This window comes from Triticum dicoccoides, chromosome 7A, assembly GCF_002162155.2.
Source record: "Triticum dicoccoides isolate Atlit2015 ecotype Zavitan chromosome 7A, WEW_v2.0, whole genome shotgun sequence".
Taxonomy (NCBI): Eukaryota; Viridiplantae; Streptophyta; class Magnoliopsida; order Poales; family Poaceae; genus Triticum; species Triticum dicoccoides.
The window spans coordinates 63,152,747-63,210,370 of NC_041392.1; the positions used below are offsets into that span (position 1 = coordinate 63,152,747).

The following is a 57,624-nucleotide window of genomic DNA, read 5'->3' on the forward strand; positions in this document are numbered from 1 at the left end:
TTTAAATTTTAAATAGTTTAAATTTGAATTTTTAAAAATTTGTGTGAATCACTAGTTTATGAATAACTTTACTATAAAATTAGAAATTTTTTTCTTCTTTGCTATTTATTTTTTATTTATACTTACAATTAAATACTTATAGTTTGATTTTAGGTCACAAAAATTATATTCTTTTTGCTATTGAAGAATATTATAGTTTTATTTTAGTTGAGCATAACATAATATTTTAATTGATTGTTTTTATTTTCATAAAAGTTTTGTAGTTTATTCTGTTTGCTATTAATTCATTCTTTGAGCTAAATGACTCTAAAATTGGAAAGCATTTCAAAATGAACTCTGAAAAGGTTGAAAGTTGGCATGGTATCATCATTTCACCCACATAGCATGTTCCAAAAAGTAGAGAGGGTTACGACAAAAACTTGATGCACTTCGTGTACAAAATGGACAATCACTTTCGAAGTATCAAAGTTTCAAACCATAAGACATGAAAGCATTTCAAATGAACTCTAAAAAAGTTGGAAGTTGGGATGGTATCATAATTTCACCCACATAGCATGTGCATGTACAAAACGGACAATGGTAGCATGTTCGTCTGTTACAAATTTGGCATGGTATCATCATAATAGTTGCGGGAGAAAGTCTTCACTTTTTCTTCGCTTGTGTCATTTGCTTATTGCGCCGTAACCATGGATAATCTTCATTGTTTATCAGGATGCTTGGGTCAGCCTTGACATTGAAGGGAGAAATTTCATGAAACTTTTCATAATCTTCAGACATGTCTGTCTTGCCGTCCACTCCCAGGATGTCCCTTTTTCCTGAAAGAACTATGTGGCGCTTTGGCTCATCGTATGATGTATTCGCTTCCTTATCTTTTCTTTTTCTCGGTTTGGTAGACATGTCCTTCACATAGATAACCTGTGCCACATCATTGGCTAGGACGAACGGTTCGTCAGTGTACCCAAGATTTCTCAGATCCACTATTGTCATTCCGTACTGTGGGTCTACCTGTACCCCGCCGCCTAACAGATTGACCCATTTGCACTTAAACAAAGGGACCTTAAAATCAGGTCCGTAGTCAAGTTCCCATATGTCCACTATGTAACCATAATATGTGTCCTTTCCGCTCTCGGTTGCTGCATCAAAGCGGACACCGATGTTTTGGTTGGTGCTCTTTTGATCTTGGGCGATCATGTAAAATGTATTCCCATTTATCTCGTATCCTTTGTAAGTCAATACAGTCAAAGATGGTCCCCTGGACAACAAGTACAACTCATCACAAACAGTGTTGTCACCTCTGAGACGTGTTTCCAACCAACTGCTGAAAGTCCTAATGTGTTCACATGTAATCCAGTCGTCGCACTGCTCCGGGTGTTTGGAGCGCAGACTGTTCTTGTGTTCATCGACATACAGGGTCACCAAGGTAGAGTTCTGTAGAACTGTGTAGTGTGCTTGAGACCAAGAATATCCGTCCCTGCATATTATTGAGTCTCTTCCAAGAGTGCCTTTTCCAGTCAGTCTCCCCTCATACCGCGATTTAGGGAGACCTATCTTGTTAAGGCCAGGAATGAATCAACACAAAACCCGATAACATCCTCTGTTTGATGGCCCATGGAGATGCTTCCTTCTGGCCTAGCGCGGTTACAGACATATTTCTTTAGGACTCCCATGAACCTCTCAAAGGGGAACATATTGTGTAGAAATACGGGCCCCAGGATGACAATCTTATCGACTAGGTGAACTAGGACGTGCGTCATGATATTGAAGAAGGATGGTGGGAACACCAGCTCGAAACTGGCAAGACATTGCGCCACATCACTCCTTAGCCTTGGTATGATTTCTGGATCGATCACCTTCTGAGAGATTGCATTGAGGAATGCACATAGCTTCACAATGGCTAATCGGACGTTTTCCGGTAGAAGCCCCCTCAATGCAACCGAAAGCAGTTGCATCATAATCACGTGGCAGTCATGAGACTTTAGGTTCTGAAAAATTTTCTCTGGCATATTTATTATTCCCTTTATATTCGACGAGAAGCCAGTCGTGACCTTCATATTGAGCAGGCATTCAAAGAAGATTTCTTTCTCTTCTTTCGTAAGAGCGTAGCTGGCAGGACCTTTATACTGCTTCGGAGGCATGCCGTCTTTTTCGTGCAAACGTTGCAGGTCCTCTCGTGCCTCAGGTGTATCTTTTGTCTTCCCATACACGCCCAAGAAGCCTAGCAGGTTCACGCAAAGGTTCTTCGTCACGTGCATCACGTCGATTGAGGAGCGGACCTCTAGGTCTTTCCAGTAGGGTAGGTCCCAAAATATAGATTTCTTCTTCCACATGGGTGCGTGTCCCTTAGCGTCATTCAGAACAGCTAGTCCACCGGGACCCTTTCCAAAGATTATGTAGTGTAAATCATTGACCATAGCAAGCACGTGATCACCGGTGCGCATGGCGGGCTTCTTCCGGTGATCTGCCTCGCCTTCGAAATGCTTGCCTTTCTTTCGACATTGATGGTTGGTCGGAAGAAATCGACGATGGCCCAGGTACACATTCTTCCTGCATTTGTCCAGGTATGTACTTTCAGTGTCATCTAAACAGTGCGTGCATGCGTGGTATCCTTTGTTTGTCTGTCCTGAAAGGTTACTAAGAGCGGGCCAATCGTTGATGGTCACGAACAGCAACGCCTTAAGGTTAAATTCCTCCTGTCTGTGCTCATCCCACGTACGTACACCGTTTCCATTCCACAGCTGTAAAAGTTCTTCAACTAATGGCCTTAGGTACACATCAATTTCGTTGCCGGGTTGCTTAGGGCCTTGGATGAGAACTGGCATCATAATGAACTTCCGCTTCATGCACATCCAAGGAGGAAGGTTATACATACATAGAGTCACGGACCAGGTGCTGTGATTGCTGCTCTGCTCCTCGAAAGGATTAATGCCATCCGCGCTTAAAGCAAACCATACATTCCTTGGGTCCTTTGCAAACTCATCCCAGTACTTTCTCTCGATTTTTCTCCACTGCAACCCGTTAGCGGGTGCTCTCAACTTCCCATCTTTCTTTCGGTTCTCACTGTGCCATCGCATCAACTTGGCATGCTCTTCGTTTCTGAACAGACGTTTCAACCGTGGTATTATAGGAGCATACCACATCACCTTCGCAGGAACCCTCTTCCTGAGGGGCTCGCCGTCAACATCACCAGGGTCATCTCGTCTGATCTTATACCGCAACGCACCGCATACCGGGCATGCGTTCAGATCCTTGTATGCACCGCGGTAGAGGATGCAGTCATTAGGGCATGCATGTATCTTCTCCACCTCCAATCCTAGAGGGCATACGACCTTCTTTGCTGAGTATGTACTGTCGAGCAATTCGTTATCCTTTGGAAGCTTCTTCTTCAATATTTTCAGTAGCTTCTCAAATCCTTTGTCAGCCACAGCATTCTCTACCTTCCACTGCAGCAATACCAGTACGGTACCGAGCTTTGTGTTGCCATCTTCGCAATTGGGGTATAACTCTTTTTTGTGATCCTCTAACATGCGACCGAACTTCAGCTTCTCCTTTTGACTAATGCATTGCGTCCTTGCATCGACAATGACCCGGCGGAGATCATCATCATCGGGCACATCGTCTGGTTCCTCTTGATCTTCACCAGCTCCCCTCGTTGCAGCATCACCGTATTCAGGGGGCACATAGTTGTCATCGTACTCTTCTTCTTCGTCGTCTTCCACCATAACCCCTATTTCTCCGTGCCTCGTCCAAACATTATAGTGTGGCATGAAACCCTTGTAAAGCAGGTGGGAGTGAAGGATTTTCCGGTTAGAGTAAGACCTCATATTCCCACATTCAGTGCATGGACAACACATAAAACCATTCTGCTTGTTTGCCTCAGCCGCATCGAGAAACTCATGCACGCCCTTAATGTACTTGCGGGTGTGTCTGTCACCGCACATCCATTGCCGGTTCATCTGCGTGCATTATATATAATTAAGTGTCCAAATTAATAGAAGTTCATCATCACATCAAAACCAAAGTGCATACATAGTTCTCATCTAACAACATATATCTCTCCAGAGCATCTAATTAATTAAACCATACATTGAAACTATGTAAAACATTTCAATGTGATCATAATCGCAACCAAGGTAACAATTGATCCAACGGCATAATGATACCAAGCCTCGGTATGAATGACATATTTTCTAATCTTTCTAATCTTCAAGCGCATTGCATCCATCTTGATCTTGTGATCATCGATGACATCCGCAACATGCAACTCCAATATCATCTTCTCCTCCTCAATTTTTTTTATTTTTTCCTTCAACAAATTGTTTTCTTCTTCAACTAAATTTAACCTCTCGACAATAGGGTCGGTTGGCATTTCCGATTCACATACATCCTAGATAAATAAAGTCTATGTCACGTTGGTCGGCATAATTTTCATAAACAATAAATGAACCAATAGTTATAAAGATAATATACATACCAAATCCGAATCATAGACAGGACGAGGGCCGACGGGGGCGGATACCAAAACCATCACACTATATAATATGCAATAATAAATGTAAGAAAATGATACAAGTATCTATCTAAACATACAAGTAAGAATATTTTTCCTTTCAGAAAGAAGATAAGAACAAGAGGCTCACCACGGTGGTGTCGGTGATGAGATCGGCGCGGGTGATCGACGGCGGTGAAGACGGGGACGGGGCGTGACGGACCGCTAAATCTAGACAAATCTCGAGGAAAATGGAGCTTGGAGGTCGAGCTTCGAGAGGAGAAAGCTTAAGTAGTGTGGCTCGGGCATTCCATCGAACACCTCATGTGCATAGGATGTGAGCTAGAGCACCACAAAGCCCTCTCCCCCTCGGCCAGAAAAAACAGAGCACTGTGCTCTGCTCTTGCGCGAAGGGGTATATATAGGCACCTCATTGGTCCCGGTTGGTGGCATGAACCGGGACTAAAGGGGAGCCTTTGGTCCCGGTTCAAGCCACCAACCGGGACCAATGGTGGTGGGCCAGGAGCGAGGCCCATTGGTCCTGGTTCGTCCCACCAACCGGAACCAAAAGGTCCAGACAAACCGGGACCAATGGCCCACGTGGCCCGGCCGGCCCCCTGGGCTCACGAATCGGGACCAATGCCCACATTGGTCCCGGTTCTACACTGAACCGGGACTAATGGGCTAAGCCGGCCTGGACCATAGCCCTGTTTTCTACTAGTGCGTATGCATGGAGTGACATGGCATTTTAATTCCAAAAAATAAAAAAATGATCAGAAAAACATGAAACCTTGGTTGATGTAATGTCATGCCACCAATATGATGTGGTAAAGAAATTGGCATGTTTGACAAAAGTTTGGACACACACCCATCACAACCCGGAGCAACTCACTAGAAGGTTCGTGGTTCCGAGAGAGAACAATGAATGTTTGATGACGAACGGGAGATAGCTTCCTCTTACGGCCTTCAAATTTTTTTCTACGTCTAACGTGCACTAATACAACTGTCATGTGAAAATTTGGAAATTTTCAGGAGTCATTTGACCTTTTAAAGACATTTAAGTGATTTTCTAACCATTTAATGACCGTAATTCAAATTTGAACTACATCTACATGCAACGTCTAACCAAAACGGTTTGAAAAATCATATTTTTGTGTACTTGTGTGCGAGTTAATTCCATATGCAGTAAATTAGAAGGAATTTTCAAACATATTGGTCTCACGACATGGACACATGCATACGTATGCATGGAGTGCTACAGCAATTTAATTCCAAAAATTAAAAAAATGATCAGAAAAACATGAAACCTTGGTTGCTTTAATGTCATGCCACCAAGATGATGTGGTAAAGAAATTGGCATGTTTGACGAAAGTTTGGACACACACCCCTCACAAACCGGAGCAACTCACTAGAAGGTTCGTGGTTCTGAGAGGGAACAATGCATGTTTAATGATGAACAAGAGATAGCTTCCTCTTACGGCCTTCAATTTTTTTTCTACGTCTAACGTGCACTAATACAACTGTCATGTGCAATTTTGGAAAATTTCAAGGGTCATTTGACCTTTTAAAGACATTTAAGTGATTTTCTAACCATTTAATGACCGTAATTCAAATTTGAACTAGATCTACATGCAACGCCTAACCAAAACGATTTGAAAAAACATATTTTTGTGTACTTGTGTGCGAGTTAATTCCATGTGCAATAAATTAGAAGAAATTTTTAAACATATTGGTCTCACGACATGGACACATGCATACTTATGCATGGAGTGCCATGGCATTTTAATTCCAAAAATTAAAAAAATGATCAGAAAAACATGAAACCTTGGTTGCTTTAATGTCATGCCACCAAGATGATGTGAAAAAGAAATTGGCCTGTTTGACGAAAATTTGGACACAAACCCCTCACAAACCGGAGCAATTCACTAGAAGGTTCGTGGTTCCGAGAGGGAACGAGAGATAGCTTGCTCTTACGGCCTTTAAAAAAAATTCTATGTCTAACGTGCACTAATACAACTATCATGTGAAATTTTTGAAATTTTCAAGGGTCATTTGACCTTTTAAAGTCATTTAAGTGATTTTCTAGCCATTTAATGACCGTAATTCAAATTTGAACTACATCTATATGCAACGCCTAACCATAACGGTTTGAAAAATGATATTTTTGTGTACTTGTGTGTGAGTTAATTTCATGTGCAGTAAATTAGAAGGAATTTTCAAACATAATGGTCTCAAGGCATAGGCACATGCATGGAGTGCCATCGCATTTTAATTCAAAAAAAAATAAAAAATGATCAGAAAAACATGAAACCTTGCTTGATCTAATGTCATGCCACCAAGATGATGTGGTAAAAAAATTGGCCTGTTTGACGAAGGTTTGGACACACACCCCTCACAAACTGGAGCAACTCACTATAAGGTTCGTGGTTTCGAGAGGGAACAATTCATGTTTGATGACGAACTGAAGATAGATTCCTCTTACAGCCTTCAATTTTTTTTCTACGTTTAACGTGTACTAATACAACTGTCATGTGAAAATTTGGAAAATTTCATGGGTCATTTGACCTTTTAAAGAAATTTAAGTGATTTTCTAACCATTTAATGACCGTAATTCAAATTTGAACTACATCTACATGCAACGCCTAACCATAACGGTTTGAAAAATCATATTTTTGTGTACTTGTGTGCGAGTAAAAAAACCATTAGACGATGTAGATATCTGGTGTTCAAAAAAGAAAATGTAAAGATCTGGCAAGACAACCGGCCCCCACACGATTGGCACTCTATCTCGCGGCTCGAGGTATGGTAGGTGAGCAGTGGGGATCATTAATCAGACACGGTTCTGCATTGGAAACCATCACCTATTATGTTCACACACGGATTTTGCTGCGGGAATCGTGTGTAATTCAAACTATAGTACTCGTAAATTCTGGCGAGTGGCGTGTGTACTATCCCCGTCGATCTAGATTCTGGCCTCCAATAAATACTACCTTGCTCATGTCGTCCCGCCTATATTCTCATCTACATCCTCTCCTCGCTCGCCCTCTCTCTCTCTATCTCTCAAATCTCTGCCATTGCGCCGCCGGTCTGCCCATGCGCCGATGAGGAGTCGCCACCCCTCGAGGACGCTCACTCGATTAGCAGCGACGAGGACCCCTACGCACCGCCTGACGAGGTTGCGCCGGACCCCCCAACTTTGGATTGGTTTTGGGGCCAGTACAATCTTTGTTTGTGGAAGTCGGTACCGCCGGCTGAGAAAGCCAGGCAAGTGGCGTTCAAGAAGGCGATGGCAGAGGAGGAAGCCAGGTACCAGGCGGCCTGTGAAGCCCGTGATACCGCCTGGAAAAAGGAGGCGGCGGAGCTTTGGGTGCGGGCGCGTCGTCGTGTCGAGGAGGTGTACAAAGATGGGTACTTCGCGAGAAAGGTCATAGGCGTTGGGCGCCTCATCGCTGCGTGGAGGTGGGCTGATAAGCTCCAGCATGCCACCGACAAGGAGCTCCGGTGGGCGCCCAACAAAATGGCAAGATCGTCCGCGCGCGTCCACCAGCAAGAGGCAGATCAGTACATCAAGTGCTACGAGGTAGAGGAGGCGGAGTACTGCCTCCACACTGGGAAGGCGCCGTGCACCAGGGAGCTGCTGGTGAGGGGCTGCCGGAATACTGGCCCCAAGAGAGATTCTTAGTTTTAGTATTGTTCGTTTTCAATTTTATGCATTGTACCTAGTAGTTAAGTATATATATATAAACACTATTCTGATCACGGGATCAGAATAATATTCTGATCACAACATGAACTTCCCGAGTAACGCGCCTGACCTTCCCCATGTGCTAGGTTGAACTTCAGCTAAAAGGTGTCCAAATAGGGCTTGCTATATACCTTTGGAAAGCTACGGACACCAGTATCATGACCCAAGTTAAATTTTTGGCAAAATGTAAGTGGTTTAAGAGCAGTTTTAAAAACCGTTTTTTCTTCGTACAAAAAACGTGAATCGTATTTTCGATCGCATTTTTAAACTGTTTAACGGAATGAGGAAAATAATATGGCATTGGAAAGCTGCTGCAAAACCGCTCCTTCCACATGTTGAAAGTTTTCTCTAATTCCCTATGGTTAAAGAGTAATTCAGAAAATCGTAGAATTTCGCAAACAGAACACCCGAGTTCGTATTTTCGATGCCATTTCTAACCGACTAATCCAATTGAGGCAAATAATATGGCCTTGGAAAGCATATGAAAATGCACTACTTTTTCATGTTAAAAGTTTTTTTCTAATTTTGAACGGTTTAAAAGTAATTTAGAAAACGGTACAAGTTCCAACGAGTTCATATTTTCGAGCTAATTTTTTAACCGTATGTCCAAATGTAGCAAATGATATGGCGTTGGAAAGCTTGAATAAATGCAAAACTTTTTTGTATATATTGTTTCTCCTAATTCATTACGATTTTATGTTAGTTTTGAAAATGGCTAAAAACGTATTTTTGCCGTAATTTCTACAAACTTTATGGGAATGGGGCAAATAATATACCGCTGAAAAGCTACGGAAAATTCGAAACTTTTTAGTGTTGATGGTTTTCTCTGATTCCTAGATGTTTTTAAGTAATTTCAAGAACACACAGATCATGCTTCTGCCTTTAACGCGAAACAGATTCTTCGAAAATGCACCGCGTGAAGAACCTGAACTTCTCGGCGCGTGTACCTGAACTTCACTCTGTTTTTCACATGATTTCTTTGCTCGTAGGTCTCCATCCACTGCTCGTAACTCTCCATCCACTCACCAGAATTGAGCAAGTGATATACCAGTGGAAAGCTGCTGTAAGCACATAACTTTGCCGTGTTGATCGTTTTTTCATACTCGTGATGATTTTAAAAGTTTTTCATCTGAAATTCATTCAGCGTAGTAGTTGAACTTCATGCTGTTTTCACATTGAACTTCTGTGATGTATTTTCGTTTGTAATTTTCTCATCCATTCGTTAGTGTTACACAAATGCTACTCCTTTTGTACAAACCCCTCTCACAATAATTTTTTTTAACTTTCTCCGACCGAGGACTTAAAACTTACACAAATGATATTCCTGTAGTTTTGAGGTAAATTAGAAAATGGCGAGATCATGATTTCTACATTCATCGCGAATGGAAATGCACTGCGTGAAGTAGTTGAACTTCTGGGGCATGTCTGTTTGAACTTCACTCTGTTTTTGACGTGCTATTTTTTGACGTGTTGTTTTTCGCACTGCGTGAAGTAGGTGAACTTCTGGGGCATGTCTGTTTTGAACTTCACTCCGTTTCACTTTATTATATATTTCTTATATGAAGTACACACCATGTAGTACGTGAACTTCCGGTTGTTATCACTTTTGAACTTCTCTCCGCTTTAAAAGAATTATTTTAAAACACAAAAAACAACATATTTTTATGTATTTTGGATATCTAAATACACGGTCAACCTCTCTCACAAGAATTTTTTCAACTTTTCCTCGCTGAGCAATTGAACTTCTAGCAACCATTCTTTTCGTTTATGAGTTGTTTTTAACAGTGCAAAAAATGGTGTTGTGTTTTTGAATTTTTTTCAACAGGTAAATCCTAGGTTTTAATAAACTCCGAACTTCTCTGTTATTTCAATTTGAACTTCACCTTTTTATATTTTTCAGTAAAGAATTATATTCAATTTTTATACGGAAAAAATCTTAGTTTTGTAATAAACATTATACAAATTCTTTGTTATTTTCAACTGAACTTCTAGGTTTATTTGTTAGCAATGGGAAAAATTGAAGTTTTTGTGATAAATATTGAACTGCTCCATTTTTTGAAATTGAACTTCTTGGTTTATTATTTATTATGGAGGAAAATCGAATTTTTTTCATATACATTGAACTATTGTATTTTTTAAAATTGAACTTCTTGGTTTCTCAATTTGGACTTCTTGGTGTTATTCATTTGTAACGGGAAAAAATGCTAATTTTTTATAAACATCGTACAACTTCTTGGATATTTTCGAACTGAATTTCTTGGTTTTTTCATTAGTAACGGGAAAAATTATGAGAAAAATCTGCATTTCTTATAGACATCGAACTTCACCATTTTTTAAATTTGAACATCTTAGTTTTATTTGTTAGTAATGGGGGAAATCCTTTTTTGAACTTTCCTGTGCAGGTCACTTGAACTTCGAGCAAATAAATTTTTCATCAAGACAACCGTCACAAATCCGTTGCCGTTTGAGAGCAGTATTAAAAATGGCAAAAATAACATAGTTTTCCCTTGTTTTTAACATGTAATTGAAGGTTGGACGTCTCGCACTAGAGATCTCGAACTTCACCGGGAGGAGCACGTGAACTTCTTGCAACAAACCTTTGAAGGTTTTAGTTTTCTGTGCTTGTATTCTTATCTGAAACGCATTCCGAGTAGTAGTTGGACTTCCCGCTGTTTTTACCTTTAACTTTTGTCACATATTTTTGTTCAACCTCTCTCACAAGAATTTTTGAACTTTCTCGGGCTGAGCACTTGAACTTCTAGCAACGAAATTTTTAGCCTTTGATTGAACTTCCCGCTGTTTTCACCTTGAACTTCTATCACGTATTTTTGTTCAACATCTCTCATGAGAATTTTTGAACTTTCTAGGGCTGAGAAATTGAACTTCAAGCAACCAAACTTTTAACCTTTGCTTTTTCATTCTTTTTTTCACACAAATGCACACCATGCAATATGTGAACTTTCAGCGGTTATTAATTTGGACTTCTCTCTGTTTTGCTTTAGTAAGGGAAAAATCTGATTTTTATTGACATCAAACCGCTCTAATTTTTTTATTTGACCTTCTTTTGGGTATTTTTAGAAATGTGAAGATTGGAGTTTTGTTAGAAATATCGAACTTCTTCGTTATTTCAAATTGAACTTATTGGTTTTATTCTTTAGTAACTGGAAAAATAGGAATAATCCCTTTTTTATAAACATCGAAGTTTTCTAATTGTTTAATTTGCAATTCTTGATTTTATTTTGATTTTTTTTCATTTAATATTTTGTTCTGCGTATTTCCCATGGTTTCCCCAATGAACTCCCCATGTTTTTTAAAACAATTGTGTGAACTTTTCTATCTGTTGTCTGTCAAACTATGTACTATCAACTCGCTTTTGTCTTGATTTATCTTTTATGTGTTTTCTTTACTTTCATAATTTCTGCCCAAAAGTTGCCCCCTTTTAAAATCCATACTAATTTGGATTTTATTAAACATTATATGATGATGACATACTATTGGGAATCATGGTTGCCATATTTCTTCTCATACTAATATAAAATGTATCGTACTAACTAATTTATATTAGTGGGAGAGATCACTGTTCACAATGGACATTTTGTGTCACAAGAATCCTGTTAGTAAACACTCCACTATGTGAGAAAGAGAGTAGTACTAGTAGTAGCAGCGTTGCTTCACAACAAAACAGGAACGTTAGAACAAATATGTTCAGTCTCGCACGCATATGATCAAACAGGTAGAGACCACTGAATCACAACACCAAAACTGTACTACGTGCTTTTTCCAAGGTTTATCTGAACAAAACTTTGAATTCACATGAACATTTAGCTGTAAAACACAAATCAATTTCCGATTTCAGGAAATGAAGTAATATATGGTCATTTTGAGAAGTTCAGAGAGAGAACATAGGAGCTGCAGGGAGTGAGAAACAAAGCAGCAGCTTCTTTATCAGTCGGAGCACCGTCAGGTTCAAACAAACCAACATTTTTCAACTATGCTCAGACTAATTTCATCCATCACATATAAAAAAGGTCGCTCCAATTGCATTTTTCAGAAACCAAATATACATAAACAATATTTGCAAGAATTTTCTTTCAAAATCAAAGAAGTTCAAATCCTCCTTGAGAAGAGAGTTTGGTGAATAGAGGAAATATCTCAGCCTCGTCGGAGCATCTTGGCTGTGTGATCGGGCGCTGCGGGGGTGAACGTCCTGGGGCCGCGTCGTTGAACGGCCTGATGCGGTGGGGTTGAACGGCTTTGTGTGCTACCGCATGATACGTCTCCAATGTATCTATAATTTTTGATTGCTCCATTCTATATTATCAACTGTTTTGGATATTATTGGTCTTTATTATCCACTTTTATATTATTTTTGGGACTAACCTATTAACCGGAGGCCCAGCCCAGAATTGTTGTGTTTTGCCTGTTTTAGGGTTTCGAAGAAAAGGAATATCAAACGGAGTCCAAACGGAATGAAACCTTCGGGAACGTGATTTTCTCAACGAATAAGACCAGAGAGACTTGGACCCTACGTCAAGAAAGGAAACCGGAGGCCACGAGGTAGGGGGTGCGCCCACCCCCACCAGGCGCACCATCCACCCTCGTGGGCCCCCTGTTGCTCCACCGACGTACTCCTTCCTCCTATATATATCCACGTACCCCAAAACGATCAGATACGGAGCCAAAACCCTAATTCCACTGCCATAACTTTATGTATCCATGAGATCCCATCTTGGGGCCTGTTCCGGAGCTCCGCCGGAGGGGGCATCGATCACAGAGGGCTTCTACATCAACACCATAGCCCCTCCGATGAAGTGTGAGTAGTTCACCTCAGACCTACGGGTCCATAGTTAGTAGCTAGATCGCTTCTTCTCTCTTTTTGGATCTCAATACAATGTTCTTACCCTCTCTTGTGGAGATCTATTCGATAATCTTCTTTTTGCGGTGTGTTTGTTGAGACCGATGATTGTTGGTTTATGATCAAGTCTATCTATGAATAATATTTGAATCTTCTCTGAATTCTTTTATGTATGATTGGTTATCTTTGCAAGTCTCTTCGAATTATCAGTTTGGTTTGGCCTACTAGATTGATCTTTCTTGCAATGGGAGAAGTGCTTAGCTTTGGGTTCAATCTTGCTATGTCCTTTCCCGGTGACAGTAAGGGCAGCAAGGCACGTATTGTATTGTTGCCGTCGAGGATAACAAGATGTGGTTTTCTTCATATTGCATGAGCCTATCCCTCTACATCATGTCATCTTGCTTAAGGCGTTACTCTGTTTTAACTTAATACTCTAGATGCATGCTGGATAGCGGTCGATGAGTGGAGTAATAGTAGTAGATGCAGGCAGGAGTCGGTCTACTTGTCTCGGACGTGATGCCTATATATATGATCATACCTAGATATTCTCATAACTATGCTCAATTCTGTCAATTGCTCAACAGTAATTTGTTCACCTACCATAGAATACTTATGCTCTCGAGAGAAGCCACTAGTGAAACCTATGGCCCCCGGGTCTATCTTCATCATATTAATCTCCTACTACTTAGTTATTTCCTTTGCTATTTACTTTGCCTTTATTTTACTTTGCATCTTTTATCATAAAAATACCAAAAATATTATCTTATCTTATCTATCAGATCTCACTCTCGTAAGTGGCCCTATAGGGATTGACAACCCCTATTTGCGTTGGTTGCAAGGATTTATTTGTTTTGTGAAGGTGCGAGGGACTCGCGCGTAGCCTCCTACTGGATGGATACCTTGGTTCTCAAAAACTGAGGGAAATACTTACGCTACTTTGCTGCATCATCCCTTCCTCTTCGGGGAAAACCAACGCAGTGCTCAAGAGGTAGCAAGAAGGATTTCTAGCGCCGTTGTCGGGGAGGTCTATGCGAAAGTCAACATACCAAGTACCCATCACATACCCTTATCTCCCGCATTACATTATTTTCCATTTGCCTCTCGTTTTCCTCTCCCCCACTTCACCCTTGCTGTTTTATTCTCCCTCTCTCTCTATCCTCCCTCTCTATTTTCCTCTTTTTGTTCGCTTGCTTTTTGTTTGCTTGTGTGTTAGTTTGCTTGCTTGTCACGATGGCTCAAGATAATACTAAATTCTGTGACTTCACCAATACCAACAACAATGATTTTATTAGCACTCCAATTGCTCCTCTTACCGATGATGAATCTTGTGAAATTAATACTGCCTTGCTGAATCTTGTCATGAAAGATCCGTTCTCCGGCCTTCCTAGTGAAGATGCCGCTACCCATCTAAATAGCTTCATTGAGTTGTGTGACATGCAAAAGAAGAAAGATGTGGATAATGATATTGTTAAATTGAAGCTATTTCCTTTTTCTCTTAGAGATCGTGCTAAAGCTTGGTTTTCATCTTTGCCTAAAAATAGTATTGATTCATGGAACAAGTGCAAAGATGCTTTTATCTCTAATTATTTTCCTCCCGCTAAGATCATCTCTCTTAGAAACGATATTATGAATTTTAAGCAACTTGATCATGAACATGTTGCACAAGCTTGGGAGACAATGAAATTAATGATACGTAATTTCCCTACTCATGGTTTAAATTTGTGGATGATTGTTCAGAATTTTTATGCCGGGTTGAATTTTGCTTCTAGAAATATTTTAGATTCGGCCGCGGGAGGCACTTTTATGGAAATCACTTTAGGAGAAGCTACTAAACTCCTAGATAATATTATGGTTAATTATTCTCAATGGCATACTGAAAGATCTACTAATAAAAAGATGCATACGATAGAAGAAATTAATATTTTGAGTGGAAAGATGGATGAACTTATGAAATTATTTGCTAATAAGAGTGTTTCTTCTGATCCTAATGGTATGCCCTTGTCTACTTTTATTGAGAATAATAATGAATCTATGGATGTTAATTTTGTTGGTAGGAACAATTTTGGTAACAACGCGTATAGAGGAAATTTCAACCCTAGGCCTTATCCTAGTAATTCCTCTAATAATTATGGTAATTCCTACAACAATTCTTATGGAAATTATAATAATATGCCCTCTGATTTTTTAATATAATATTAAAGAATTTATTACTTCGCAAAAGAATTTTAATGCTATGATTGAAGAAAAATTGCTTAAGATTGATGATTTGGCTAGGAACGTTGATAGAATTTCTCTTGATGTTGATTCTTTGAAAATTAGATCTATTCTACCTAAGCATGATATCAATGAGTCTCTCAAAGCCATGAGAATTTCCATTGATGAGTGCAAAGAAAGAACCGCTAGGATGCGTGCTAAGAAAGATGCCTTTATAAGAGCGTGTTCTTCTAGTTCCTATGAAAATAAAGATGAAGATCTAAAAGTTATTGATGTGTCCCCTATTAAATCTTTGTTTTGCAATATGAATCTTGATAATGATGGGACTGAATATGATCCACCTTTACCTAGAAGGCGTTCTAAGAATTCAGAATTTGTTGATCTTGATGCTAAATTTGATTAAAGAGGGATTGAAGAAATTAAAACCCTAGATGTTGCTAAACCCACTATTATGGATTTCAAGGAATTTAACTATGAAAATTTCTCCTTGATTGATTGTATTTCCTTGTTGCAATTTGTGCTAAATTCTCCTCATGCTTATAGTCAAAATAAAACGTTTACTAAACATATTGTTGATGCCTTGATGCAATCTTATGAAGAAAAACTTGAATTGGAAGTTTCTATCCCTAGAAAACTTTATGATGAGTGGGAACCAACTATAAAAATTAAAATTAAAGATCATGAATGCTATGCTTTATGTGATTTGGGTGCTAGTGTTTCCACGATTCCAATGACTTTGTGTGATTTCTTAGGTTTCCGTGATTTTGATGATTACTCTCTAAACTTGCACCTTGCGGATTCCACTATTAAGAAACCTATGGGAAGAATTAATGATGTTCTTATTTTTGCAAATAGGAATTATGTGCTCGTGATTTTATTGTTCTTGATATAGATTGCAATCCTTCATGTCCTATTATTCTTGGTAGACCTTTCCTTAGAACGATTGGTGCAATTATTGATATGAAGGAAGGAAATATTAGGTTCCAATTTCCATTAAGGAAAGGCATGGAACACTTAACTAGAAAGAAAATTAAATTACCTTATGAATCTATTATGAGAGCCACTTATGGATTGCCTACCAAAGATGGCAATACCTAGATCTATTCTTGCTTGTTATGCCTAGCTAGGGGCGTTAAACAATAGCGTTTGTTGGGAGGCAACCCAATTTTATTTTTATTCCTTGCTTTTTGCTCCTGTTTAGTAATAACTAATTTATCTAGCCTCTGTTTTGGTTGTGTTTTTTTGTTTAATTAGTGTTTGTGCCAAGTAGAACCGTTGGGAAGACTTGGGGAAAGTCTTGTTGAACTTGCTGTAAAAAACAGAAACTTTACCGCTCACGAGAACTGCTGCCATTCTTATTTGGAAAGTGCTATTTAGTTAATTCTTTTTGCATATGATTAATAGATAAATTCCTCACGTCCAGAAATTTATTTTAGAATTTTTAGAGTTCCAGATCTTGCGCTATATACAGATTACTACAGACAGTTCTGTTTTTGACAGATTCTGTTTTTCATGTGTTGTTTGCTTATTTTGATGAATCTATGGCTAGTAAAATAGTTTATAAACCATAGAGAAGTTGGAATACAGTAGGTATAACACCAATATAAATAAATAATGAGTTCATTACAGTACCTTGAAGTGGTCTTTTGTTTTCTTTCGCTAACGGAGCTCACGAGATTATCTACTTTAAGTTTTGTGTTGTGAAGTTTTCAAGTTTTGGGTAAAAATTTGATGGATTATGGAAGAAGGAGTGGCAAGAGCCTAAGCTTGTGGATGTCCATGGCACCCCCAAGATAATCTAAGGACACCTAAAAGCCAAAGCTTGGGGATGCCCCGGAAGGCATCCCCTCTTTCGTCTACTTCTATCGGTAACTTTACTTGGAGCTATATTTTTATTCGCCACATGATATGTGTTTTGCTTGGAGCGTCTTGTATGATTTTAGTATTTGATTTTTAGTTTACCACAATCATCCTTTCTGTACACACCTTTTGAGAGAGCCATACATGATTTGGAATTTGTTAGAATACTCTATGTGCTTCACTTATATCTTTTGACTTATATAATTTTGCTCTAGTACTTCACTTATATCTTTTAGAGCACGGTGGTGGATTTGTTTTATAGAAACTATTGATCTCTCATGCTTCACTTAGATTATCTTGAGAGTCTTAATAGCATGGTAATTTTCTTAAAATCCTAATATGCTTGGTACACAAGATTAATAATGAAACTTTCTTATGAGTGTGTTGAATACTATGATAAGTTTGATACTTGGTAATTGTTTTGAGATATGGAGATGGTGATATTAAAGTCATGCTAGTTGAGTAGTTGTGAATTTGAGAAATACTTGTGTTAAAGTTTGTGATTCCCGTAGCATGCACGTATGGTGAACCGTTATGTGATGAAGTCGGAGCATGATTTATTTATTTTTTCTTCCTTATGAGTGGCGGTCGGGGACGAGCGATGGTATTTTCCTACCAATCTATCCCCCTAGGAGCATGCTCATAATACTTTGCTTTGGTAACTTGTAGATTTTTGCAATAAGTATATGAGTTCTTTATGACTAATGTTGAGTCCATCGATTATACGCACTCCATCATTGTCATATTGCTTAGCATGATCATGTAGTCGACATCGTATTTGTGGCAAAGCCACCGTTCATAATTCTTTCATACATGTCACTCATGAGTCATTGCATATCCCGTTACACCGCCGGAGGCATTCATATAGAGTCATATTTTGTTCTAGGTGTCGAGTTGTAATTGTTGAGTTGTAAGAAAAATAAAAGTGTGTTGATCATCATTATTAGAGCATTGTCCCCGTGAGGGAAGGATGATGGAGACTATGATTCCCCCACAAGTCGGGATGAGACTCCGGACGAAAAAAAAAGAAAAGAGGCCAGAAAAAGAGAGAGAGAAAAGGCCCAAATAAAAAAGAAAAGAAAAAAATGAGAGAAAAAAGAGAGAAGGGACAATGTTACTATCCTTTTACCACACTTGTGCTTCAAAGTAGCACCATGATCTTCATAGTAGAGAGTCTCTCATGTTATCACTTTCATATACTAGTGGGAATCTTTCATTATAGAACTTGGCTTGTATATTCCAATGATGGGCTTCCTCAAAATGCCCTAGGTCTTCATGAGCAAGCAAGTTGGATGCACACCCACTTAGTTTCTTTTTCAGCTTTCATATACTTATAGCTCTAGTGCATCCGTTGCATGGAAATCCCTACTCACTCACATTGATATCTATTGATGGGTATCTCCATAGCCCATTGATTCGCCTAGTTGATGTGAGACTATCTTCCCCTTGTTGTCTTCTCCACAACCACCACTCTATTCCACCTATAGTACTATGTCCATGGCTCACGCTCATGTATTGCGTGAAGATTGAAAAAGTTTTGAGAATGTCAAAAGTATGAAACAATTGCTTGGCTTGTCATCGGGGTTGTGCATGATTTAAATATTTTGTGTGGTGAAGATAGAGCATAGCCAGACTATATGATTTTGTAGGGATAACTTTCTTTAGCCATGTTATTTTGAGAAGACATAATTGCTTTGTTAGTATGCTTGAAGTATTATTATTTATATGTCAATATTAAACTTTTGTCTTGAATCTTTCAGATCTGAATATTCGTACCACAATTAAGAAGAATTACATTAAAAATATGCCAAGTAGCACTCCGCATCAAAAATTCTGTTTTTATGATTTACCTACTCGAGGACGAGCGGGAATTAAGCTTGGGGATGCTTGATACGTCTCCAGCGTATCTATAATTTTTGATTGCTCCATGCTATATTATCTTCTGTTTTGGACATTATTGGGCTTTATTATCCACTTTTATATTATTTTTGGACTAACCTATTAACCAGAGGCCAGCCCATAATTGATGTTTTTTGCCTGTTTTAGGGTTTCGAAGAAAAGGAATATCAAACGGAGTCCAAACGGAATGAAACCTTCGGGAACATGATTTTCTCAACGAATAAGAACAGAGAGACTTGGACCCTACATCAAGAAAGGAAACAGGAGGCCATGAGGTCGTGGGCCCCCTGTTGCTCCACCGACATACTCCTTCCTCCTATATACATCATCACCATAGCCTCTCCGATGAAGTGTGAGTAGTTCACCTCAGACTTGTGGGTCCATAGTTAGTAGCTAGATGGCTTCTTCTCTCTTTTTGGATCTCAATACAATGTTCTCCCCCTCTCTTGTGGACATCTATTCGATGTAATCTTCTTTTTGCGGTGTGTTTGTTGAGATCGATGAATTGTTGGTTTATGATCAAGTCTATCTATGAATAATATTTGAATCTTCTCTGAATTCTTTTATATATGATTGGTTATCTTTGCAAGTCTCTTTGAATTATCAGTTTGGTTTGGCCTACTAGATTGATCTTTCTTGCAATGGGAGAAGTGCTTAGCTTTGGGTTCAATCTTGTGGTGTCCTTTCCCGGTGATAGTAAGGGCAACAAGGCACGTATTGTATTGTTTCCATCGAGGATAACAAGATGGGGTTTTCTTCATATTGCATGAGTCTATCCCTCTACATCATGCCATCTTGCTTAAGGCGTTACTCTGTTTTTAACTTAATACTCTAGATGCATGCTGGATAGCGGTCGATGAGTGGAGTAATAGTAGTAGATGCAGGCAGGAGTCGGTCTACTTGTCTCGGACGTGATGCCTATATACATGATCATACCTAGATATTCTCATAACTATGCTCAATTATGTCAATTGCTCAACAGTAATTTGTTCACCCACCGTAGAATACTTATGCTCTCGAGAGAAGCCACTAGTGAAACCTATGGCCCCCAGGTCTATCTTCATCATATTAATCTCCTACTACTTAGTTATTTCCTTTGCTATTTACTTTGCCTTTATTTTACTTTGCATCTTTTATCATAAAAATACCAAAAATATTATCTTATCATATCTATCAGATCTCACTCTCGTAAGTGGCCCTATAGGGATTGACAACCCCTATTTGTGTTGGTTGCGAGGATTTATTTGTTTTGTGCAGGTGCGAGGGACTCGCGCGTAGCCTCCTACTGGATTGATACCTTGGTTCTCAAAAACTGAGGGAAATACTTACGCTACTTGGCTGCATCATCCCTTCCTCTTCGGGGAAAACCAACGCAGTGCTCAAGAGGTAGCACCGCGGTCATGGAAGGAGGTCGGGGAAGGGGTGGGACGCTGGATGTAGAGAAGGAGAAGAGGAGGCTCGCCAGAGGAGAGGGTTGCGGGGTTGACCAAATCGCGTCGGAGCAAGCGGGCAGGGGGGCGCCCAGGCTGATGGTGGAGGAGAGTGGAGGCATGATGGAGGATGGCAACGCCGGTGATGTGCGGAGCTTGTGGATGGCAATGGAATCTGGGGCGGCGGCGGGGGCGCGTGAGGTTGATGGCCGGTGGTTTGCTAGCAGCGCACAGGAGGGAGGGCGTCGCTGCGTTGGAAGCAGGGGAGGCTGCCTCCGACGTGTATCCAGGGGAAGGGACTGAGGGAGGTCGTCGCCGTCGCCATGGATCTAGGGGAGGGAGGCCTACGTCGCCGCCATGGTTCCAGGGGGAGGCCGCCGCCGCGGCTGTGGATCCAGCGAAGGGAGGCGCCGTCGCGGACGGGGACCGAGGGACGGCAGATGGAAGCGCGTCGGGAACGGGATGGGTGGCGGCGGAGACGCATCGGGTCAGGGGTGGGCGGCGGTGCCCTGGGGTAGTTGGCGGCGGCAAAGATGGGGATCGGGGGAGAGTGAGAGGTGTGGGAGGTGGGGGTGGACAGCCGTGGGCGTTTTTCTTTTCTTTCGTCCGAGTTCGGGAAGTTCGGGAGGGGTCCATCGGGCCCTTATAGGGTGGATCGTGATCCAAATAACTATTCTAATCCTGGGATTAGAATAGTGTTGTCCTATATATATATACACACATAAACACTATTCTGATCATGGGATCAGAATAATATTCTGATCAAAACCTGACCTGCCCTGCTAGTAGTACATTGAACTTCCCTGTGAACTAGGTTGAACTTCCGCCAACATTGCCCAAATGGGGCTTGCGATATACCGTTGAAAAGCTATGGACACCAATATCATGACCCAACTTAAATTTTTGGCAAAATATAAGCGGTTTAAGAGCAGTTTTGAAAATCGTTTTTTCTTCACACAAAAAACGTGAATCGTATTTTCGATCGCATTTCTAAACCGTTTATCGGAATGAGTCATATAATATGGAGTTGGAAAGCTGCTGCAAAACCGCTCCTTCCACATGTTGAAAGTTTTCTATAATTCCCTATGGTTAAAGAGTAATTTGAAAAAACGTAAAATTTCGTAAACCGAACAGCTGAGTTCGTATTTTCGATGTCATTTCTAAACGGCTAATCCAATTTAGGCATATGATATGGCGTTGGAAAGCTTATGAAAATGCGCTACTTTTTCATTTTGGAAGTTTTTTTTCTAATTTTGAATGGTTTAAGAGTAATTTAGAAAACGGTCCAAGTCCTACCGAGTTTGTATTTTCGAGCTAATTTTTTAACCGTGCGTCCGAATGCAGCAAATGATATGGCGTTAGAAAGCTTGAAAAAATGCGAAACTTTTTGGTATGTATTGTTTCTCCCAATTATTTACGGTTTTAATTCAGTTTCGAAAATGGTGAAAAACGTATTTTCGCCATATTTTCTACAAACTTTAACGGAAATGCGCAAATAATATACCGTTGAAAAGCTACGAAAAATGCGAAACTTTTTCATGTTGATGGTTTTCTCTGATTCCTAGCCGTTTTTAAGTAATTGCGAAAATGAGGAGATCATTCGTTCTGCCTTTATCGCGAAATTGATTCTTCGAAAATGCACCGCGTGAAGAACCTGAACTTCTCGGCACGTGTACTTGAACTTCACTCTGTTTTTTCACATGCTTTTCTTGCTCGTAGCTCTTCATCCACTGCTCGTAGCTCTTCATCCACTGCTCGTAGCTCTCCATCCACTCACTAGAATTGAGCAAGTGATATACCGATGGAAAGCTATTATAAACATGCAACTTTCCCGTGTTGATCATTTTTTCATACTCGCAACGATTTTGGAAGTTTTTCATCTCAAATTCATTCACTATAGTAGTCGAACTACATGTTGTTTTCACGTTGAACTTCTATGACATATTTTACTTCTATGATGTAACTGTAATCTACAAACGATTTTTAGCAACTAAATGCCCGTTTTAAATAGGAATCTCACTCATTGGCGGATTTTGCTCTCGGGTCATGATGAAACAATGCTCTGTTGCACTTTTACTGCCTGAGTTATTCCACCTGAACTTCTCTAGTGTTAGGTTGAACTTCCGCCAACATTGCTCAAATGGGCTTGCGATATACCGTTGGAAAGCTATGGACACCAGTATCATGACCCAAGTTAAATTTTTGGCAAAATGTAAGCGGTTTAAGATCAGTTTTGAAAACCGTTTTTTCTTCATACAAAAAATGTGAATCGTATTTTCGATCGCATTTTTAAACCGTTTATCGGAATGAGGCAAATAATATGGCATTGGAAATCTGCTGCAAAACTGCTCCTTCCAAATGTCGAAATTTTTCTCTAATTCCCTACGGTTATAGAGTAATTCGGAAAATCGTAAAATTTTGCAAATGGAACACCCGAGTTCGTATTTTCAATGCCATTTCTAAACGGCTAATCCAATTGGGGCAAATATTATGGCATTGGAAAGCTTGTGAAAATGCGCTACTTTTTCATGTTAAAAGTTTTTTCTAATTTTGAACGGTTTAAAAGTAATTTAGAAAACGATACAAGTTCCACCGAGTTCGTATTTTCGAGCTAATTTTTTTAACCGTACGTCCAAATGCAGCAAATGATATGGCGTTGGAAAGCTTGAAGAAATGCAAAACTTTTTTGTATATATTGTTTCTCCTAATTCATTATGGTTTTATGTTAGTTTTGAAAATGGTTAAAAACGTATTTTTGCCGTAATTTCTGCAAACTTTATCGGAATGGGGAAAATAATATACCGTTGTAAAGCTAAGGAAAATGCGAAACTTTTTCATGTTGATCGTTTTCTGTGATTCCTAGCCGTTTTCAAGTAATTTAGAAAATGGAGATCATTCGTTCTTCCTTTATCGCGAAACAGATTCTTTGAAAATGCACCACGTGAAGAACCTGAACTTCTCAGCATGTCTACTTGAACTTCCTCTGTTTTTCACATGCTTTTTTTGCTTGTAGATCTCCATCCACTCACTGGAACACTCACCGGGATTGAGCAAGTAATATATCGGTGGAAAGCAGATGTAAACACGCGACTTTTCCGTGTTGATCGTTTTTTCATACTCGCGACGATTTAAAAGTTTTTCATCTGAAATTCATTCACTATAGTAGTCGAACTTCCTGTTGTTTTCATGTTGAACTTTTGTGACGTATTTTCGTTTGTAATTTTCTCATCCATTCGTCCGTGTTACACAAATGATATTCTTTTTGTATAAACCTCTCTCACAATAATTTTTTTAACTTTCTCCGACGAGGACTTGAACTTATAACAACAAAACTTTAAGACTTTTCTTTTTTATTGTTTTTTACAAAATGCACACCATATAGTACGTGAACTTCTAGTAGTTATCAATCTGAACTTCTCTCGGTTACATGAAAATACCTGAGTTTTTTATTAATTTTTAATCGGATTTTCTTAATCCCTTTTTATGAATTTTGAAGCGCTCTATTTTTAAAAGTTGAACTTCTTGTTATTTTATTATTGAACTTCTTGTTTCCATTCTTTAATAACGAGGAAAATTTGAGTTTTCTATAATCATCGAACTTCTCCATCTTTTTAATATGGACTTCCTGGTTTTATTTCTTAATCTTTTTTATGAAATTTTGAAGCGTTCTATTTTAAATGTTGAACATCTTGTTTTTTATTTTTGAACTTCTTGTTTCCCTTCTTTAATAACGAGGAAAATCTGAGTTTTCTATAATCATCGAAATTCTATATTGAACAGCTCTAACTTTTTTATTTGAATTTATTTTATGTATTTTTACAAATATGAAAATTGTAGTTTTGTTAGAAACATCAAACTTCTTCATTATTTTGAATTGAAACTTATTAGTTTTATTCTTAAGTAACAAAAGAATCGAGTTTTTAATTAAATATCAAACTTCTCCACGTTTTTAAATTGAACTTCTTGGTTTTATTCTTCAGTAACAAGAAAAATCGAATTTCTTGGTTTAATCTTTTGGTTCAAATTACTCTGTTTTGTAAAATTGAACTTCTTGGTTTAATCTTTAGTATCGGGGAAAATCCGAATTAAAAAAACAGGGAAAATCTTTTTAAAACTTTTTTGTTGTTCCCTTATTTTAATTTGAACTTATTAGTTATTCTTTGGAACGAGAAACTTAGGTTTTTATCGACTTTGAACTTCTCTGTTATTTTAAATTGAACAAGAATATTAGTTTTATTCTTTAATAACGAGGAAAATCGAGCTTTTTGAACCTCTTTGTTTTAAAATTTTGTAGTTCTTGGTTTTCTTTTTTAATAGTGTGAAAAATCTGAATTTTTTATAGACATCGAACTTCACCATTTTTAAAATTTGAACTTCTTTGTTTTATTGGTTAGTAATGGGGGAAATGATTTTTTTATATAACCAATGATACCGTGCCGTTATTTTTAATTTGAACTTCTAGTTTTTGTAGAATGGGGAAAATCAGTTTTTTTAATTTTCCTATCCATGTGGATATTTCGATGGTGTGTTCCTTTTTTTGGGAACTTGTTGCAATGAACATTTTTAGGTTTCATTTTATTACCTTTTCCTCATCCAAACTTTTCTGTCGCCCGGCACCTACACACGCATACACTCACATGGTTTTAACACACATCTAACCATCAACATGTTTTAAAATTTGAACTTTTGAGTTTTATTCGTTTAATAACGAGAAAATTCTGATTTTTTATAGGCTTTGAACTTCACCATTTTTAAATTTGCACTTCTTAATTTTTGGTTAGTAACGGGAAAATTCTATTTTTGATAAACATCGGACCACTTCGTTATTTTAATTTAAACTTCTGGTTTTTTGAAATAGGGAAAATCATTTATATATTATTTGAACTTCACCTTTTTTGTTTATGAGTTTTTTAAAAATGCAAAAAATGGAGTTGTGTTTTTTATTTTTTGAATAGGTAAATCCTAGGTTTTGATAAACTCTGAACTTCTTTCTTATTTTAATTTGAACTTCCTCTTTTTATTTTAGAGTAAAGTATTGTTTTTTATTTTCAAATAAACATCAAATTTGACTACCTTTTCAACTTGAACTTCATCGTTGATTATTTAAAAAAATGGATATATGTATTTTTTTAGAACAGAAAATCATAGATTTTTTAATAAACATCTACACTTTTTTAGGTGTTCCTTTATTTTAATTTCAAGTTCTTCATCTTATTATTTAGTAACGAGAAAAATCTGAGCTTTTTATATATTTCGAACTACTCTCTTATTTTAATTTGAACTTCTTAGTGTTACTCTTAGAAAAAAAATGTTTTCAAATAAGCATCAAACAAAATTTTTAAAAATAAAATTTCCTACTTTTATTTTTGCTAGAAATGGAAATAATTTGATTTTTCCGTATACTTCTCCGTTATTTTATTAGAACTTCTCGATTTTTATTTGTTTAGCAGCAAGGAAAATCTGTTTTTTAAAATTTGAACTTCATAGGTTTCTTGAACCAAACTTCTCGGTTTTTTTAAACGGTGAAAATCAAATGATTTGTTATTCTAAATTGAACTTCTAGGTTTTTATTAATTTTGAAAAGTAAAATTTCAAAAAAAAATTAACTTTTGACTACATTGTTATTTTTAATTTGAATTCCTATATTTTTTTGAATGGGGGAAATCATTCTTTGCTCAAAATCCTTTTTTACAGACATCGAACATCACCATTTTCTAAATTTGAACTTCTTGGTTTTATTCTTTTAAGAATGAGAAAAAACTAAAATTTTAATAGACATCTAAACTTTTCATTTTTTTATTTGAATTTCTTAATTTTATTGGTTAGTAATGGGGAAAACCCTTTTTTATAAACATTGGACAGCACCGATATTTTAATTTGAACTTCTAGTTTTTTTAAAATGGGAAAACCATTTTTTTAGAAATTCTTTTGAAATGTTCCTCTTTTTTATTTGAACTTCTTGATCAATTTTTTTGAGCTTCTGGATATTTTTAAATATCAACATCCTCGTGATTTTTTGTAAAACTCTACTTTTTAATGCAATGTAACATCGCACTTTTCATATTCTCCCCAAATGTTTTGCGAATGACATATTGTTTCAAGTTGATGATATGATACATATTTGAACTAGCACACCTAGCTAGTTCATGTTTTTCAATTGTTTTTTTATGAAATGCAACAAGTTAAGATTCTTTGAACTCCTCTGCTGGTTATATATGAACATCACCATATGATTCCGGTGCATGGCATTTGAGTTGGCCCACAATCCTCCATCACGCTGACCCTCGCCGTCCTCCGGCTCTCCACTCCATAGTTGAACTTCAATTGCGCACATGCATACATGGATCCATCAAGATTCAAGAGTCAATGCAATCTTCAGTTATTTTCTTCAAATTTTGTTCTCGGCCCATGGCGTCCATCAATTCGTTCAATAATTTGGTGGCATGGAACAACAAAGACAGAACGTTTCTTTTGTTCTGCAGAACGCATGTGCAAAAACCGCCAACATTGATTTCGAGATAGTGTTGGTGTTCCAGAAAATATACTTTAACATACTTTTGACCTTCTCAAACAATTTCTTTTGACCTTCAGTCGTTTTTCCTTATTCCAATATAACTGATCCAACTTGACAACAACGTATAATGCTTTACAGCGCCAACATCGTGAGCATCTTCGCCCGTGTCAACGAGGAAGGAGTCCCTGAGACACGCTGTTGCACAGACACCAGCTCCACCAGCAATACACCGAGCTGCAAAACAAATTCAGTTAAAATCATGGTTCATAAACTACTATACATTTTGTAGTTAACATCATGCTTCACAAACTACTGGACATCATGGTTCACGGGGAGAGACGGGTAGAGAGAAGTACAAGTTTTCTTTTTGTGCAGTGAACAGTATAATCTTTTGCTAGTGTTCTTCAGATATTATAGAAATAAACTCTGAACTTGTAACTTGATAGAAACTGAACTTTGGTTCTTTTGGAAATTTGGAAGACTATGTGAGTTGCTTCCGCACAAGCCACCAGCTACACACGCCTGGGAGAAGAGAAATTGAAAGCAGGCCTCTGTAATATCCAATCGATCACAAAAGTAGCAGCTTCATATCACAAGTTCAGAAGAACGTTCTACAGAGACTTCAAAACAACAAGCTAAAAGGTTGAAAGGTTATAACCTGCAGCAGCAAGTCATGCAAACTAGCGTGACAGTAGGCGTATAGCCTTTTAGACCTTCGCTTACATCCATAGTAGAACTTCAGGGCGGCCACCGTATAGCTGTACTAGAACTTTTCATAAAACGTCTTTGCACTTGGTGTGCAGTGGCCATAAGCGACAGCGGCCTCGAGCACGACTAGAGCCAACTCTCTGCAAGGGAGCCTTCGTATCCTTATCTGCTTACGGGTTCGGTACTGATTAGGCTTATCTCTGAACCCAAACAGGTATGGTATTGAGCAGGAGTACACTCTCCTCCTGAAGGACGTGAACTGACCTCTTCATTGGCCCATTGGTGGCTACCATGGCCCTCAGGCAAGAAAATTCTCAACAAATCTGTTCAAGCTTACGTAAAACATAAAACAAATATGTTCTTGAACTCAAAATTGTCCACAATTCACTGAAGGTAGTAGGTTTTCAGATGATATTGATTGTGTGCATTTGTGCAGGGGCCATACTACTGCGCCGCCGGCGCCGACAAGGCGCTCGGGCGCGACATCGTGGACGCACACTACAAGGCCTACCTCTACGCCGGGATCAACATCAGCGGTATCAACAGGGAGGTCATGCCCGGCCAGGTACGCAACTTGGTTCCTCTCTTGTCAAAAATGCTCTGCTAGGCGTGGGGTCTGGGAATTTCTGAACCTGATTCCTCATCTTGGTGACACGACACTGACAGTGGGAGTTCCAAGTCGGGCCATCCCAACCAGCACCAGTTTCTGTTGCTGCTACCGCCGGCGATGCGGAGGAGTCTGCGGCGATGGCTGGGGCGCAGTCTGCGATGACCCCAGTGCCTGCGAATGTCATCCCTCGCCCAGTCAGTTCGGGATCCTGCCGGATCCATGCGCACCGGTGCTCATGCGGGACGGTAGATGCAGCAGGGGCGCGTTGGAAGGTGGGCGGCGACGGCGACGTCAGAGTTGGTGGTGAAGGGTTCGCGCTGGGTGGTGGAGATGGTGGCGGGGGCTGGGGGTTCTGGGGCGGCACCGGCGAGCTGGTGTGGGTGGGCGACGGTGAATCCGAATCGGTGGTTTCTTGGGGCGGCGGCGCCTTGGGTTGTCGGGGCGGCGGCGGCGGCGCGCGAGGTTAGGCCGGGGGCGGCGGCGGCGCGAGGGATCAGGGGCGGGGCGGCGGGTTGGTCGGGGGGTTCCTGGGGCAGCGACAACTGGGTCGGGATCGGGTGCGGGAGGTGGGGGATGGTTGGGTGGGCTCTTTTTTGTTCGCTGTCGGTTCGGGTGTTCGGGAACATTCGGATCGGATCCTATATAGGCCCGACATGATGCAAATAGTTATTCTAATCTCAAAATTAGAATAGTGTCACTATATATATATATATATTCTATGATAAACTAATGAAAAATTAATATATATTATGAATTCCATTTTTTATCTGTTTTTGTATATTAATTTGAATCTAGCTGTTATCATTCACATATACATAATGGAAAGCGTATATACACACATTGAAACAGAAAATATAAGAATAAAAAACATAGTACACACATTGAAAGAGAGCAATAAATAGAGCAATACTATGATTGTTGTGAATACAAAACTATCCACATTGAAACGACTTCTCAAAATAAAACGCGTCCACGAGACCATGACTAGTAGCCCTTGCCTACGGTAGCTCTTGGCTCTGCCTGAACTCGTGCAGGCGTTCGTCCAAGCGGTTGATGCGCTCGCAGTACATCTGAAGCCTGATCTCGAGCTCCAAGTTGGCTATTTCATCGGAGATCACCAGCTCGAGGATGCAACGGCCATATTCCTCTACTGTGCCCAGGTGGACACCTCGGCCAAGGAGGCGGTCGAGTCTACGGACCAGCGTGTTGACATCTAGCGGGCTGCGGACAAGGCGAACGGTGCTGCGGGCATCCGGTACAAGTACGGCGCGGCCCGCCTCTGGTGCAAGTACGGCGCTGAGGGCCTCTGCCCACTCCTGGCGAGGAATGGGGGTACTAACAGGACGTGTGCCCAGCTGCGACACCCTGTCGATAGCAGGCAAGCGCCGATGGATCCGCTCTTGTTGTGCGGTGCACCGCGCCTCTCGCTCTGCGGTGCTCCAACGGCCGCTGCCCATCGGCGTGGACGCGCCTAGCTTGCTTTGCGGCGCGCCATCGATCATGTTCTACGGCGAGCTGCAGCCTGTCTGTGCTGACATACCTATCTTGATCCGCGGCGTTCAAGTGCCATGCGCCAAAGGTCTGCTCAATCCTGCCGATGACGCGCATCATGGCGTCATCCATCGCGTTTCCGGGGAGCGCCTCAGCCTTGACGGGCCGTGGCGCCTGCTCGTTTTCCTCGTCGACGAGGTTGATGGCAAAGGCGGCGCTTTGGTGGGTTGTCATGCTTGGAAAAGATGGATGTGCTACAGGCTACGCTTGTCGCCTCCGTGCGTCGCGCGCCGCCTATGCGCAATATCGTTGGGTGGCGGGAAACAGGTGAGGAAATGGCGAGAAACAGTGGCGTGTTCATAAAACGCCATCAATTAATGAAAACTTAGCATAGAAGGAACATCGAGCTAGCACAAGAAGTAGATGATGATCAAATGAACACGGACCACACTAGGGAACCCGTTGATGATGAATTCATTAATCCCAAACGGATTAATTAGAAGCAATCGTCTGTGTTATTATCGGTCTTCCCACACATTTCTGATTACAGACCTGTTTGTCGCGTATCACACACATCTTGTTATATTGGACCGTTTTTTATCTCTTGTCTCGATGCAAATAGTTCATCCGAGTGAACTGCATGCCGTATATCTCACACACCTTCATCTGGCTGCCCGTTTTTTTTGTGTTGCATAATCACAAACAGGTCATTCGAGTGAATTGTATGCTGTATATTGCACACACCTTCATCTGGCTGCCTGTTTCTTTTGTTCCTCCTCATCGCAAATAGTTAATTGAGCTGAACCGTATGCCCTGCATCGCACACGCAACTAAAATCTGAACCGTGTTTGATGCATCCTCCATCGCAAATGTTTTGCACCTTTTTTACGGTTATTTTACACAACTGTTTGCGATTATGGCATCGCACACAGTTTCGTCGAAGGGTCTCTGATCATAGTGTCGCGTTAGTAGCAACCAGCAGTAGTGCAAGATGATGTATTATGGAACGAGTAAAGAGACATGTCGGTAACGAGATTGAACTAGGTATGAAGATACAGACCATCGAATCTCGGCCAAGTAACATACCGATGGATAAAGGGAATTACATATGTTGTCATAAGGTTTGAACGATGAAGTTCTTCGTAGAATATGTAGGAGCTAATATGGGCATTCAGGTTCCTCTATTGCTTATTGACCGGAGAGGTGTCTCGGTTATGTCTACATAGTTCTCGAACATGTAGGGTCCGCACGCTTAACGTTTGTTAACGATATAGTGTTATATGACTTATATGATTTGATGACCAAATGTTGTTCGGAGTCCCAGATGAGATCATGGACATGATGAGGATCTCTGGAATGGTCCGGAGGTAAAGATTTATATATAGGACAATGATATTTGGACACCGAAAGAGTTTGGGGATGTATCGGGTAGAAATTGGGTCACCGGAAGGGGTTCCACGCACCTCGGGAGGTTAATGGGACGTATGGGCCAAAGGGAGGGAGCACCTCAGCCCACAAGGGGCTGGCGCACCCCTCCTAGGCCGCAGCCCTTGGGGAGAGAAGGAAAGGGGGAGTTAGCCTACCCCTTCCTTTCCTCTCCCCATTTCTTTCCCCCCTCCGGCAAATATGGTAAGGGGGCACTTGGGAAATACCCCAAGTAGGATTCGGCCCTACTTGGGGCGCCCCTTGGCCTCTCCCCCTCTCCCCCACCTATATATATGTGGGAGGGGGCGCCACACAAACCCACAACAATCTATTAGCCGTGTGCAGCGCCCCCTCCGTTGTTTACACCCTCGGTCATATTTTCGTAGTGCTTAGGGGAAGCCCTGCGGAGATAGCATCATCACCACTGTCACCACACTTCGTGTGATACGTCCATTTTGCATCACGTTTTCGTAATGTTATTTATGATGTTTATATACATAATAATGCTTTTTAGAGTAATTCTAATGCCTTTTCTCTCATAATATGCAAGGTACACACAAAGAGGGAGAATTCTGGCAGCTGGAAATCTGGACCTGGAAAAGCTACATCAGGCTACCTATTCTGCAAAACTCCAAACAAGCTGAAACTTCATAGAGAATTTTTATGGAATATATGAAGAATATTGGAGCAAATAAGTACCAGAGGGGGCCCACCAGATGGGCACAACCCACCTGGGCACGCCTGGGAGCCCAGGCGCGCCTTGGTGGGTTGTGCTCACCCAGGCTCACCTCCGGTGCCCATCTTCTGGTATATAAGTCATTTTGACCTAAAAAAATAAGGAGACGACTTTCGGGACGGAGCACCACCGTCTCAAAGCGGAACTTGGGCAGGAGCACTTTTGCCCTCCGGCGGAGCGATTCCGCCGGGGGAACTTCCCTCCCAGAGGGGGAAATCATCGTCATCATCACCAACAACTCTCCCATCTTGGGAAGGGCAATCTCCATCAACATCTTCAACAACACCATCTCATCTCAAACGCTAGTTCATCTCTTGTGTTCAATCTTGTTACCGGAACTATAGATTGGTGCTTGTGGGTGACTAGTAGTGTTGATTATATCTTGTAGTTGATTACTATATGGTTTATTTGGTGGAAGATTATATGTTCACATCCATTATTCCCCTCTGATCTTGAGCATGTTTATCACTTGTGAGTAGTTACTTTTGTTCTTGAGGTCACGGGAGAAATCATGTTGCAAGTAATCATGTGAACTTGACATGTGTTCGATATTTTGATAGTATGTATGTTGTGATTCCCTTAGTGGTATCATGTGAACGTCGACTACATGACACTTCACCATATTTGGGCCTAAGGTAATGCATTGTGGAGTAGCAATTAGATGATGGGTTGCGGGAGTGACAGAAGCTTAAACCCTAGTTTATGCACTATTCCGTAAGGGACCGATTGGATCGAAAAGTTTAATGCTATTGTTAGAATTTATTCTTAATACTTTTCTCATAGTTGCGGATGCTTGCAGGAGGGTTAATCATAAGTAGGAGGTTTGTTCAAGTAAGAATAGCACCTTAGCACCGGTCCACCCACATATCAAATTATCAAAGTAGCAAACACAAATCGAACCAACATGATGAAAGTGACTATATGAAATTCCCGTGTACCCTCAAGAATGCTTTGCTTATCATAAGAGACCGTTTTGGCCTGTCCTTTGCCTCAAAAGGATTGAGCTACCTTGATGCACTTTTGCTACTATTATCGTTACTTGCTCGTTCAAATTATCTTGCTATCAAACTACTCTGTTACTTACAATTTCAGCACTTGCAGACATTACCTTGCTGAAAACCACTTGTCATTTCCTTCTACTCCTCGTTGGGTTCGACACTCTTACTTATTGAAAAGAGCTACAATTGATCCCATATACTTGTGGGTCATCAAGGCTATTTTCTGGCGCCGTTGCCGGGGAGTGAAGCACCTTTGGTAAGGAAACATTTATATAGTGTGCTGAAATTTATTGTCACTTTCTACTATGGAAAATAATCCTTCGAGGGGTTTGTTCGGGGTATCTTCACCTTGAACGGAACCACAATTAGCTATCCCTCAACCTACTACACCTACTGAAAATATTGAATATGAAATCCCTTCAGGTATGATAGAACAATTGCTAGCTAATCCTTATGTAGGAGATGGAACCGAACATTCTGATATTCACTTGATATACGTGGAACAAATTTGTGGATTGTTCAAGATTGCAAGTTTACCCGGAGATGAAGTTATGAAGAAGGTTTTCCCTTTATCTTTGAGGGGAAAAGCATTGGCAGGGTATAGGCTATGTGATGATATTGGATCCTGGAATTGGAATCGATTGAAATTGGAGTTCCACCAAAAAAGTTATCATATGCATCTAGTTCATCGTGATCGGAATTACATATATAATTTTTGGCCTCGTGAAGGAGAAATTATCGCTCTAGCTTGGGGGAGGCTTGAGTCAATGTTATTCATGCCCCAATCATGAGCTCTCAAGATAAATTATTATCCAGAATTTTTATGCTCGGCTTTCTCATAATGATCGATCCATGCTCGACACTTCTTGTGCTGGTTCTTTTATAAAGAAGACCATTGAGTTCTGGTGGGATCTTTTGGAAAGAATTAAATGCAACTCTGAAGATTGGGAACTCGATGAAGGTATAGAGGCATGTATTAAGCTAAAGTATGATTGTGTTAAATCTTTTATGAATACTGATGCTTTTCAAAAGTTTAGCACTAAATATGGACTTGACTCTGAGATAGTAGCCTCCTTTTGTGAATCATTTGCTACTCATGTTGATCTCCCTAGAGAGAAGTGGTTTAAATATCACCCACCTATTAAATAAGAAATTAAAGAACCGGTACTAGCTAAAGAAGAAACTATACTTTATAATGTTGATCCAGTTGTTCCTACTTCTTATATTGAGAAACCACCTTTCCATGTTAGGATAAAGGAACATGCTAAAGTTTCAACTATGGTTAACAAAAGCTATATTAGAACACATAAACCTGATGAACAAATCAAAGTATAGCCTAGTATTGCTATGGTTAAAGATATCCTCGAAGAAAATATAGAAGGGCATGTTATTCACTTCTGCAATGAAGCTACTAGAATTGCTAAACCTGGTAAAGAAGATAAACATAGACCAGTTGTTGGCATGCCTATTGTAATAGGAGATCACTGTTATCATGGTTTACGTGACATAGGTTCTAGCATGATTGCTATTCCCTTTACCCTTTATCAAGAAATTATGAATGACTTAGCACCCACTAAAATAGAAGAAATAGATGCAAACTATTAAACTTGCTAATAGAGATACCATCACACCACTTGGGATTGTTAGAGATGTTGAAGTCTTGTGTGGGATAATAATAAAATACCCTAGTGACTTTCTTGTTCTTGGTTCCCCACAAGATGAATTGTCCCATTATCTTTGGTAGACCTTTCTTGAACACCATCAATGCTAGGATAGATTGTGAGAAACAAACTGTCGGTGTTAGTTTTGGTGATGAATCTCATGAGTTTAATTTTACCAAGTTTAGTAGGAAGCATTGTGAAAAAGAATTTCCTAGTAAGGATGAAATGATTGGTCTTGCTTCTATTGTTGTGCCTCCTACTGATCCACTAGAACAATATTTGCTAAACCATGAAAATGATTTACATATGCATGAAAGAAATGAAATAGATAAGATTTTCTTTGAACAACGTCTTCTGCTTAAACATAATTTTCCTATTGAAACTCTAGGGGGTCCTCCTCCACCTAAAGACGATCATGTGTTTGAATTAAAACAATTGCCAGGCACTCTCAAATATGCTTATCTTGATGAAAAGAAGATATATCCTGTTATTATTAGTGCTAACCTTTCAGAACATGAAGAAGAAAGATTATTGAAAGTTATAAGGAAGCACCGAGCTGCTATTGGATATACTCTTGATGATTTAAAGGGCATTAGTCCCACTCTATGTCAACACAAGATTAATATGGAACCTGATGCTAAACCCGTTGTTGATCACCAACGTCGGTTAAATCCAAAAATGAAGAAAGTGGTAAGAACGGAAATCTTAAAACTTCTGGAAGCAGTTATAATCTATCCTATAGCTGATAGTAGATGGGTAAGTCATGTTCATTGTGTCCCTAATAAAGGAGGTATTACTGTTGTTCCTAATGATAAGAATGAACTTATTCCACAAAGAATTGTCATAGGCTATAGAATAGTAATTGATTTCAAAAAATTAAACAAAGCAACTAGAAAAGATCATTACTCTGTACCTTTTATTGATCAAATGCTAGAAATATTATCTAAGCACACACATTTTTGCTTCCTTGATGGATATTCTGGTTTTTCACAAATACCTGTTTCTCAACCTGGTCAAGAAAAGACCACTTTTACTTGTCCCTTTGGCACTTATGCTTATAGACATATGCCTTTTGGTTTATGCAACGCACCTGCTACCTTTCGAAGATGTATGACTGCTATATTCTCTGACTTTTGTGAAAATATTGTTGAGGTTTTCATGGATGACTTCTTTGTTTATGGGAAGTATTTTGATGATTGTTTAAGCAATCTTGATCGAGTTTTGCAGAGATGTGAACAAATAAATCTTGTCTTGAATTGGGAGAAGTGCCACTTCATGGTTAATAAAGGCATTGTCTTGGTTCATAAAATTTTTGAAAGAGGTATTGAAGTGGACAAAGCTAAGGTTGATGCAATTGAGAAAATGCCATGTCCTAAAGATATCAAAGGTATTTGTAGTTTCCTAGGTCATGTTGGTTTCTATACGAGGTTTATCAAAGACTTTTCTAAAATTTCTAGGCCTCTCACAAATCTTTTCCAAAAGGATGTTCCTTTTGTTTTTTATGATGATTGTTTTTGCCTTCAAAACACTCAAGAAAGCCTTAATTTCTGCACCTATTGTTCAACCACCTGATTGGAACTTGCCTTTTCAAATTATGTGTGAGGCTAGTGATTATGATGTTGGTGCTGTTCTAGGACAAAGAGTTGATAAGAAATTGAATGTCATTCATTGTGCTAGTAAAACTCTAGACAGTGCTCAACAAAATTATGCAACTACTGAAAAGGAATTCTTAGCATTGGTGTTTGCTTGCGATAAATTTAGATCTTACATTGTTGATTCAAAAGTTACTATTCACACCGACCATGCTGCTATTAAATATCTTATGGAAAAGAAAGATGCTAAACCTAGACTTATCCGATGGGTTCCCTCACTACAAGAATTTGATTTACATATCACTGATAGGAAAGGAGCTGAGAACCCCGTAGCTGATAACTTGTCTAGGCTGGAAAATGTGCTTGATGACCCACTACCTATTGATGATAGTTTTCCTAATGAGCAGTTAGCTGCAATAAATGTTGCTCATAATACTCCTTGGTATGCTAACTACGCTAATTACATTGTTGCTAAATATTTACCACCTAACTTTACATACCAACAAAAGAAAAAATTCTTCTACGATTTAAGACATTACTTTTCGGATGAGCCACATCTTTATAAAGAAGGAGTAGATGGTATTATTAGACGTTGTGTACCTGAGCATGAACAGGGACAAAACCTACGGAAATGTCACTCCAAAGCATATGGAGGACATCATGCTGGAGATAGAACTGCTCACAAGGTATTACAATCTGGATTTTATTGGCCTACTCTCTTCAATGATGCTCGTAAGTTCATCTTATCTTGTGATGAATGTCAAAGAATAGGTAATATCGGTAAGCGTCAAGAAATGCCTCTGAATTATTCACTTGTTGTTGAACCATTTGATATTTGGGGATTTGATTACATGGGATATTTTCCTTCCTCTAATGGGTATACACATATTTTGGTTGTTGTTGATTATGTTACTAAATGGGTAGAAGCTATTCCAACCAGTAGTGCTGATCACAACACCTCTATTAAAATGCTTAAGGAAGTTATTTTCCCAAGGTTTTACTACTAGGAAAAGGGCTATAGCTAATATGGACATTAATGGCGCACCACATATGTGGTGCGCCACTGCTATATAGCAGTGGTGCACCATGTGTAGGTGCGCCATTAGTGTCCATATCACTAATGGCGCATCACTCCCACGGTGCGCCACTACTAACAATTTTTTTTTATTTTTCCAAAACTAGTAATGGCGCACCAGGGCCTAGTGCGCCATTACTAGTTTTAACTAGTAATGGCGCACCACACGCTCTGTGCGCCACTACTAACAATTTTTGTTCTTTTTTTTCAAAACTAGTAATGGCGCACCACTGTATAGTGCGCCATTACTAGTTCAAACTAGTAATGACGCACCACAACCACGATGCGCCACAACTAACTTTTTTTTGTAGAACTAGTAATGGCGTACCACGTAACAGGTGCGCCATTAGTAACTAGGGTTACTAATGGCGCATTTTTAGGTGGTGCGCCATTGGTAACCTGAGAGCAGCTAGATATTTTGATAGCCACCTACCACACTCACTTTCCTCACTTCATTCTCTCCACCTCCTCCTCCAAGCTTGTCTCGGCTGCATCCTCCTCCTCACCTCATTTGCACCATAGATTCACCCAAATTAAGTGGTTAAATTACCTTTTTTGATAGGTAAGTAAGGGGAAAGCTTTCTTTATGTTGTAGATCTGCTTTTTTTCTCCCTCCAACAACGTGCACATGCACTTTTTATGGCCTAGATCTACGTATGTTTGTGTTTGCGGGTACCGGTATTTGAAATGCGATAGTTGCCAATATTTTGCTGGAATGTTGATTCATTTCCGTTTCGGCGAGAATTTGGCACTATGCATTCTTTTTGGTCCTATTTTTAGGCAAAGTCATGCCAAAAAAATTTGGTTCTAAAATATCGTTTTGCTCTACCCCGCAGGCGACCATGGTCCGCACGATGACCGAAGGCATCGTGAATAGGTTTTTGAGCTCTGCGAAGGCCGAGATGCTTCAAAAGAATGAGACAGAGATAAGATGTCCATGTCGAAGATGTAAGCTGAAGAGCCTTATGGACCCGGATTCCGTACAGGTGCGGGACCACCTGCTCTTGCATGGTTTCATGGATGGCTATAGGTGGCAAGGTGATGAAGATGATTATGAAGGTGTCCATGGGGGCCGGGCAAGAAATGAGGAAGGGCAGCAAGACAACCGCGGCGAGGGCGGGCGAGAATATGAAGAATCTCCAGGACATGATCACGAAGTAGATGCAGTACACAGTCATCATGTAGAAGATGCCGGACATGATGATGAGGAAGATGCCGGAGCAGATGAAGGGCATGATCATGAAGATGAAGATGCTGGAGCAGACGATGATGGATCATCGATGGGCTGGGTGCAGGACCCTCATATTCAAGAGCTGCTTCTCAAGCAAACGGATAACGCAAGAGTTGCCGCCCAAGAGAAAGCCAAGCTGGATCAACTGGAGATAGACGCGATTACTCCATTGATGAAGGATGCAGGCCCAAGGATACCCGCCTGAAAGTAACGCTCATGGCTCTGGAGATGAAGGTAAAACACAAAATGACCGACGCATGCTTCGACGAGAACATGTCATTCTGGCACGCACGTCTTCCCAAGGGGAACAAGTGCCCGACCAGTTTCAAGGAGGCAAAGAAAATTGTGTGTCCTCTGGATTTACCCCACGTGAAATACCATGTGTGCATGAACAATTGCGTCATTTATTGGGACGAGCACGCAGAGTCTACCATATGTCTGGTGTGCGGTGCCACTCGATACAATAAGAGGAAGAAAGCTCCTCGAAAAGTGGTGTGGTAATTTCCGATCACTCCTCGTCTGCAGCGGTATTTCGTGGACCCTAAGCTAGCAAAGCTCCTGCGTTGGCACGCGGATAGGGAGGAGAAGAAGAAGCGAGAAGATGAAGGAAATGATCCGAAGATAAATAAAAAAGACAAGATGCTGAGACACCCTAAGGATGCGAGCCAGTGGCAAGCGTTGAACTTCGAACACCCATAATTTGGGGATGATCCAAGGAACATCGTGCTGGGCGCGAGCACCGATGGAGTCAATCCGTTTGGCAGCCAGAGAAGCACACATAGCACCTGGCATGTGTTTGTGTGGATGTACAACCTTCCCCCCTGCTTGTTCATGAAGAGGAAGTACATTCACATGAGTATGCTAATTGAAGGACCGAAACAACCAGGGAACGACATCAATCTGTATCAGGGGCTGCTAAAAGAGGAGCTAGACACGCTGTGGAAAACGCCAGCCAATACGTGGGATGCCGCAGAGAAAGAATATTTCCCTATGAGAGCCGCACTGCTCATGACGGTGCACGATTATCTCAGTTACGGATATGTCGCGGGGCAGGTGGTCCACGGATTTTCTGGATGCGTCAGGTGCATGGATGACACAACTTATCGCCAGCTAGATAGAGATCCCGGGTCTTTGAAAACCGTGTTCATGGGACATCGAAGGTGGCTTCACGACGATGACTCAAGGAGAAAACGCAAGGATCTGTTCGATGGTGAAACCGAACCCCAAAGACGCCTGCGTACGAGGAGCGGCGAGGAAATAGACGAGTTGTTGAAAAATTGGAAAGATTGCCCACTGCCGGGAAAGAAGCAAAAGGCGCCAGAGCCGGGAAAGAAGCGAAAGGAGCCAAAGCCGCTGTTGAAGGTATAGAAAACGGGGTCTGTTTTCTGGGACTTGCCATACTGGAAGATCCTCTGTGTGCCTCACATCCTTGATGTCATGCATATCACAAAGAACGTGTGCAAGAGTCTGCTTGGTACCCTGCTCAACATGCCAGAGAGGACCAAAGATGGGCCGAAAGCAAGGGCAGACTTGAAATCAATGGGCATCAGGGAGGAGCTTCACGCTAATGATGATGATGATGAGGCGAAGTAGGACGCGGAAAGTCGTTGCAAAGGCAAAAATGCCAAGAAGATCGGAAATGACTACCCTCCCGCATGCTTCACTCTAAGTCAGGAGGAGATCGCGCAGTTTTTCACCTGCCTCGTAGGAGTAAAACTTCCTTACGGTTACGCGGGGAAAATAAGCAAATACCTAGACTCAGCGAAGCAGAAGTTCAGTGAGATGAAGTCTCACGACTGTCACGTGCTGATGACGCAGATACTTCTAGTTGCAATCCGTGGGATCATGGACGCGCACGTCCGTGAAACGCTATTTGTCCTATGCAACTTTTTCGACGTCATCTCTCGGAAGTCGGTTGGCGTGAGGCAACTCAGAAGGCTACAGGAAGAGATCGTGGTGATACTATGCGAGCTTGAGATGTACTTCCCGCCCACATTATTTGATGTTATGGTGCATCTACTGGTCCATATCATGGAGGATATCATCCAACTCGGATCGATGTTCCTGCACAGCATGATGTCGTTTGAAAGGATGAATGGTGTCATCAAAGGATACGTTCGCAACATGTCACGTCCAGAGGAAAGCATAGCTAGGGGCTTTCTGACCGAAGAGTGCATCTCCTACTGGACGAATTATCTAGGCATCGAGAACTCCGTTGGTCTGCCCGTCAACAGGCACCTCGGCAGGCTCGCTGGATGGGGTCACCGCGATGGTCGCCGCGAAATGCATGTCAACTTCGAGGGTCGACTCATCGACTTTGAAAGAGCAAACCTAGTCATGCTACAACACATAGACGTGGTCGATCCTTGGGTGGTAGAGCACAAAACCTTTATTGAGAAGACGTACAATGACCGAGGCCACCAGAGGACGGACGGAGATATAATCAAAGAGCACAACTCATGTTTCTCCGGAGCACCATCTCGATCAACACCGAGAACCTAAGGCATCGTGACCGAGGGAATTTGCGCAACCACCTCTTAATGAAGCTGCATGAACGATACAAGTTCCCCGATGACTTCGCAAACACACACCTCTCAGGGAATAAAGTGAACAGTGCCTCCCTCACGAAGATGAGCATGGCCCTGGCTACTTGAAGAGCCGCGATGAAGAGAAGGATTGAAAAAGGTGATAGTTATGAGAAGATCAAGGAGACAAATCCTTCGATCAATGAAGCTGACTACCTGGAGTTCAAGATCAAGTGTGAGAGAAACGCAACCGCGGAATCAAGTCAGTGGGGGAAAGATATGCGGGACTTGAACTTAGGGGTCCACAAACTTGGTCCCGGCGGTTACAGAGTGGCCGAACCTATATGGGACAAGGAGGACGCGGAGCGTGTCGAGCAAGGCCTACCGCCCCTCTTCGATAAATACCGTGACAAGCAGACCAGGAACTATGTCAAGGCCCGGTACAAGATTGACCCGGTAACCAAGGAGCTTACCACGGATCCGAAGACCAAGGCGCTTGAGCTTGTTCTGGTAAGGAATACACCCCCGCGTAATTAGCTCCATATGGTTGCATTCTAATTAATGAAGCCAATTTTCTAAATGGTTCATGTTCCTTCCGCAGGAAACTGAAAGCAGTAGCGCGGGGTCGTCTCAGAGATCCCCTAGGGACACCACTTTAAATAGGGCGTTGAACGTAATGAAACACAAGGATAAGCTCAGTAAGCCAACATCAGCTGGTCATGTGGCCGGCAAAGGCTTGTCCACGAAATGGTTGGAATACTATACCACTGGGCGAAAGGAGAGAAAGACCAGCTCGGAAAGCCAGGAGCATGAGGTTCAAGAACTCAAGGCACAAGTGGCGCGGATTCCGGAGATAGTCGAAGAGAAAGTGTGAGACCAACTAGGAGCGACGATCACCGCCATTATGCCTACCTTACTTGAGGGGCTGCAAGCATGGACTGCGGGCGGCCAACAGGGACCGCCCCCGATTCCCAGCTTCACGGGCAGCAACTCGCACAACCCGCCGGCGGCGCCATTGGTGTCTCCGGCGGAGGCGGCATTGGTGTCTCCGGCATCGGTGCCGGCATTGGAGCTTAATGCACCTAGGTGTGGGAAGAATACGCCGGCCGGCACCTCGGCAGCAAGCGGCCCCTCCATCACTTGCACGCCCACCGTTGGCGGTGCCTCGACATTAGCCGAGCTCGACGCCATCACGATAACTAAGCCTCTCGGCCAATGACTTCTTCTCCTTGCCTTTGACTGGGCATCCCTGACACCCTACATGTTTTCGCAGGGCGCCGCCGACGTTCCATGCACTCTCCTTCGCTTCGTGAACGGCGAGTTGATCGATGTCGCCAAGGCCAGAATCGTTCAACCAGGAAACCGCCTGTTCCACGATAATCCGATGCCACCCAACGTGTATAGGGTTCAACTGGTTTGGGTGCTGCGGGGCTGCGACGACTTGTTACCTCTGTATCGACCCCCTGGGACCGACGAAGATGATGTGATGACCCTCAGCGCCTGCATAGGCTGGTCCATGCTTTGGCCAAAGAGCCAGATTCGTTTGGGGGCGGGGGACACCACCCCACAGACAACACCGCCAGTCGTGCCGGCGCCAAGCCATGGCAAGACCGCCGCAACGGTACCGGACGACGACATTGAACATATGGCCAATCCGGACATGCATATGGCACAGGATCCGGATGACGATGACGGTACATTTACCAGGGTCGATAAGTACTTCAACAAACATGGGTACGGTGACGAATTCTTGGGACCTCCTTCTCAAGAACCCAACCCTGCAAAAGACAATCGCGATCTAGCTGGTACCGCGGAGAAACCCAATTGCAACAGGCATCGTCTGGCGTTCAGTTCTCAGGAGACGCCTCTAGCTGCCGCCTTCACCGAGCCTTAGATAGCCGAGGTGCGAAATATTATCAGCCCCAACACACTCAAGAAGGCTGTCTCTGAGCAGAACTCGATCCCATTACAGCAGAAGAAGAAGGGACGGAAAAGAAAGAATAACAAGGGTGCGAGCCAGCCAGCACCGAGTACGATCTGTGCTCAGGACGGGCCACCTTCATCTAAGGATATCTCGAGTAGGGTGCATGTGGTGGGTAGGCCGATGCTACCGACTAATCTGCTCAATGCTGCAACCGGTGCTATGCGGAGTCTGCATGACAGTGTTCTTTCTTTGGAGAAGCGGCGTCTCTCCGAGAATGATGAGGCCTACCCGGTTTTCGTGGCCAAGGTGCCAGAGGGCAAGGGCTTTGTCGATAGCGCCATCGGGGGTATGATCGTCATGTGGTTTGATGGCATCTTCACTATGTTTAACCTTCACCCGCTTCACTACACCTTCATTCGACTATTTTCGCTAAGCATGGGGATGCGGATCATTAGAGACAAGACCCCGGACATCGTGATAGTCGACCCATTCTACATGCGTGCCAAGCTCTTGGGCAGCGCTGGGACCGGCAAGTCGCGAGTTCATACCTCGAAGGCGTCATTCTGGAGTAAGTCATCCCCTCACCGCCCCGTAACATATGATTTCTTAGATTTCGATCGATCTTTTTTTCTCTAACATTCCGTGCTTTGTGCAGTGACACATGTTGCACACTCATCCTCTTAAGCCCGAACTATTCCATGGACACGTATTTCGACTCGGACCGTTAGTCGAATAAAGACTACACAAATATCAAGAAAGTTCTTGATGATGTTCTCCCCGGCTACGCCAAATCTAAAGGCACCTTTAGGAGGCAAATTTTTAAGTACGGCAAGCACGTGTTCACCCACGTAACGACGTCCCCCCCGTCAAACAGCCGCCTGGCGGTCAGAAGGATGCCTACTACGCCCTCCATCACATGCGGGGGATCGTACGGGACCATAATCACCTTCTGCTACCAAATAGTCTCAAAAATTGGGCCGCACGCTTGTCAGCAATCCAAGACGCGGACCTCAGACAAGAATTCTTTCGCATCTAGTCGGAGTTTGCGGAAATCATCCATCAAGATGTCCTTCGTACCTCGGTCAGTTCTACCTCAGATATCAACCGTCCAACAGTGAAATAGAAACAACGCTACAAATGCAGGCTGACAACAATCGCGATTTCATGACCATCACGAAAGACGGCGGCTTCATCCATGCTCCGGTCCCTGAGTCAAGTCGAAAGTAGTGATGCTATGTAGTTATGAAATATCGATTAGCTCATGTTGTAATTAAACTTTAGTGAACTTGTATGTCTCTTTGGTTTGGACAGTCGTTCAACTTATATGTAATCTATGCTATCTATTAGTAGGACCATGAATCGTGCTATTAATGTGTTGCTTTTCTCTTCCGATCCTTTTGTTGCATACCTATATATTGCTTATGTATTTTCTGTGAATTGCTACTAACATTTTGTTTGCCTAGTGCATAGAGATGTCGACGTATGTCGTGTACAAGGGTAAGGTTCCCGGAGTCTACGACGTCTGGGAGGAGTGTCAGAGACAGGTTCACCGTTTCAGCGATAACAGATACAAAGGGTACACCACTAGGGCGGAGGCGGAAGCTAGATACGCGCGCTATCTAGCGCGAGAGAGGAGGGAGCGGAGGAGGAACCGGATCGATGAAGACCAGTTTCATCACGAGGATGCTCATCGTGATGACCGCATCTCTCTTCTATGTGATGGTAGTTTAGATGATCGATATCGACTTGTAATGTGAAGACAAACTCGCTACTTGTGGTCTCGAGACTTGTAATGTTCTAAGTTTGTTTGTTCTTTTGAATTCGGAGGCTAATATGATGAATTGTATTCGGAGACTAATATTCTATTGTATTTGATAAATCTATTGTTTATATGTTGTGTTGTCTATATTTTGTGCAGTAATATATTTTGTAACCTGTTCAAATATCAGAAAAGAAAAAAAATCCTAATATTCATACTAGTGGCGCACCATACTGTACTTTAGTGGCGCACTGCAATAAACATACTAGTGGTGCATTATCTAGAAGTGCGCCATTAGTAACCTAGAGCACAAGGTAAATATGGCCCCCTGGGAGGCATAGTAATGGCACACCAGGGGACATATTAATGGCGCACTGCCAGGTGCGCCACTATTATATGGGATACTAGTGGTGCACCAGGGGTGCAGCATTAGTACTTGTTACTAGTGGCGTGTTAATAGTGGCGCACTTGTAGTGCGCCATTAATGGCCAAAACAGGTGCGCCACTAATTAGCCTTTTCCTAGTAGTGTTTGGAGTCCCTAGATATTTAATGACTGATGGTGGTTCACACTTTATTCATGGTGCTTTCCGTAAAAGGCTTGCCAAGTATGATGTTAACCATAGAATTGCATCACCTTATCATCCTTAGTCTAGTGGTCAAGTTGAACTTAGCAATAGAGAAATAAAATTAATATTGCAAGACTGTCAATAGGTCCCGAAAGAATTGGTCTAAGAAATTAGATGGTGCACTTTGGACTTATAGAACAGCATATAAAAATCCTATGGGTATGTCTCCTTATAAAATGGTTTATGGAAAAGCTTGTCATTTGCCTCTTGAGTTAGAACATAAAGCATATTGGGCAATCAAAGAACTCAACTATGATTTCAAACTTGCCGGTGAAAATAGGTTATTTGATATTAGCTCATAAGATGAATGGAGAAACCAAGCTTATGAAAATGCTAACTTGTTTAAAGAAAAAAATTAAAAGATGGCATGATAAAAGAATCCAAAAGCGTGAGTTTAAAGTTGGAGAATATGTTATTTTGTACAACTCCCGTTTCAGATTCTTTGCAGGAAAACTCCTCTCAAAATGGGAAGGACCCTATGTTATCGAGGAGGTTTATCAGTTTGGAGCCATCAAAATAAATAATGCCGAAGGTACTAACCCGAAAGTTGTTAACGGGCAACGAATAAAACATGACATCTCGGGTATGCCCATTAATGTTGAAAGTGATATTATCCAAACTTTGACACCGGAAGAACACATAAAAGATTCCTCCCGGAACACTTCAGAATCGTGAAAATAAGGAGGTACGTGATACGGTAAGTAAACGGACTCTGAAAAAATCCGCAAAATATTTTTTGTTAGTTCTGGAATATTTAGAAAATTAGGAAAATAAGAAACTTCCAGGAAGCGTACCCTGGTGGGCACAAGACACCAGGACGCGCCTGGCTAGCCAGGTGCGCCCAGGTGGGTTGTGCCCACCTAGGGTACCTTCCGGACTCCGTTTTTCTACAGTTTGCTTGTTTCCCAAGATAAAAAATCTTTATATAGCCCCCGAACCTGTTGACTACCGTATCGCTGAGAAATCTTCTGTTTTCTTTCCTTGTTGTTTCCTGTCAGACCCCATATACCATGGCCTCTTCAAGCTCCTCCAAGGACAAGTTCTTCAAGAACGTCATCAACCCATACTTATGGGAGGTGGTGCAGCACCCTCAGGTCATCCAGATGCATGAGTGGGTGCTTCACCTCCGCGATGTGCCAGGTCCCAAGGGGACGGGAACCGTGGAGGTCAGGCTTGAAGCTATGGAGCAGGACATCTTCCGGTGCAAGGGGATGGTGGAGCGTGGACTCAATGCCAATCACCTCATGATCACGTATATCTCCCGTGGTCTCAAGGTGGATGGCAAGCCCATGAAGGACATCGTCTTCACCCTCAACGAGCAAATAAACTTCCTCCAAAGCCAGATCTACGATATCTCCAAAACCAAGTTTTTGAATATGTGGCGAGGTTGAAAGGTATGAGTTTGGCTGCCGGTTGCAGGACCCGTGAGACTCACTCCTCCTCTTATGATGGTTGACCTCTTCCATGGAAACCCGAGGACAAGATTTCTTCTTCATCACCACCACCTTCTTCTTCATCACCAAAAGAAAATTGAGTATCGGGTATGGGCACTCCCCTTGGCTTCCGCCAATCTTGGGGGAGGTGCCTCGGTATCGTATCATCCCCACTATCTTTTGCCTTTACTTATTTTAGTTTGATTTTTTGCTTTAGATGAATAAAAGTTTAGTTTGATCCTTTCTTTTCGCGAGTTTGCTTAGTGATCTATCTTTTTAATCGTGTGCGAGATATATAATAAAGTTTAGTTTGAGTTTTTGCTTTCTTTACTTTTATGTTACAATAAAAAGAAGGATAATAAATAAGAAGAAAGGAAATAAACCAAGTAGATCATATACTAATCTTATGGTAGGTGATGACACCACATAAGGAAAAGTATAAGTACGGAATTTTATTAGAGATTGACAAACATAGCATTGGTGAATAATGCAATTCATGAAAGAATTAATAAGGGAAGAGAAGATTCACATATAAATATACTATCCTAGAAATCTTTTGTGATTGTGAGCCCCCATCAAAATATTATATGCAAAAATTGTTGATTTTGGACAAGGAAGACAACTTAATGATTTATGTTTGTTCATATTCACATACAAGTTATATTCCATAGATCCTTCAACATGTGGTGCTTGCCCCTATCTTTGCTAGCCAAAAATTTCGCACTAAGTAGAGATACTACTTGTGCATCCAAAAACCCTTAAACCCAATTCTTATTTTCAAGTGTACACCATAGCTACCTAGGGATTGTGCAAGATCCCTCAAGTAAGTTGTCATCAGTGCAAAAAGGCATTAAAAATTGCTTCTAAAAGTGTGAGATCATTTAGTGTAAGAGAAAATTGAGCGTTGTACGAACTTGTGATGATGAAGAATAAAAGTGACAGACTGCATAATAAAGGTCTCTATCACAAGGGGCAATACAACGTGACGCTCTTTTGCACTAAGGGGTTGAGCATACAAACAAATAAGCGCATGGCAACCTTTGCTTCCCTCTGCGAAGGGCCTATCTTTTACTTTTATGTATTTACTTTTATACAAATGGTCAAAGTATTCTCTCTATTCCTTCTTTTTTCTTTGGCAAGCATCATGTGGTGAGGAAAGATCTAGGCACATATGTGCAGTTGAATATGGGTAGCATGAGTTATTATTGTTGACATCACCCTTGAGGTGAATACATTGGGAGGCGAAACTATAAGGCCCTATCTTTCTATGTGTCTGATCGAAACGTTTTGCTCATGTGTATGCGGTGAGTGTTAGCAATCATAGAAGACTATATGATGGTTGAGTATGTGGACTTGCCTAAAGGCTTCGATACGTGACCCTTCCTAGAAAGATGATGAATTGTAGTTACAAAGTTGACTGAGAGCATAGTTTGTTGGTTTCTAATAGATTTTTTGCTTTATACTTCAATAGTGTGATGAATTGTCACTTATTCATGAGAAGTCTATGATGAAAGTTCTATGATAAAAGTCTTATGTTTAAGTTTGTTGTTGTTGTAATAATCTACATGATGCCTCTATGTTCGTATTTTGTTTTTATCGACACCTCTCTCTCTCTAAGCATGTGGACATGTTTTTCAATTTCGGTTTTTGCTTGAGGACAAGCTAGGTCTAAACTTGGGGAGTTGATACGTCCATTTTGCATCATGTTTTCATACTATTATTTATGATGTTCTCATACATAATAATGCTTTTTGGAGTAATTCTAATGACTTTTCTTTCATAATATGGAAGGTACACACAAAGAGGGAGAATTCCGGCAGCTGGAAATCTAGACCTGGAAAAGCTACGTCAGGCTACCTATTCTGCACAACTCCAAAAAAGCTGAAACTTCACGGAGATTTTTATGGAATATATGAATAATATTGGAGCAAATAAGTACCAGAGGGGCCCCACCAGGTGGGCACAACCCACTTGGGCAATAATAAATTGATTATTATTATATTTCCTTGTTCATGATAATCGTTTATTATCCATGCTAGAATTGTATTGATAGGAAACTCAGATACATGTGTGGATACATAGACAACACCATGTCCCTAGTAAGCCTCTAGTTGACTAGCTCGTTGATCAATAGATGGTTACGGTTTCCTGACCATGGACATTGGATGTCGTTAATAACGGGATCACATCATTAGGAGAATGATGTGATGGACAAGACCCAATCCTAAGCATAGCACAAGATCATGTAGTTCGTATGCTAAAGCTTTTCTAATGTCAAGTATCATTTCCTTAGACCATGAGATTGTGCAACTCCCGGATACCGTAGGAGTGCTTTGGGTGTATCAAACGTCACAACGTAACTGGGTGACTATAAAGGTGCACTACAGGTATCTCCGAAAGTGTCTGTTGGGTTGGCACGAATCGAGACTGGGATTTGTCACTCCATGTAAACGGAGAGGTATCTCTGGGCCCACTCGGTAGGACATCGTCATAATGTGCACAATGTGATCAAGGAGTTGATCATGGGATGATGTGTTACGGAATGTGTAAAGAGACTTGCCAGTAACGAGATTGAACAAGGTATCGGGATACCGACGATCGAATCTCGGGCAAGTGTCGTACCGATAGACAAAGGGAATTGTATACGGGATTGATTAAGTCCTTGACATCGTGGTTCATCCGATGAGATCATTGTGGAACATGTGGGAGCCAACATGGGTATCCAGATCCCGCTGTTGGTTATTGACCGGAGATCGTCTCGGTCATGTCTGCATGTCTCCCGAACCCGTAGGGTCTACACACTTAAGGTTCGATGACGCTAGGGTTATAAAGGAAGTTTGTATGTGGTTACGAATGTTGTTCGGAGTCCCGGATGAGACCCCGGACGTCACGAGGAGTTCCGGAATGGTACGGAGGTAAAGATTTATATATGGGAAGTCCTGTTTTGGTCACCGGAAGAGTTTCGGGGTTTATCGGTAACGTACCGGGACCACCGGGAGGGTCCCGGGGGTCCACCAAGTGGGGCCACCAACCCCGGAGGCTTGCATGGGCCAAGAGTGGTGAGGGACCAGCCCCTTAGTGGGCTGGTGCGCCTCCCATAAGGGCCCATGGCGCCCAAGAGGTGGAAAGGGGGCAAACCCTAGGGGATATGGGCCTTAAGGCCCATATTGGTGCGCCTCCCTCTCCCATCCCATCTTGGCCGCCCCCTTGCCTCCCCATCTAGGGCTGCCGCCCCCCTAGGGGTGGGAACCCTAGAGGGGGCGCAACCCCTCCCCTTCCCTATATATATTGAGGCATTGGGCTGCCCATAACACACATCATTCGATCTCTCGTTGGTGCAGCCCTGCATCTCTCTCTCCCTCCTCTTCTGTGGTGCTTGGTGAAACCCTGCAGGATAGCCACGCTCCTCCACCACCACCACGCCGTTGTGCTGCTGCTGGATGGAGTCTTACTCAACCTCTCCCTCTCCCTTGTTGGATCAAGGCGTGGGAGACGTCACCGGGCTGTACGTGTGTTGAACGCGGAGGTGCCGTGCGTTCGGCACTTGGTCATCGGTGATTTGAATCACGACGAGTACGACTCCATCAAGCCCGTTCACTTGAACGCTTCCGCTTAGCGATCTACAAGGGTATGTACATGCACTCTCCTTCCCCTCGTTGCTAGTTTCTCCATAGATAGATCTTGGTGACACGTAGGAAAATTTTGAATTTATGCTACGTTCCCCAACACCCTGGTGGGTTGTGCTCACCCAGGCCCACCTCCGGTGCCCATCTTCTGGTATATAAGTCATTTTTACCTAGAAAAACAAGGAGAGGACTTTCGGGGCGGAGCGCCGCCGTCTCGAGGCGGAAATTGGGCAGGAGCACTTTTGCCCTCCGGCGGAGAGATTCCGCCAGGGGAACTTCCCTCCCGGAGGGGGAATCGTTGTCATCATCATCACCAACAACTCTCCCATCTTTTTTTTGCGGGTGAAACAACTCTCCCATCTTGGGGAGGGCAATCTCCATCAACATCTTCAACAGCACCATCTCATCTCAAACCCTAGTTCATCTCTTGTGTTCAATCTTGTTGCCGAAACTATAGATTGGTGCTTGTGGGTGACTAGTAGTGTTGATTATATCTTGTAGTTGATTACTATATGGTTTATTTGGTGGAAGATTATATGTTCAGATCCATTATGCTATTTAATACCCCTCTGATCTTGATCATGTTTATCACTGGTGATTAGTTACTTTGTTCTTGAGGTCACGGGAGAAATCATGTTGCAAGTAATCATGTGAACTTGATATGTGTTCGATATTTTGATAGTATGTATGTTGTGATTCCCTTAGTGGTGTCATGTGAACGTCGACTACATGACACTTCACCATATTTGGGCCTAAGGGAATGCATTGTGGAGTAGCAATTAGATGATGGGTTGCGAGAGTGACAGAAACTTAAACCCCAGTTTATGCGCTATTCCGCAAGGGGTCGATTGGATCCAAAGGTTTAATGCTATGGTTAGAATTTATTCTTAATACTTTTCTCATAGTTGCGGATGCTTGCGAGAGGGTTAATCATAAGTAGGAGGTTTGTTCAAGTAAGAACAGCACCTTAGCACCGGTCCACCCACATATCATATTATCAAAGTAGGGAACACAAATCAAACCAACATGATGAAAGTGACTAGATGAAATTCCTGTGTACCCTCAAGAACGCTTTGCTTATCATAAGAGACCGTTTTGGCATGTCTCTTGCCTCAAAAGGATTGGGCTACCTTGCCGCACTTCTGATACTATTATCGTTACTTGCTCGTTACAAATTATCTTGCTATCAAACTACTCTGTTATTTACAATTTCAGCACTTGCAGACATTACCTTGCTGAAAACCACTTGTCATTTCCTTCTGCTCCTCGTTGGGTTCGACACTCTTACTTATCGACAAGAGCTACAATTCATCCCATATACTTGTGGGTCATCATCGTGCTGCTGGAACTCATCCACTACTTCGCCGTCTTGCTGGATTAAGAAGGCGAGGACGTCACCGAGCTGAATGTGTGCAGAACGCGGAGGTGTCGTATGGATCGCGAAGAAGTTTGACTACATCAACCGCATTAAAAAACGCTTTCTCTTATGGTCTACGAGGGTGCGTAGATACACTCTCCCTTCTTGTTGCTATGCATCTCCTTGGATAGATCTTGCGTGTGCGTAGAATTTTTTTTGTTTCCATGCAACGTTTCCCAACATTGAGGCCACGAAATCAGAGATAGGATCATGTATGAGAACAAAGTATGGACTTTGGTGGACTTGCCCGATGATCGGCAAGCCATTGAGAATAAATGGATCTTCAATAAGAAGACAGACGCTGATGGTAATGTCACCATCTACAAAGCTCGACTTGTCACGAAAGGTTTTCGACAAGTTCAAGGGGTTGGCTATGTTGAGAACTTCTCACCCGTAGCAATGCTTAAGTCAGTATGAATCATGTTAACAATTGCCGCATTTTATAAATATGATATCTGGCAAATGGACATCAAAACTGCATTCCTTAATGAATTTCTTAAAGAAGAGTTGTATATGATTCAACCAGAAGGTTTTGTCGATCCTAAAGGTGCTAACAAAGTGTGCAAACTCCAGCGATCCATCTATGGATTGGTGCGAACATCTCGGAATTGGAATATACGCTTTGATGAGGTGATCAAAGCATATGGTTTTATACAGACTTATGGTGAAGCCTGTATTTACAACAAAGTTAGTGGGAGCTTTGTAGCATTTCTGATATTATATGTGGATGGCATAATGTTGATTGGAAATGATATAGAATTTCAGGATAGCATAAAAAGATACTTGAATAAGAATTTTTCAATGGAAGACCTCAGTGAAGATGCTTATAAATTGGGCATCAAGATCTATAGGGATAGATCGAGGCGCTTAATAGGACCTTCACAAAGCACATACCTTGACAAAGTATTGAAGAAGTTCAAAATGGATCAATCAAAGAAAGGGTTCTTGCCTGTTTTACAAGGTGTGAAATTGAGTCAGACTCAAAGCCCGACCACTGTAGAAGATAGAGAGAAAATGAAAGTCGTTCCCTATGCCTCGGCCATAGGTTCTATCATGTATGCTACGTTGTGTACCAGACCTGATGTGTGCCTTGCCATAAGTTTGGCAGGGAGGTACCAAAGTAATCCAGGAGTGGATCACTGGACAACGGTCAAGAACATCCTAAAGTACCTGAAAAGGACCAAGGATATGTTTCTTGTTTATGGAGGTGACGAAGAGCTCGTTGTAAATTGTTACGTCGATGCTAGCTTCGACACTGACCCGGATGACTCTAAGTCACAAACCGGATGCGTATTTATATTGAATGGTGGAGCTGTTAGTTGGTGCAGTTCCAAGTAGAGCGTTGTGGCGGGATCTATGTGTGAAGCGGAGTACATAGCTGCTGCGGAAGCAGCACATGAAGGAGTTCATATGCGATCTAGATGTAATACCCGGTGCATCGGGTCCAATGAAAATCTTTTGTGACAACACTGGAGTAATTGCCTTAGCGAAGGAATCCAGGTTTCACAAGAGAACCAAACACATCAAGAGACGCTTTAACTCCATTCATGAAAAGGTCAAGGATGGAGACATAGAACTTTGCAAAATACATACGGATCTGAATGTAGCAGACCCGTTGACTAAGCCTCTTCCGCGAGCAAAACATGATCAGCACCAAGACTCCATGGGTGTCACATTCATTACAATGTAATCTAATTATTGACTCTAGTGCAAGCGGGAGACTGAAGGAAATATGCCCTAGAGGCAATAATAAAGTTATTATTTTATATTTTCCTTGTTCATGATAAACGTTTATTATTCATGCTAGAATTGTATTGATCGGAATCTTAAATACATGTGTGAATACATAAACAGATACTGTGTCCCTAGTAAGCCTCTAGTAGACTAGCTCGTTGATCAAATATGGTTAAGGTTTCCTAACCATATACATGTGTTGTCATTTGATGACGGGATCACATCATTAGGAGAATGATGTGATGGAAAAGACCCATCCATTAGCTTAGCATATTGATCATTGAGTTTATTGCTATTGATTTCTTAATGTCAAATACATATTCCTTCGACTATGAGATTATGCAACTCCCGGATACTGGAGGAATACCTTGTGTGCTATCAAATGTCACAACGTAACTAGCTGATCATAAAGATGCTCTACAGGTATCTTAGAAGGTGTTTGTTGAGTTGGCATAGATCGAGATTAGGATTTGTCACTTCGAGTATCTGAGAGGTATCTCTGGGCCCTCTCGGTAATACACATCATCAGAAGCCTTGCAAGCAAAGTGGATAAGGAGTTAGTTACAAGATGATGTATTAAAGAACGAGTGAAGAGACTTGCCGGTAACGAGATTAAACTAGGTATGAAGATAACAACGATCGAATCTCGGGTAAGTAACATACTGATAGATAAAGGGAATTACGTATGTTGTCATAAGGCTTGACCGATAAAGATCTTCGTAGAATAGGAGCAAATATGGGCATCCAGGTTCCGCTATTGGTTATAGACCGGAGAGGTGTCTCGGTCATGTCTACATAGTTCTCGAACCCATAGGGTTCGCACGTTTAACGTTCGTTGACGATATAGTGTTATATGAGTTATATGATTTCTTGACCGATTGTTGTTTGGAGTCCTGGATGAGATCACGAACCTGATGAGAAGCTCCGGAATGGTCCGGAGGTAAAGATTGATATATAGGACGATACTAATCGAACACTGGAAGAGTTTCGGAGTGCACCGGGTAGTCATCGGATCGCCGGAAGGGGTTCCAGCCAGACACCCCCCCCCCCGGAGGTCTATGGGCCTAATGGGCCAAGGGGAGGCATACACCAGCCCACAAGGGGCTGATGCGCCCCTCTCCCTAGCTGGCCAGCTTGGGGGAAGGAAAAGGGGAGGGTTGGCCCCTCCTGCCTTTCCCTCCTCATGAGAGAAAGGAAAGGGGGGCGCCACCTCCCCCTGCCTTCCTCCCGCACTCAAACATGGAAGGGGGCCTGGCTTGGGGCAAGAGTCCAAGTGGGATTCGGCCCCACTTGGGGCACGTCCTGGCTGCCTCCCCTCTCCCCCCCCCACCTATATATATGTGGGAGGGGCGCCACACAGAACCGCAATAAGCTCTTAGCTGTGTGCGGCCCCCCTACACAGTTTCATCCCTCAGTCATATTTTCATAGTGCTTAGGCGAAGCCCTTCGGAGATAGAATCGCCACCACCGTCACCACGCCGTCGTGTTGCCGGAACTCATCCACTACTTCACTGTCTTGCTGGATTAAGAAGGCGAGGACGGCACCGAACTGAACGTGTGTTGAATGCGGAGGTGTCGTACGTTCCGTACTCGATCGGTTGGATCGCGAAGAAGTTTGACTACATCAACCGCGTTAATAAATGCTTCCGTTTATGGTCTACGGGGGTATGTAGACACACTCTCCCCTCTCATTGCTATGCATCTCCATGGATAGATCGTGTGTGCAGATTTTTTTTGCTTTCCATGCAACATTTTCCAACATGCACGGTATGTGGTGCATTGCGCTATCAGATCAGCCGTGATGACCCTGGTGATGTTGAGGGCGAGCGCCTCAGGAAGAGGGTTCCTGCCAAGGTGATGTGGTATGCTCCTATAATACCACGATTGAAATGTTTATTCCAAAACAAAGAGCACGCCAAGTTGTTGCGATGGCACAAAGAAGACCGTAAGAAAGACGCGATGTTGAGAGTACCCGCTAACGGGTCGTGGTGGAGAAAAATTGAGAGAAAGTTCACCGACTTTGCAGATGATGCAGGGAACTTATGGTTTGCTATAAGTATATGTGGCATGAATCCTTTTGGGAGCAGAGCTGCAGTCATAGCACCTGGTCTGTGACTCTATGTATCTATAACCTTCCTCCTTGGTTGTGCATGAAGCGGCAGTTCATTATGATTCCAGTGCTCATCCAAGGCCCTAAGCAACCCGGCAACGACATTGATGTGTACCTAAGGCCGTTAGTTGAAGAACTTTTACAGTTGTGGGATAAAAAAGCTATACGTGTGTGGGATGAGCACAAACAACATGAATTGACTTACCAGCGTTGTTGTTTGTAACCATCAACGATTGACCTGCTCTTAGTAACCTTTCAGGACAGACAAATAAGGGATACAAACTGTTTATATGAGACTGAAAGTATATATTTGGATAAATGTAAGAAGAATGTGTACCCGGGACAGTGTCGATTTCTTCCGATCAGACATCTCTTAAGAAAGAAAGGAAAGCATTTCAAAGTTGAGGCAGATCACCGGAGGAAGCCTGGCCGCCGTACTGGTGATGATATATTTGATATGGTCAAGGATTCAAAAGTAATCTTCGGAAAGGGTCCTAGAGGGCAATCTGTTCTGAATGACGCTAACTGACACACACCCATGTGGAAGAAGAAATCTATATTTTGGGAGCTACCCTGCTGGAAAGTCCTAGAAGTCCGCTCTGCAATCAACGTGATTGATACGTCTCCAACATATCTATAATTTTTTATTGTTCCATGCTATTATATTATCCATCTTGCATGTTTTATATGCATTATTATGCTATTTTATATTATTTTTTGGGACTAACCTATTAATCTAGTGCCCAGTGGCAGTTGCTGTTTTTTCTTGTTTTTGTCTTCTACAAAAAATCAATACCAAACGGAGTCCAAATGGAACGAAACTTTTTGACGATTTTTCTTGGACAAGAAGACACCCACGAAGCTTTGGGAGGAGGCCAGAAGAGCCACAGGGTGGCCACAAGCATGGAGGTTGCGCCCTAGGGGGCGCGCTTCCAGGGCTTGTGGGCCCCCCATGACTCCCCTAACCCTAAACTCAGCTCTATTAATACGCAAATATTCCCCGAAGACCAGAAATACTTTTTCGCCGCCGCAAGTTTCTGTCCTCGTGAGATCCCATCTTGGGGCCTTTTTCGGTACTCTGTCGGAGGGGGATTCGATCACGGAGGGCCTCTACATCAATCTTGCTGCCCTTTCAATGATGTGTGAGTAGTTTACCACAGACATACGGGTCCATAGCTACTAGCTAGATGGCTTCTTATCTCTCTTTGATCTTGAATACAATGTTCTACTCGATGTTCTCGGAGATCTATTCGATGTAATCTTCTTTTGCGGTGTGTTTGTTGAGATCCGATGAATTGTGAGTTTATGATCAGATTATCTATGAATATTATTCGAGTATTCTCTGAACTATTTTATGCATAATTAAAATAGCTTTGTATTTCTCTCCGGTCTATTGATTTGATTTGGCCGTACCACCGCGAGCAGCAACTACAACGTCGATGAGGAGTAGCAGAGGAAAATAAGGTCTGCATGTCCACGTGACTACATTGCCACACCATCGCAGTAACCGGATCGCAAGGAGCAATGTTGGGCCATGGAGGACGTGTGCCTGCGAAGACGTGCGTGTGCGTTCTTGCTGGAGACTTGTTGGCCGCGTAGATGCAGTGGAGCACAAGGATGAACCACGGAGGATCGACAGACGACGGGTGTGGCAACGAGGGCGGCGAGGTGGTAAATTAGGGTTTTATGGTAGATGTGAGGATGGTTCGGTGGGATTATGTAGTCCAACGAGCTGTCGTTGGATGCATCATTCCAAACGATTGGTGAGATACAGGTATGACCAAAACTAAGTAATCCCTCCGTTCCTAAATATAAGTCTATATAGAGATTTCAATAAGGGATTACATACGAAGAAAAATGAGTAAATCTACACTCTAAAATATGTCTATACTGGCAGTGGCGGAGCTTGGGACACATCTTAGGAGGGGCAAATGGGCTT

General features: G+C 41.8%; 1 pseudogene; it reads left to right on the forward strand.

Moving 5' to 3' along the window:
• The first annotated feature begins 20,459 nt into the window (after positions 1-20,459).
• On the forward strand, positions 20,460-29,538 carry LOC119333094 (annotated as a pseudogene).
• The last annotated feature ends 28,086 nt before the right edge of the window (positions 29,539-57,624 follow it).